This window comes from Pseudopodoces humilis, chromosome 17 (genome assembly GCF_049639895.1).
Source record: "Pseudopodoces humilis isolate 2021_Gansu_Grassland_sample_001 chromosome 17, ASM4963989v1, whole genome shotgun sequence".
Lineage (NCBI taxonomy): Eukaryota > Metazoa > Chordata > Aves > Passeriformes > Paridae > Pseudopodoces > Pseudopodoces humilis.
In genome coordinates, this window is record NC_142216.1 from 10613617 (window position 1) to 10677577 (window position 63961).

The 63961-nt window shown below is 42.3% G+C and overlaps 1 protein-coding gene across 6 annotated transcripts; it reads right to left on the minus strand.

Moving 5' to 3' along the window:
- Positions 1 to 12072: 12072 nt before the first annotated feature.
- On the minus strand, positions 12073 to 38602 carry P4HA2 (prolyl 4-hydroxylase subunit alpha 2). Of its 6 annotated transcripts, none has more exons than XM_014253176.2 (16): positions 38553 to 38602; positions 37380 to 37482; positions 31747 to 31846; positions 29990 to 30086; positions 28706 to 28857; positions 27142 to 27279; positions 26062 to 26301; positions 24360 to 24571; positions 23393 to 23569; positions 19830 to 19900; positions 19500 to 19599; positions 18579 to 18632; positions 16027 to 16092; positions 13834 to 13902; positions 13328 to 13424; positions 12073 to 12582 (listed from the first exon to the last, which is right to left on the minus strand). In XM_014253176.2, exons 3-16 carry the CDS (start codon positions 31826 to 31828, stop codon positions 12512 to 12514), a joined length of 1626 nt encoding a protein of 541 aa, XP_014108651.2. In that variant the 5' UTR covers positions 31829 to 31846; positions 37380 to 37482; positions 38553 to 38602; the 3' UTR covers positions 12073 to 12511. The 6 variants fall into 6 exon arrangements, with proteins under 6 accessions (XP_014108651.2, XP_005523545.2, XP_087919675.1 ...); XM_005523488.3 differs by lacking the exon at positions 16027 to 16092 and adding an exon at positions 16161 to 16220; XM_088063549.1 differs by lacking the exon at positions 38553 to 38602 and adding an exon at positions 38344 to 38539.
- Positions 38603 to 63961: the final 25359 nt, after the last annotated feature.

Consider the following 63961-nt stretch of genomic DNA (forward strand, 5'->3'; position numbering starts at 1 on the left):
AAAGTCTATGAAAACATCTGATATCCCAACATTATCTGAATTGCAGCAGGGTTCTGTAGGGCCATATTCACACAGCCATGAGAAGGATGAGTTTCTGTGGTTGTGTGAGAATGGATGGGACCTACACAAAGAATCAAATCTCCTGAACTGCTGTCCTGAAATTCTTCACAGCACATACAGTAAATGCAATCAACTCCCAGCCCTCCACTCGGAGCAGCTGCCAGGTAATACATGAATTTGTTCATATATTCAGCCCAACTGCCAGAGGATTTTGAAAAATATTGTAAGACACCCAGTTTAAAAGTGGTTTGTTTTAAGCCTAGTGTGTTTCTTTCTTGAAGTCAGTGATTAATGTCATGAATCCATGGCCTCACCTTTGCACTGGGGTTTTCTTTGAGGGCATGCAGCTCCCTCCCCTGCCCAACCATTTCAAAGCACAACTCAGTTTAAAAAACAGAAAGAAATTGAAGAGCACTTAGGTCAGTTTCATGAACTCTAGAGATGACCAAAATGCTCCTGTCCAACCCCATAAGAAGGAACAGATCAGCCCACAATATTTTCTGGAGCTGGCCTTGTTCAAACACACCCTTAAGGGTTTCACAAAACCCCACAGAATAAGAGATGTTACACCAGCCAGTGTTTGAACGGGGATGGTAAACAGAAGAGTCACATTATCATCAGAAAGGTATTTATTCTGCTGAAGTCCATGATTTTAAGCAGCTCTTGCCAGAGAACATAATTTTATTACTGCCTGTGGTCAGGCAGGCTGAGATACAGCTGGATTTTCCCACTGGGCATCCACCTACTCCAGCAGCATCTCCAAGGTTTAACCTTAATGTAATTCAGTTTAATTTTTAAAATCCCAAGCATGACATTTGGGCTTAGTATTCCACTGACTTGATCAGAAAGTCCTGTAGCACTCCCAGCATGACTCATATTTGATTTTTTCATAAAGTAAATTGGTAAATTCATAAAGAGGGAGGAAAAAACCCCTAGCCACCTACTCACACTCTTAATACACCTACTCTTAAATTCAGGTCACTCCCTCTGTATAAATGTTTATTTTTCCATACATCTACTTGCAGCCCTTGCATCAAGGAAAAATGCAGGAAAGGAAACCAGATTAGAATTAAAATATGACCTTTCAAATTGGGTAGGCAGCAGCAGCATTTTCCTCACCACCTTTATGAATGCATTTATTTTGCATGTTTCCTGCACACATATGTTGCCCTCTCACATAAAATCCTCAAGGTCAAATCCATGCTCACTTATTCCTCATGTTTTACAAGATGAAACAACGAAGTAAAGTTTATTACAAATATAAAAAATTATACACCAGCACCCTGGTATTTTTTCAGGTATCAAAATACGTATAATGATAAAACAACCAAACCTGGGCAAAGCTTTAAAAAATACTCCAATGAAGCCTATACTTAATGCAACTGCTTCTATAGAAGCAAGACAACAGATAATTTAGGATGATTCCTGATATCACCCATGAATTGAAGTTATGAGAAGACTTGTACATTTAACCCACAGGTTTTTAACCCAAAGGAAACATGGGCAGATAACTTTAGCGTGTAAATTCTTCCCATGACTTTATCAGAGTAGGGAAATAAACCAGGCACCGAGGCCACAGTACCTGTTTATTATCGCTGAAATATCTGAAACGCTTTTTTTTTGTGTCTTAAGATACAAACAGCTGTTAGCCACATCCTTGAATCACAAATGCTGTGAGTGGACAAAGAATATATTTTTATTAAAAGAAACCTTAACCTTCAATAACAATAATAGAACTAATTACAGGACAGAATGGAAAATAATTAAAAAAAACTCATATAAAAAAATCATTGGAAGAAATGGCAAGTATTAAATAATTTGTTCGAGCTAACAGCACATCAGCAATCTATAGACTAAAAGTCTGGCTATCATTGACTGTAACCTTATGTAAAAGGTATAAAATAATTCGTTTTCCAAATATGTAAGACCTACAGAAACCCCATCCGATTCCAGTCAGAAACAATCCTGAACCAACCCTAATTCTCTATATACAATTTCCAAATTTATTTGAATCTTCATCCAGACTTTGGAACTTCTCAAGTGCAATGCTCTAAATACTTTCAAAGGCAATGGAAAAAATAGAAATCTGGATCTAATATTCTTGGCAGCAGCACAATCTGTGTTCTAATAACTTCCATAAGTACTGGGCTCGCATGTCTTTAAGCCTATTTTATCTGTGATACACTTCACATGCAAGGACTTTTAATTTTTATTACTTGCAATTAAATGTTTCTTCTCTGCCCTCACAACAGGATCTAAACTTTGGGTGCAGGACAAAATTCTGGAAGGACCTGAGTACATTTTTAACCACCTACCAGGAGCAAACAACAGAAAGAACGGGAAAACAGCCGTCCCTGCCTCCCTCTGCTATCTGTAACAGCATCATCCCTGTTCTCTCTCCTGGCTTGAACAATCCTGCTTGCAGAGAAGCAGCAAGCACATCCTCCTGCCACATGCCCATCCACCTCCTACTGAGTCTGCACAGATCCACTCTACCTAAATCCAGACACATTAACCTTGAAAAGTCACAGCTCCCCCAGAACCTACTGGCAAATTCAAATGTCGCAATAATGGTTGCTCTTACTGAACTTAAATGTTACTCTCAAAAAATTGCATATTTCAAATAAATTGTGGAAAAAATGCAACAGCTAGAGCCAGAGGTACAAATCGTTTTTCTGGTGGCCAGAAGGCTACTGGATGTATCTGGTAATTTCCAAAGTACACCACAGAAATAAGCTTACCTTATTGCTTCTTTTTTCTTGCCGAGGTGTTACTGAGAACAGTCACCTGTGATCATTGACAACATGTAATGGAAGAGGTTTAAAAGGTATTTTCACTTTAGAAAAGTTATAAAGAAAGGTAGAAAACAGAAAGGGATGTGATAGTCTGAGACATCCCTCTCTGAGATGGAGGGGTGAGATAAGGCTGTGGTTGATGTGGTGGGAGCTGAGCACAGGCAGTGGTCATCGCTGCACCCCTGCTTCCTGTCCCGTCCACAATTCATTCTCCAGAAGCACATAAAGTGAAATTAAAATGAACTTCAGTTTTTGACATGAATGGAGTGCTGCTGGAAGGTTGAGGATGGATAACCCTGGATGAGGTACTCTGCATCCCAGGCATGGGTCCTGCCTCCCCAGACCACACAGATGAGAGGAGAGGATCTCACTGCAGTGCTCACCAGGTTCCCATCTCTGCCAGGCTGTGAATGCAGGGCAGGCTCAGGCCCATATCTCAGGTCTGGTTTGCAAACTGGCAATCCAGCAGAAAGTATAACATTTCTATGGCGCTCAAATGAGCTTCTCATTCTGTGATCTCACCAGGATTCAAATCAATCATCAGAAACCTCCTTTATCCAGTTGTTACTCACTGAGCCTCTCAGTTCTAGAGAATACACACCTACCAAGCAGCACTTCTCCCAGTGTGCCTTCCAGTTACAGCTGCAGCACCTTTCAGTTAAGTGAAAAGGCAATTCAATGCAATGCTGAGCACTAACCAGTAGCCCCAGAGCCACCATTATTTATTTGCAAGGCAGTTTAAGCTCTATTTGATCAATTTAACAGTGCCCATAGCAGTTAGTTACACACCTGGAGGTGATGGGTAAGTGGAAAGCTTTGCCCACGACTGATACTTGCAGAAGCTGCACAGCTGCTCTGCCTTAAAACAGCCCCACCATCAGGCCCAGCTTTAAGAACCATCAAGGCTGGTTCCCAGCAGTTTGTACAGGTGCAGTTTCATTCCTGGTGCAGATCTCTGTTGTGCTAACAAAACAGTAGCTCTCAACAGTAAAATTCTGCCGTAATTTCCACTCCATTTTAATGAAATATTAATTCCAGTTTTTACATGTAAACCCTGGCCTGGCTTAGAAACAGCTACCAGCCTGCAGCAAACAGCAGGACTGGAAAAGGACAGGACTAAGCTCTTGGAGAAGAGCAGAGCTTCCTCTGTCAGTGCTGTGGAAAACCCCTTCACACCACACCACTTTGTCTCTCAATTATTTACTTTCATCAGAGGGGTTAAAAAGTGTTTTGTCAGTAACAAACCAAGCCAACCACAGGGTCCACGTGGCAAGTGAGCAGTGCTCTCAAAGAAGTTGGACCCCTTAGGCTCGTTCCACTCTGGCTTGCTTTGATGTGCTGGCTAACAGAGCCCCCCCCCAGGTGTGCTTCCACTGAAAGGTGCCTCAGATCCCACCCACACCCTCCTCAGCTCAGGGAAGCCCCCCTGTGAGTTATCAAAACTTCTGGAAGTGTAAAATATCCTGCATTTACTCCAGCTAACACACCAAGGAAACAAGGTCATTTGTTTCTCCTGCCCCTCTCCAAACAATATTGCATCAACTTACTGTGTAGACTGAGTACAACTATTTGATACTTTGTCTTGTTCTGTGGAAAATCACTTTTTTGGAATCCACAACAATCGCTTTGTCCTTTCAGTCAGCTGTGCCTCAGGGTCACCACAACAAGCTGGCCTCTGCTCCCACTGCTAAGCACTGCCCAGGCTCCTCAAAGGCACCTAAGGGATAAGCACCACTCACAAGTGAGAATTCAGCATTTTATTAAAAAGGAGTTTGTTTTAATAACACGTGGCATATTTTAAATTGTTTCTTGGGTTTTTGGTTTTGTTTGGAGTTTGGTTTTTGTTTTTAACAATGCTTTTAATAATGGAAAGTTGGTTTCTAGGAAACAATTTAGTCCTGGAGTGGCCAAGCAGTTGGACTAGATGATTGCTACACGTCCCTTCCAGCTGGAATTAATGATTCCATTAATTTCTCCCTCCCAAGCTCCAAATGCTCCTTCTCACACAATTATTCTGGTTACTCTGGCCCAGCTGTACAGTGTCAGCCTCCAGTTCCCCACCCAGCTCTCAAGCCATGCTGGTGGCTATGTCACATCCTGAGCATGAGCTGGTGACACATAACTCAGGACAAGCAGGGGACACCTCAAGGGTGGCTTCAGAGCCAGCCATAGTCAAGCCTGGTCAAGGGGGAATGTTCAACAGTGCTGTCTTTGAAGAATTTCCCAAGTTATTATTTCCTATAGGATTAAACCCAAACTGCAAACTCACTGCAGCTTTACAAACAGAATTTAGATAGGTCAAGTGTCTAGCTGACAGGGGCTGTTACGTATTAATAGCTCAGGAAGCTCTTCTGATAATACACGTGTGGCTGGTAAATCCTTTCTTTGAGAAAGGAAGATTCAAAGCTGGGAGTGTGTAACAATTCAGACACTCATCTTACTCAGGTACAAACCTGAGTTATTAAGCAGTCTGAATATCTAGGCAATATGTCAATGCAGAAATAGTTTCTTTTAAATGAACTATGTGATAAACGAACTCTTTCTTGCTTGAATGTGACATAGTGCAACACTTCCACATAGTGACAATGCCCAAAAATGTGTCAGACCAGGCTACTCTACCCAGGGAGTTCCCAGCATATGGAGTGTCCATGGGGGACAATGCTCAGTGAGCAGGGCCTCAGCTGGCCAATGGGCTTGCTAAGAGGTTTCTATCATTTATTTTGGCAGGGGTAAAACTACATTAATAAGAGCTCAATTACCTCAGACTCTGCTAATTTGAAACAACTCCCTCCTTCTAAGTTGAGCTGGAGCAACTCCTGTGAGAGGCTGAACTGCAAGAGAAGATGGGATCCAATTGTAAATAGCACATCCAGAACAAGAGCATATGTTTCTAGTTGCTAGAGGAGCTGGAGAAAGCCATGCTGGAAACACATTAAGCCATTGCATGGTAAAGAAGGACACCTGCGTTAGAAACAGTTAAACTAACTTTTAGATAAAATTCAAGTGGGGACAAAATCATCGAAGCAAAAGAAAACTATGTGTAGTGATTCAGCTGAGCCAGCTGTATGCCTCTCTCTCTGAGAGCTCAACACACACACCCTCCAACAAAATGGCAATTTTTTATACCCTTTCACGGCCAGGGTGGTACCTGTCCCCTTTCCCATCAGCTGGGTACTCAGGAACATTCTTTACTGACTACCTACTTTTGTGTCCCCTCCCCTCTCATCTTACTTCCTTTTGGTTAGATCCTCAACCCTGCCCCTCTCCCAGCAATTCCCAACAATTTAACTAGAATAAATCCAAACCATAAATAACAACACACAGAACCAACAACTTTCATTCTTTTACCTAATAACCCTTTGGCTGCAGCAAAATATTACTCATCTCCCACACCTGCAAGAGTCAGACTTGGCTCCATAGTAGCAGGGTAACATCTGCCAGATGGGGACAGCACAGCCAGCAACTGCTTCCATCCTGCAGGCATGGGGGAGTAAACACATTTTGCAGCGTTTCCTCCACCAAAATACATATGTAGGGGCAAAGTGAGAGGCAAGAGCATGACTAAATTAGCACTTATTAGGAAGTGACAGCCTAAAGCCACACATGGTACTTAAGGCTCACAGATTCCCATACCTCATTGAGTCAGAAACATTTCACTTGTCTGTGCCCACTCAAAGTGGAGGAAATCAGTGCAGAAACAAGCAAAATCATACTGTACCAGGAGGAGGTGAGCTCTCACTGCCAGCCTGCCTATGGTGCACCCTTCACAGAGAGCTCAGTGATGCCACTGGGGCTGCTGCACACCTGGAGTGCAGGTGGGTAATGTTCACAGCTGACTGCAGCTGACTCAGACCAAGTCACACACATCTGCTCCAGGCCCAGAAGAAGTCCCATGGACCCAATTAATCTTCTGCAGAAAATGGGGTAAATGCCAGGATCAGCCAGCTCCTCTTCCAGGCGATGAATCACTTGGAGACTCTGTCCAGGTTTACAAATGGATGTGGTCACAGGATTGCTAAACCTTGGTGGGTGAGTCACTCCACCCCCAGCCCAGACAAGCAGAGAAAATTTAGAAAGTTCATGTCGGGAAAATTAATCCACAGACACCAGAGGTTTGTGTCCAAAAAGGAGACAGAGGAGTCCTTTTACTTTATTTGAATAAAAGGAGAAGCCATGGGGCATTCCCCTCGCGTCTCTCAAATTTTTGGAGGGCGCAGCCTCCTTTTTATCCTAATTTCCTGGCCACATGTCCCTCTCTCTTCCCCCACTGGCTGAGGTACTTGAGAGGTACAGACTTCATGGAATGCCTGATACCTGAGATCTCTCCCCCTCAATGCATAACCCCCTCTTAATTCTTAACTCTTGTGAAATTTATGGTGTTTCCTCAGTGTCCCTTTCATCTTTCACTCAACCAGTGGAATCCATCCCATTATTTCTTTTACTCAGGGGGAGAGGCTCGACAGCCAAGAGAAGGCTGTTGGTGCGTTTCTGCTTTTGTTTGTTGTTGCTCCGTTGTGCTTTGTTTGCCTTGTTATACACATACATATTAGTGAAGAACTGTTAGTGCTTTTCACGTATCTTTGCCTGAAAGCCCCATATTCTCAAAGTTACAATAATTTGGAGGGAAGTGGGTCACATTTTCCATTCCAAGGGAGGTTCCTTCCTTGGCAGACACCTGTCCTTTAAATCAGGACATGAGGTCTGCTTTTTCCAACCCAAATCTTGATGTGAAACAGCTGATAAAGTATATTTCTAGCCAAAACAACACACTGCCAAACATCTTCACCCATACTCCCCTTGGCCAGAAAACACCAGCTACACAGATGCTTTTGGTAGCAGCGCAAAGATCCACAGCAGAACACACTGGGGGGGGGGGGAGTTTAACCTGAGCCACAGCTGCAGCCATGGGGCTGCATCATATCACATCACATCCCTGCAGCTGCCACTACCCACCTGCCCCAGCAGCTGGAAACCCAAACTGCAGCCAGGCTCCTTTCTCTCCCTCCCCCAGCAAAGACCATGCTGGGTCACACTCTGGTTACACCTGCCCACAACCAGCAAGGTGCTACCAGGAGAGATCAGGGCACCATGACCCCAGTTTCCCTACATGTTGCTGATACAGTTGAGAGGCCTTAGAGCATGAGAGAAAAGCAGATTTCAAGGAAAAATAATTCCCAATCTGTGTGTTTTGACCCAGCTGATCCCAACATCAAGTAAGCAGTTTCAGAAGAAGCATCCCGATGTGCATGCTCGAGCCAAGGGCCATCTCTAAAAGCTGGAGAATACCTGGGGGGCATTTCTTCCAAGGCTTTGCAAACGAAGTCCATCTTTGGGGAAATCCTTACCAAGCAGAGGTAAATTTTGGGCATGAATTGCCTGGCTTTAATTACAGGTCACCTGCTGTGTTGAGCCACCCCAGCACCATCTCAGGGTGCAAGAAGAGCAGAAAGAAGAGTCTTGGAGGACAGCTATATTCTAGGCTGCCTTTTTCACTCTCACACACACCCCATCCTCATCTCAAAAACAATTTAGCATCACTGAAAAAGAACCTTTCCAAAAGGGCAGTCCATGCCTCAGCCAACAGAGCTGTCTTGTATTACACAAATGTGGTCCCCCTTTCAGCAGAATATGTCAACTGCTCTCTGTCACAGCTTCCCATCACCATCCCAGCCAGACTCTTTCACCATTCCCAGGTGTCTGCTAGGGAGGGCAGGAGCCTCCCTTGGAACGAAAATGTAAATCCCCTCCCTCTGAATTATTATCATTCTGAAATCAAGGTGTTCTCAGGCAGAGATCTGGGGATAGGAATAACAGTTCTTTACTGATATTTATAACAAGGCACACAAACAACAATAACTTTGGCATTAACAACAGAACAGAGGCAGGGAGCCCGTGACAGCCTTCTGGGTGAGATGGGAAGGGATGGAGGAGAGGCTCTGCCTCACAAACCCCTCGGGCAGTCAGTGCCGGTGCTCCTGCAGGGCTCTGAGGAACACTCGGCTGGAACAGCAGGGATGAGCTGAGATCCTGGGCTGGTGCCTGAGGTGGATCAGCAGCTCTGTGGCGGTGGCTGCCACTGCCACACGTCCCGGCAGGACAGGGGGTGCGAGGCCCATCAGTGGAGAGGGGAGAAGGAGAAGCAGCAGCTCCGTCTGGGTGATGGTGAATTCTCTTCTCTCCACAGCCACAGCTCCCAGCAAAGTGTCCCTCTCTGAAGCCGAAGAAAACCTGCCAAAAACTGCTCCTGCCCTCCCTTTTTCCTGCCCCCCCTTCCCCCTGGGCCCAGCTGAACCCTTTGTGTTTCTCAAGCACCCACCAAGTACCAGCAGGCCGGTTTTCCTACAACTAATGGGTAAAAATTCCACAGGTGAACCAGAACTAAAGGAAGGACCACTAACCCCCAACAGTACTTAAACCCTGTGAAATAAGGAAGAGCATACATGATGTCAGGAGAAAAAAACATATCAGTCTCAACAAGATCTATATCTTTCCCTTACCAGTAATATACTGGCAGGAACTCCCTGTGCATATATGCTGAAAGGCTGATTTTCTCCTTTTTTTTGAAACTTCTTTGGTTTAGGCCTAAGAACTATCCCATAGGCTTAAATTTGGGCTCCCATATGTTGTTCATCTTCTACAACGATAGGAGACAGAATAGGGTGTATAATGTGACAGACTACACAAATATGCTTGGGAAGTTACTGAATCTCACAACCCATATATGATTTTTTCCCTCAAATTATTATATTTATTATCTATTACTCTTCAGATCAGATTAGCAGTAAGCAAATCCTGCATACAGCACCAAAAGCAGCTTGGCATTCAAGCAGTTCTGCATCCACACTCATCACCTCCTGCTTTAGGTGGGAACAACGTCAAAGACAACTGAAAAGACAGAACAGGATTTTTCCCAGAGAAAACAAGCAAGTAAAATTATCTTTACTTCATATATACATAGCTCACTATGATAACACACAGTTAACAATGGTATTTCCCAGCCAACTATGCAATTTCAGAAGTGGGATGTGCAGCTTTTGGCCAGAGTCCTGATGTGAATTTTATCTGTCAACATACCACGTTGACAAAGTCTAAGAGGATTCCTCTACCTTCCCCTGAAACCCAGTGTTCCAACCAGAGACTGTGGCTTTGGCTCATCATCACTTCTTCACATCTGCAAGACTGTCATATGTTGAATACTTTGTTATAAAGCAAAACTCCTTATTTCCCAAGTTTATGTTATGCTGAGATATTTTACTAAGAAAGCTGGAGGTCAACAATGATATTCTGAAGAGCCAGCCAACAACCACAAAATTCATGGCAAGCAAAGAAGGGCCCTGGGAGATTAGAGAGCAGCTATTGAGCTCTGCTGTGCTGGGTCTTCAAAGCTTTTAGGAAAAAAATATTACAGTTTCTATAGCTACCTGCTCTAACTGTTCACACAAAACTTAGTAACAAGTCTAGATTCTCATTTCATTATTATTAATTTGAGCTCAGCAAGTCTCTGTCTGGACAATGCAAGGCCTCATTCTTCAATCAGTTTTGCATGTTTAACAGAAAAATTAAAGCTTTAGCAAGTACAGGTTCATGCTACATCCTAATGAAGCAATAACCCTCAAATTCATCAGTTCTTCACATATAAAATACAAGAGCCCATGAAGATGCATTGCTGAGCTACATTGCTTTAATACTGATAGAATAAGTTGATGACATTAATTGTATCTAACATGTCAAACTCTCCTGTTCCATCAGTCTCTCCTAAGATGACAGCAGGGGAATTGCTTCTAACCCTGCCCAACACCTGTTTTAAGCCTTATCTCACTCGGCCCTTGCACAACACAGGGCAAAATGCAAAATGCAGAAGCACAAAACCAGCCTTGGTCATATGACAAACCTGACTGCAAGTGGATGTTTCACTGCAATTGAAGTTTCACTTTCTCAAGCCAGTTCCATGCATTGGTACATTAAGCCTAAGCATGTCTTTAAGCATTTGCTTATGGTTGTTCAACCATTACCAGTTCTGGCTTTCAGTTCACCTGCAGTCATCCACAGTCCCATGAAGTCAGGCCCAAACCACACGCAGCCAGGGTTCAATTCACCTGCACAGCCAAATAGTGGTACAACAGTCCAGTACTAACACCAAGTTCCCACATTTCTGAAACATTTGCCTGTTTCTCCATAACTTTTGCTTTTTTTTCTTTTCAGCAATTGGGTCTTGTAAATAATTCAGAAATGAGACTTAGTTTCAATCCTCCATGTGGTGGCTTGGGGCCAATACCCACATGTTAACAGAGCAAAAGGGCAAAGCAGAATCACAGGGAAGGATTATTCCCAACCTGTCTGAATGGCATGACAAAACCCTCCTCCAATCTACGAAAGTAGATTAAGATTTGCTTGCAAAGCATCCTACTTATTTCCACAAGTTCAGGTACTCCTGTGGGAAAAACAGTTTCATCAGCATATGTCTACTTTTGGAATTAGGGATTGTCAAGAATATCACTATTCTTGAAAGGCTTCAGGTTTTTGTAACTGCTTGTGTCAAAAACAGCACCCTGCAAAAGGAGAGTTAATACCACAGGAAAAGGCTTCTCGTAAGTATAAAACACAGACCACAATTGTGACTGGCACAAAATGCACAGCTTCTCTGCTCCCAGGACACATTAGAGTTTCAATACCCAAATTACACCTTTCTAGTTTCATTAGAAGAATGTTGTGTACTGGAGTTTTAGAACACTGTCCAGAACTGTCACATCACAGCTGTTCTGTAGCTGAATAAGATAAATCCGGTCATAACATAAATCCAATTTGGCTAGCCTGCTTCATTCCAGCAAACAGAAGTCCCTGGACAAGGCAAGGATAGGTTGGATTCAAACCTATACAGGGGACCACAGCCAATGCCACTGAACCTTAAATGCAGACATATCACTGGTCAGGGAGCTGGGCGGTGCTGAGACCTCAACCAAGCAATTGTCCAGTTGCAGAAAACTTGGACCCCACATATAAGAGACTTCCAAACAATAAAACAGGCTGTTTGTCACATGATCTCCATGACTCGGGTCATGAATCTGTCTCCAGCCTCTGACTGCATGTTACACAAAACCATGATGTACTTCCTACAGGAGAAGGGCAACAAGACAACAGGCCTTCAGCAGAAAAAGTAAAGGCCCACTGTTCCCTAAAACCAAACACTGATGCACCAATCAAGGACTCCAAACAGATATCACTTTATGAAAAAAAGATTTATTTTTGCTTTAGAACTTGTGATCCATAGAAATACAGTAAAATCAACATGTACACAATTTTTTTTTTTAAAAACAACTTTGGTTCAAAGAAATATTTAACATCTAAATCTTCTGAGATTCAAAAGGCACAGGACCAAGCACCCAAACAACAGAACTGCTCACAGCACTAATTGTACCACTGCTACTGTAGGGAGGGAGGCTGTAGGGAGGAAGGCAGGGAAAATGTGGAAATAACTGAAACACAAGGATGTGTACAATGTCATTTACTTTCTTTCACAGGTGTAACATATTTTATTGTTTTTTTGTTGTAAAGTGCCAGGATTCTTGGAGAAAAAGATGGATCATTTCTTAGAAATGAACTGGAACAAACAACAGTAGAAAAGAAGACAGAAACAAAGGTCTGCAGCAGGCTGGAATTCAGTCAACCTCTGTTCTCCCACAAGGTCTTAAGAATTCATTTCCTCTTTCATGAAACCATTTGTTTGAAACTGTGGAAATAGGGAACTGGAATTAGTTATCACCATGTACCCAGTGTGGGTATCATCACAACCTAGATGGATACTTGAGGTAAAATCTCTGAGTTTGGGGATCCATGCTTATACTTCTCTACTCACCCAAGGGAAGATACATAGAAAGATGCAAAAGGATGGGGAAAAAGAGATCTTCCCCAATGCACAATTCTGGAGCCAACACTAACAGAACAGTGTATTCTGGGGCTTGTGTCACAGACAGTCAGCATGCTCTGGCACTCCAGGGGAATACCTTGGAGGCTAGGGGATATATAGGTATGGGAATAGATGATACAAAGCTTGAGAGAAACATTCAGTAGGAAGCCAAAATTCCTAATGTCCAGACACTCCCATTTACCTTACAAGGAGCTCTCATCTTTTTGCAGCTAGAACTATGGACAGATCTTGGTAGGAATAAACCTGGTTCTAGCCAAATGATAATTCAAGTCATTCTGATGCTGATACATTACACAAACCCAGTGACAATCTTAAACTTAGTGGTGCCATTGACCCAAAAACTCACTAAAAAAGCTATAGCTGTACAATGCAGCTGCTTAATACTTCATGAGATCAACAGCAGGAAATTTCATTATGGCCAAATGACTCCAGTAGTAGAAATTGCAACACCCAGGTTATTAAATGCTTTTTTAAGAGGTCAGTATATCCCCAGCTTTACATACATGAGCCTGCCTTCAGGTTTTGTTTCTCAAGAAGTATTACTTACCCCATTTACACCCTACTAGTACTGGACAAGCTGCATGTCTTGTTCTATAATCCCCCTCACCACTTCTGAAGAGATTGTACCAAAACACTGCTGTTCCCTGAAAAGTGAGATCAGAGCTGGATTAGTCAGAACCTAGTCAATATAAGCAGCTTAAAGTAAGGGGTAGGATGCCTATGGATTCAGATGCAGGCAGCTGAAAGCACTTGAACAGGTCACTATTGAGAGCACGTGAAAAACTCTTAGTCCTGTTCTAGCTCAGCCATGTTCAGAGCACAGAGGAATTCCACTGAGCACAAGTTTACTTTGTTAAAAACAGCTGTTCAGAGAAATAGTTCACTTCATACATTATCAACAAAGGGAGATGCCCTGTAGTCTGCAATATCAATATCTACAGCTGCAATGAAGTGCACTTGTCACATCAGCTGACTTTTACATGGACTGTGCTGAGGGAGTGACAGTAAGTGGAGAGAGAAGGAATAAACCCAAACACATAGAATAGACTTTACCTTCTTGGGCCATATTGCTGCCCCAAAATCTGGGAAAACTGTAGCTCCTCCAGCTTCTACATCACTCATCTGAGAAAACAAAGTCCACAAACTGTACATTTACATGGCTTTTTATACAGTCCCACAAGCTAAAGTGTCCCAAGATCTAAGATTTCCACTTGCACCTCTACAATTGGCTCTGATAAGGAGGGTGCACTTCAGCACAAACTGCAGAAGAAACAGTACCTGCTGTTGAAGGATTTTATCTCAGCTGAAGGCTTTTGTCCAGATTATGTATATCTAGAGATATATTCCTTAGATAATGTATCCTCCTTTACTTCAAATAGCCACCAGAAGTTGTGTATTTGCAATGTTAATAAGCTAATACTCTAGAACAAGACAGAACTTCAGAGTAAGCTGGTTTCAAGCATTTCACTCCACTTTATCATCCAATTAGGAAAACAAGTGTCTGTTAAACCAGGTATTTCCTCAAAATTGAAACCATGCCTTTGGAACTCATTTTCATAATTTAGTTTATGCATCTTGGTCAACCACTTCAAAAACTACACAAACTATTAGAAAGCCTCTCTTTCTGCAGTGTTTCTATGCTTTTCACCAGCAGTCTTACACAATTTCAAATGCATTAGGCAGCTGAAGCTTCAACAGCTACAGTTACATGTCTCCAAACAAAACCATGTATCTTGATTCTTTGCCCTACTACACTGGAATTAATTTAACCCTACTGTATTCATCAGTAACAACAGATTTATTGTAAATTCTAGACTTGACTCAAAACCCACCGAAGTTCCTGGAAACACTCCCATTAAAAATAGAATTCAGTAAGCTCACTGATTTCAGTAAGCTTTGGGTCAGATTCTAATTAAAAGAAACAAGTTAGTCAGAGCTAGCTCCCACCAAATTTAAAAACTATTATTAATATATTCCCCAAGTCCCCACAATCCCTATTGTAACTTGGATTTCTGTCTCAAGCAGCTGTTATTACCACTTTGGTGTCCTCCTGCTTCATACAATAAAAGTGCATCAGATACCACAGGTGCACAGGCTTTTGCCCCTTCCACCTAGAAAGTGTGTGCATACAGCCTTGCAAGTTAATACACGTCTTAGCCACACAACTACTCTTTTTAGTAAGAGTGCTGGTACACATATGATGTGTTATGTATTATACATCAAACAAACAAGGGCAAATTGCCTTTGACCATGTACAACTGGCAGAGATGTGTATTGTTACTTCTAAATAAAAGCTCATCCAAAATTCTGAGAAGTAAACAAAATAAAGATTGACTTGATTTAAAATTAAAATCCATTTGCAGAAAAATATTTCACAGCTACCAATCTTACTCCAACTCTTGTTTTGAAGATTGTACCCCTCCTCTCCATATCAAGTTGAAAGTGTTTCTGGTACTGTTTTGAGCTGCATTTCACTCTCAAAATACGATGTCAGCCATCAAATTTAAAATTCTGTGACAAAATATTTAAGCTATAGCACTCAAATCTTAAAAATAGAAGATGAGGTGTTCCTAAAGACATAGTGGGTATAGGTTGATCGATTAAATAGTGTCAGAAGACTACTGTGAAAACAAGGCCATTATTCCCAATGGCAGGTATGTTTAGGATTCCAGTGTATATTGTCTGTGGTCTGTATAATGCATGCACCTAACGTTATCTTTCATATCTGCACTTGTAACCTAGTTGCACCACGTTTATCAGCTCTGCCTCCCTCCATTTGTTGAAGCAGCAGCTGTGCTAAGCAACTGAGCAACTCTGGCTTTGAGCTGAGGAAGAAGATGACAGACCACAACATTGTGTGCTGTAAAACAGTGGTGGAAAAATATGCCTGTCTCACATTAAGTGGCTGATATTCAAGTTCTCCAAAAGCATACCACATGAGTACCCCATGTTATTTCCCTCTGAGAAATAAGCCAAAGTTTACTCTCCCCCCCGTGGAATCCAATTAAGTAAAAGATTCCACAGCAGAGTGGCCAAAAGGAGAAGATGGGTCCTGTATTCAAATTTTATGCTCCGAGGTTAAATACTACCAAAATTCTATAAATTCAGATGAACAACACCTGATGCTTGAAAGAATAATGAAATCCCTACTGCCAGATGTCAGGAAATCTCTACAAATAACCAAATACACAAGCTGTAAAAAGATGTTGCTGAAGTTACACTCAATGCATAAAGGATCATACTTACATAGTTTAAAAAAGTGGCCACACGATTTCCAGTCCCTAACCGCTTGAAAGCATTTGGCTCATCTTTCTATAAAATTAAATGAGAATAACTGAAAATTTCAAGTTCCCAGACAGTAGACAGACAGAGGTACTTACATAGTTAAGAAACGTCGCTAGCCTATTTCCTTCCAATTTGAGTGTGCTGTCAAAGGGTCGCTGCAACAGACAACAACTTTAACCCGGGTTCCAAACAGGCTCTCACCAGAGCTACCTAGGTGCAGCTCTGCAGAGACCCTCAAGCCCAATTTAAAGCCTTGGGACAGAAAGGGGACAACTGACACAGGGGAACATTAAAGCAATCACATGTTGTAGCCAGGGTGCACAGCTGCATGCACGGAGTACTTGGATGCAATGAGGTGAAGTTGCACTGAACAATTCTGAAGGGAGAATAGGAGCAATGCTTTCAGGGCCTGTGGCACAGATGTTATCCAAGTAAGGTCAACAACAAGCCATTGTTGTTCTGGGCACTGATCCAAAGTCAACAACTGACACGAATACAAAAAACTAATTTTCAGTGGGCTTTAGCTAACAGATTCTTGTAAATGTAGCAACTCAAAGAAATACAGTCATGAGAAGAGCAAATGCGTATTTTGACAGCCGATAAAACTATAAAGTAGTTTCAGGTGGTTGCCTATCTAGGACTAAAGGCCACATCAAAAGATCAAATTATCTTTAGTCTGTAAAAACAGTGAGTTTCATTTGTTGAAGTTGAGATCACACTGGTGTCAGGGCAGAAGCACAAAGAACATCTAGAACACCAGCGTCTTTCTTGCCTTCAAAAAAATGAAATTAGAAATTTTTATTTACATTGCTAATAGTCAGGAGGTCATTCCAGTCAGGAGACATCAAGGTGCATTTTTACACACAAAAGCAAGAATGTTCAACATATAAAGAAAACAATAAATCAGTATTGAAAAAGACAAACAACAAGGAAAATCACAGTGACCATGTCTAAGATTTCATAGTTCAATATGCTTGAAGCATGTTTTAATAAACAAGTGGTCTTTCCTGAAATGTGCTCATAAAAACCCCAAGACTTGCATACGCAAATCCAATCCAAAAAAGCCAACATAAGAATACTGAGATACAGGGAATTTCCTGGTTACTGCCACTGCTGTGAAACCCAGGTCCAACCATGAACTTCTGAACTTCAACAGCAAAAATCTACCTTGAACAAGCAATAAAACCTCCAAGTTATAATAGGCAGCTACTGAAGTGCCTCTATTTGAGAACTGCAAAGGAACAAAAAGCTGATCAGAAGCTGCAGAGACACAGCAGCACCTCTATTTCAACACAAAGTCTGTGATGCACAGAGAGCCTGCAGGACCAGACTGAAACTGTGGCAACCTCTGCAACTGCCTTGCCTCAACTGACAACTGCAGCCAAGGTTATGTTCCAAGTGGGGCTCTGCTCCAGCTCCTAATCCAAAAGTAAAGTCCACAGTGGCCAATTTGATGCCAGAGGTCCTTGAGTTCAAAGGCTTTGAAGAGAATTTAAGAGCACTTGCTTAATTCAGGAAACTAAGCAGACTTGAAATAAAGAGGAAAATTCTCAGAATGGGCCACAGCTAGAAAATACAAGCTTCCATAGTGTTGAAGCTCGGAATTTTTTTATTTTTTAAACAGTGCTAGGTTGGATGACTTCAATTCTGCACTCAATTATTTGGTTGTGTACTCTGGCTGCAGCAATCCCTCTTACCAGGTAAAACCACTGGGACAATCTGAATTATGCCAGGTTCCACTGAAATACCACAAAAACCAAGGCATCACATGGAATTTATATTTGAAGTTACCAGTCACATATTTCTTCAGTATGCTTAGCACATCCATGAACTTGTTTAGGGTCATTATTCAGAATCTGCTCTCTTCCCACAGCAAACCAGAGCTGGTTTTTGCCAGGCAGAGCCCCCTAGTGCCTGATGAAGACCCAGTGCTACCATCTGTACATCCACCTGCGTTGGAGCACTGCCCTGAACACCAACCCAGGGAACTCTTCTCAGACCCCAGTGCCGTAGCCACTCTCGGGGGGGTCTGCCAGAAGGGCTGTACAACCTGTGAGGATTTCCATGTTTACTTTTCAGGAAGAAGGTAGACTTCTCAGTCAGCTCCTGCAAAATGCTTTAAAGCACCCAGCAAAGCAGGGTTTCTACAACATCACTGAATTAAGAAGCCCAACAGAACAAGGCAGACTCATAACCCAGAGCTTGAAGACCTCAGTTTACAAAAAATACAATGCAAAGACCACATTCAAGTACTGCGTGACTCTTTTAGTGTCCCTGTACTGTGTAAAGAATCAAGGTCCCAAAGGTAAGCAGGGAGATTTGTTCATTATTCTCTTGAACTTTCAGCATCAGAGAAGGCAGTACAAAGGCTTTTCAGAATTCATAATCCATCCATGCAACAGGGCTACACATTACATGCTCCAACAAGAAACACTTACACAAGTTCTCTCAGACCACTCCTCCTCTTCCCTCCTCCCCATCCCACTAAGAAATAACTGCAAGTGTGATCTTACCCTAGAAAAATCAAAGTGTGGCTCATACTGCCCTCCCATTCCATAGTTGGCAACCTACAGCATGGAAGAAGGAAGCACATAAGTATCTATTGAACTGCAAGTGACTGCTGCAGAACAGCACTTGCTTTCAGGAATTCAAAGCATGCTCTGTGAAACAGCACTTTGTGGTAAGATTATTATCTATTGTACACTTAATTTATTTTTGTATTGCCAGAACTGAGTTACACAGGTGAGAAACAACTTGAGTGCTTTTTCCCTTTTGTAGTTTGATGGTTTGTACTTATCAGTACAACAGCTTGTTTAACATTCAGCAGCAATAGTTTCACACAGCCTCGCTTCCTTCCTCTGAAGGAAAGGCAGATGAATGTGCAACTCTGTCGAGTCCAGCCTAGGAGACAGAAGTGGACTCTGTGGATCATGTATGATCTGTCACATATAAATGCCTCTCTAGAATCACAGAAAATAAAAGTACCTCTTCACTTACTTTATGATCACATAACATGTTTTAGTTACTCTGAGGCTGTATTTAATGTGTGTCCCAGATCACTACACAATTACCCAGTTTCTATGGATAGCCTGTAATCAAGATTATTTCAATCAGGCTCTGAAAGAGGAATTCAAGGAGCATGGAGGAAGAGAAACAGCGAATGGGCAAACATACAGCTATTCTGGCAGTGTTCTACTACTGGAACTCTTCTCCCCAACACACACCCAGAGATCAGAATTCACATGAGACTACAGCAGGACTACAGAAAATATTTGGGTCTTAGAAACACTGAACTAGGACAGAGAATAAGCTTTTGCAGACTTGAAAAATAAGCAGCAGGCATTTCCCTCAGAACAAACTGGTAAATCTCAGATGTCTGCAGGAAGTTATCTTTCATTGTTCTGATATCTCCACCCTTGAGCCAGCACACCAACCTGCAAGAGCTCTGCTGTTTTCACTGTTAACCCTGTGATCTGCTGCATTCGCTGATTCACCTTGGCCACAACAGGATCATCATTTTCTTCCAACCATGAACTAAGGGAAGGATAGCAACACATTACTTTACAATACCAATCACCACATCACATTTCACAAGGCAGAAGGATTCTTCTACCCTTTGTCAGATGGCTAAAAGCTATTTTCCATGCATTTGTTGGGAAAGCTTTGGTTACATGCAAAGCAGTTCAAGATTTCAAATATAGTAGGTAGCAAACAACAGCTGCTAAGCACAAAAACCTTAAAGCTCAACCCTTCTCTCTGCTTACCTCTTGGATACCCTGTAGCTAGCCACTGTAAGGACACCAGTGTTGGGATCACGTACTGTGGCTCGTGCCAGCTGTGCCAAAAAAATCCCAAGGGGGAAGAAACACATCAGCTACAGGATAGAAAATTTCTCACATCTTACCAAAAGCAACACCTGATTTGTCCAACTTCAATATCTCACTGGATGGAACGGCTTCAACCTAGAATATGATCTGATTTCATGCTAAAACAACACATGCAGAAACACACGTATAATCCATCACCTGCATTTGATCCTGGAAAAAGAGTCTGATGGACTGCACAAGCCATGATATTGATTAAATCCATGAGTTGCTTGCTGAACAGGTTTTGAAGGCACTTTTTTTAAACAGCTGGAGTCAATATTAGCGAGAAGGAACAACAATAAAAGTTAACATATGAAGTCCAAGTTCCTGGCGAAGAGAAAATCATTAGATAGTCCATGATAGTCCATTTAATCAGCATGATCCTCATGTGTACTAAAAACCCAACCTCACTCTCAGATGTAAAATAACAACTGAAAACTTTCACAGAACAATTTACAAATTATAGGACAAGCAAACCCCCAGTGGTAGAAAACTCCCAAGGACAACTCTCAACATTCCCATGCTCAAATTTTCCAGCTGAAAAATGCTTGGAACATCTAGTTCTGAGTTAGTTTGAGATGTCGTTACACGATGAAGATGACTCTTCAAAAGCACAGCATGCCTACATATTTTAAACAGTGAATATCATCACATTTAGGCCATATCAGCATATCTGTAGGAAAAAAAAAATGTAACTTGGCAGGACTGATAAAAGTTTGCTGTGGTGTCAGAGTGACAGATGACTGCTAACAATATACCAGCTCACTTTGGTTTTCATTCTTGCAGCTGAGAACAAGAACTGGGACACTCCTTTCTTTGACTGTAAGCTTAGACCACATTTAAATTTAACTCCTGCCAACCATCCACACTCTAAATCATACCTCTTTTCTTTCACCTAATTATAGGTCACAGAAAGCCCTTTTATTTGCATCTTCTTCAGAGAATGTGGTCATTATTTCTCTCATTTTTTCCTCAAATAAATCTCCAGCCAGCTTTACACTCCATGTCAGCTGTCTTGTCCCTATACAAGAGTTCTTGGCACAGCTGCTGCTGTAATTGACTCACTGTTATTTTGTTCCAAATTTTGCCTGTATAAATTGTAACAGAAGAGCCAGGCAGACTGAATGTTGCTCTTCACTGGTACAGCGAAGCATAGCTTTGGGGATATATATTTCACTTCCCAGACTTTTCATTCTGCTGCCATTTTCAAGCTTGTATATGCTTGCTTGATTTCTGCAGCTAGCACAGGATCTAAATAAATCAGAACTCAAATAAGTCTGACTGCTTTGATATCTGGTCCGATAAGCAGATTTCTTCATTTAAGACACACAATCTACATCTCAGTTAGTATAAGCAACTGATAAATGTGAGGCTTCCTCTCTCAGGGTGGAGAAATCAGCCTTGTAAGAGGCATTTGCTTCCAAAAATCATTATAACACCCTTCATTGGTCAAAAGCTTCACTGACTGTTTCAGAGTCTCTACAGTTTAGCAAGCTCTCCATTGTTATTTTCTTCTGAAATCTCCACTACTGAAACTCTGCAGCATGAGCTCAGATATTTATGGCTCCCCACTTCATGCCATATTCCTGCCTGTTCAGACATTTCCTGGCTTGCAGGTAACATTAGGAATTTTGGGAATATGGCTCTCATACTATGATGGCGGACCTGCCTCAATGCTATCCAAATCAATAGAGCTAAGAATTTTCTTGACCCTCCCATGACAGTTCTGATGGATTGCCTGGAAAGCTAGACCTACTTTTTGGAAGTGGAACAACAGTGATTGCATTTTGCAAAACAAGAACAAAACAAAACTCAACTGCAGCTACTCCCAATCACATACATATGTTCTTTATCTACAAAAAGTATTGGCAAGTGTGAACTGCAGAAAATGTTGAAGTGCTTGGACTCAAAAGTAAAAATTTTGTGCAAATGCATTTTAGCATAAACAAAGTGGTCATCTTTCTGAGCCTAAAATAAAATAAAACTTCACAGTTCTGTCTGAAAGCTTCCATGATTCCTAACTAAAATTTCCAAGCTAAAATTAAGCTGTATTTATTAAGGACCATCTCATCACAGGACTTCATTTTCCATTCTTTCAGTAGTACTGCAAAATTTAAAGTTATTCCTGCAGCTGAGCTATATATAGGCTTAGAAAAACCAAATTACAAGAAAATGGCTGCTTTTTTTAAATTGAGTTTTCATCTGAATCTTAAGGCTATAATATTTACCTACTCTTCTAAGGACTGACTGCAGTTCTACACTACATAGATTACATGAAAAACTCCTCTAACATTAGTAATATATGCAAAAATCAGAGACCAAGAAATAAGACTTTCCATAAAACCTTGAATAAAAAGGAAAACCCCAAAAAAAGGTGCCTTTAAACGGTGCTTTATTTGATAAAATAGAATAAGTGATACGCTTTATGTGAATATTTCCATTTTATCTGAAGCTCTTGAAGTTTTCTAGTATGATGTAATAGGAAAAGTTCTCCATTTAAGGAGGTGAGAATCCTCACTGAGACAGGAGTGTTCAGCCAATGCTTCCATAGCTGGCTTGTAGTCATAGAAGACCAGCTTTACAAACATCCCAAATTATTAATGATCTTGGGAAGCATCAGTTTCTCACTCTGTTTCTAACTATTTATGCTTACATTTAGAAACAGAAGAGTAAATCTTACCTGGAATTTTAGTACCATATTTCATAGCAATAACCTGAAGAGTGCTAAAATGAACCATTCCTCTAAAAGCAAAGATTTGTTCAGTTTTACATTCTGCTCAGATCTGACAGAAAAACTAAGGGAGCATCTGCTACTATCACACTGCCATACTATTTTTTGACAGAAAGGTGACAGCTAGTCAGGAAATTCCACCTCCAGAAAAAACAGAAAATTACTAGCTTTGCATGAGGTAGCCGCTTCTTTTATAGTATGCAGAGTCACCAGAACTCATACCATGAGCAACAGAGAACACCAATGGTTTAGCACAGCAGTGGATTCCAGAATAAACAAACAAACCAACAAAACCCAAACCTCTAGGTGTTATTCTAGCACAATTTACCTTTTTTCCTTTCTACTTCTGTTGAGATTTGGGCTTTTCAAATTTCATTTAAGTTTGGCTCCAGTTCAAAAGGCAGACTTAAGGCATATTGAACACCTATTATTACTTTAATTCAGCCATTTACATTTTCAAGTCTAGTCTCTAATTTTATAAAGCTTTCTAAGCCATTTACTAAGAACCTCGCATAATTAATTGCAACGAAGTATAAATACCTTTGGGAGCCTGGGCTTTATGGTCCTACATCAACAGCCAGTTTCAAAATTGTTCCCTTTAGGTTCACAGCTGCAGTGGATCATCTGTAGTATGAAACTAGATCTTTCTAATCCTTTGCCTAGTCCTTGCTAACAGAGACTGAAGCATGGAAATAGCAGTCATTAGTGAGATAGGAAAAGGAAAACTTACCTTTGGCTTAGCTAGTTGTTTAATTTTCTCAATTTCTTCATCAGAAAGGACATTATAGTATCGCACGATATGAGGACTGTCCCATTCATCTTCTTCTTTAAAGGGAGCTATGAGTAGATGAGGGTTTCTGTTTCCATCATGGTACCTACAAAACAGCCTTTTTTGTCTTCGAGGTGTCTGAAACAAAATTCCAAACAAAGCATTGTTTGCTCAAACACTTTTCTTGAACTTCAAACAGGCAAGACAAGAAGATGAGTTTCATTCCACACATACTGTAAAAGCCACCAGGTGACCAGAGGATACAAGAGGTAAACAAGAGTGATTCTCTTGCAATTAATAATTGCAATTTACTGCAATTAGAAATAAGACATCCTGTTCCAAATACCACTGAGCAGCCTCTGAAACACTAATCTTTCGGGGAATTAAATCATCAGAGTTTACAGATCAAGAATTACACAAACAGGGAGCTGTAAAACAAAAGCCTGGTTCTTATAATGAAGACTATACAGATGAAATAAATTGGTTGCTTTCCCTGGACTAAGAATTGAAGCCATGTTTGTTGAGAGGTACTGGAAATCACTTGGTCAAATAGTCACTTCAGAACAATATGTCTAAGATGCAAAAGAGAAGGGATAATGTGATTCCCCGAGTGTGGTAAAGCATGATCAGCTCTCAGGAGAAAAAGCTTCCTTTCATATCTGTACAGCTGACTTTGAAAAAGCTGAGTAGATAGACTGAGGAGAATCAATTTTCAACAACCCTTAAGAGGTACAGCTAAGAGTCATTTGTGTGTAACAGCTGAAGATTCAGAAGCCAAGATAAAAGGTACAAATCTCAGCCTGGACAGAACCAAGCTTAATTTTTTTTTTAAAAAAAGAGCTTTACAGAAGGAAAAACATAACATGTCCCACCAAGCTTGACCACCCTTAGGCAAAGGCAGCATAGTCAGGAAGTTCATGTCTCATACCATTTTCACCCCTTCACCTCTGCAAAGGGCCTCATAGATATCACGCTCTGGCAAGTAATCAAGAGGCCTCTCATAGGTTCCACTTTGCACCATGGCTTCTGTGGTTGTCACAGTCTTGTTTATGGGCTTTTCTTTCTCCTTCTCCTCTCTTTCCTTCTCCAGCAGCTTCTCAAAGTACCGCAGATTACTGCCTGCTCTCTCATGAGTGCTGTCTTCATTGGGAGAAGAACAGACAGAAACAGTGATTTTTGCAAACTCAGGAACTGTTAGTACAAACAAGTCCCTGTATCAAGACAGCAACAACTCTTCCCTTTCTAAAGCATTATCAGGGAAACAAAGGCATTGGCTTCAGTCTGCACTGGAAAACAACACTGGGAAGTTTCTATCTTTGCAAAGGAGGGGTACACACAGGATACAAAAGAATCTGGAAGAATTTCTGGAAGAACTCATCATAAAACTTGTACTCCAAGAAAAAGAATGTAAGTTTTTGTTCTTTACATTTTTTGTTCCTTACATGTCTCCTTTTCTCTCAACTTTTCTGACCAGTTCCACCCAAGATGAGCAGATCACCAGAGCTCATGAGCAGAGACCAAGGTAGCCTACTTGCTGTAGTCCTCCTTTCCACCATGCTCCTCACCCACACTGCACAAGCACACTTTAACCAAGTACTGTGGTGGAGTCCAGCAACAGTCTTCAGTCCCAAAGACTTCTCACAGGTTGAGAAGATTGAGCCCACCTACAGCATCCATCTGTAGCTCTAACTGGGTTATATGGGAGGGAGCCTGGATCACTAACATCTCTGGACATATTAGTGATTTATTAATGATGTTGGTATGAATCAATAAACATCATCAATAGATCTTTACACCAGATAACTAGGAAGGAACAATTCCTTGTTCATCTGTGTTTCTGGATGCTATTACCTACAACAGATTCTTTTTCTTCTGGCCTTCCCAACTTTACTGTGTTTACCTCATGAAACCAACCCCAAAGATCACTCCAGTCACCCCTCATTAGAACACAGGGTAATAGTGGCCAGATAAACAAGTTGAGCCCAGAGCAGAGGAAGCTGCTGCTTTCAGAGAGGACTGCCAAGTGTGTTTCACTGTTTACAGCTGATAAGGATTTGCATTCTGTTATCAGTGCTAAATCCCACTGCAGAGAGAGAGATTTGATATATATTCATATCCTTGTAAATTTTTATTTAAGAACTCTAGTTCTGCAGAAATTAGATTAATAAGTATTTTTCAATAGGAAGGTTTCACCCACTCTCAAAATGCTGCTAATATTTAAACTAAGAACCACAACTCATTAAAACACCCATCAAATACCTAACACAGGTAATGTTAATTCTAAATGAGGAGGACAGATCTTTCCAATGCACGAAGTAGGCAAAGCTGGGTAGGAAGCTTATTTGCTTACTCAAGGGAAAGCTAAAAACACAAAAAAAAAGCACAAAGCACACAGCTAGTGAGTGCAGTCAGACACATGGGGGCCTTGGATAACAACAGCATGTACCGTAAGACAGCTAGTTAAAGATACTTCATGCATAAACAGACTTTTTTCAGGACCCACATTTATTATAAGTCTTCTGTCAGCATATCCTTTCCAGTCAGCTCACCAATGTGGATGGGCCAAGACTGCTCTCAGCTCAGCTGCTGGCAACACTCCTCAGCTAAAATAACGTGGTCTTTGTTCTTACCGAGGGATATCAGCCGTCTGGTGAGCTCCATGGCTCTGTGCAAATCCCCAAACTGGAAAACAGCATAGCTGAAATAATCTAAAATCTCTACTTTGCTGACTGTTGTATCCTCCCCTTCATCATGCTGTTTTAAGGCCTGCTCCATCCAGAGCACAGTGTGGTAATAGTCCCCATCATTGTAGGCTGTCTTCCCCATGCCATAGCAGTCACCAACTGTCAGGGAGGACCTATATTTTGTTCCTAAAAACAAAAAGATAGCTTTCAGCAAGCACACACAGAAGCACCTTTACCTTAAATACATGGGACACATTGAGAAGTATCTGTAAATACATACTTTTATGCTACAAAAATGTTTCTAAGAAACAATGTTTTGACGATATTTTAAGTTCAGTACTAAAGTGATCACCATCAGAATTACAGAGGAAACTCTGTCTTAATTTTATTCTAACTCATTCCTTTGGAAACAAAGAGAAGTTTAACAGAAGTTACAGTGGTAAGCTACTGTGTTTTCTGTTGTAGATGACGGAAGAGCAGACTAACACCTTAATAGATTTCACCTAATCTACAGATTAACACTGTTAGATGATCAGAGAAGCCTGACTACATGCACAGCCAGCTTGCTTCTCTTTATTGTAAGCCTGTATTTGGGTATAAGCAAGCTGATATTTATTTAAACAAATTGGGTGTCCAGTTGAGTGTGACTGCACTGATTTCCAGTTGCTCCAGCTCAGAAGATGCACAGGTAAGACTTAAAAATTAATTAGTTATTAATGGCCATTAATACTTATAATAACTAAAAACATTGTGTCAGCTCATCTACCCACACACCAACAAAGCCTATCCAGTTTGTAAACACGCTGTTGGTAGCCACCATAACCTGTTTCAGTAGAAGTCTCATGAGCAACAAACATTCATCAGGACTCAGCTAATAATCAGACATCCCAGTATCTCTAGAAATTTCCTGAAACATCTCTGTGGCAAAACCAGTTAATCCTCAAATCATAAAGGATTTTTGGCAAGATTTTTGAGGATGTTACCACTTCCTTCCTGTTAAAGCCAAGGAGACCTTGGTGCACTTACCTGGCAAGTTCCCTCGAGAGAGGGTTTCAGAATCCAGTTTGTAGGTGTCCTGCAGGCGCATCAGAGCCTTCGCTGCTCCAGTCTCATCTTCTTCAGTTGGAAAAAACTGACGCTGGATTGTAAGATTTGCAATAAAGCCTTCACAGTAAAAAGGAAAGATGTTACTTCCAAAGCTTGAATAAACATCAGTACAAGATTGACACAAAAGAGGAAACATCTGCTCTAGCTTGAATATTGAGTTTCAAATAATCCAGATTTAAAGTCTCTTATTAGGCCCAAAAGTTAAACACATTGTTTTCTGTCCCTTCTCAAGAAATATGGCTCATGAGTAAAAAATAAAGGATAAATAGCTAAACTCCTCCATTTTCTTGTGCCACACAATGTGAATCTAATGATCTTCATTTTCCTGTAACGTCTCTTTCTGACATGAAAACTTAATAGCTTTTGTCAGATTTCCTGCAATACCCACAGAGACAACTGATTTTAGGTTGTAGTACTGGTAAATAATCTTCAACTCTGTATTCCAACCTCTAAAGCCTTAAGAGCTTTTCAAGTCTCAGATCCAAAGATCCTGATCCAGGATCCCCTTACTAGCATAGGACCTTACTCAGTGAGAGAGTTAAGCCTGACAAGTAAAACCAAGTGATATTCAGAAATAAAATTAAATGCACTAGGTAGACATATCAGAGTTACACAGCAAGTTGGTTGGGCAGAAGAGGAAGCCATCAATTGAAGGAAAACAGCCCAACCATTTTCAGTCATACAGCAAGCCAAACTGGATAAAAGCCTTTAGAAAAAGAATTAGTGACAGATGTATTCAATAGATTTCAGTATTTTATTTCCATTTAGGATAACCATTCCAAAAGGCAGTAAAAGCCTTGCTTGGAAAATCTTTCAAGTACCTCAACTTTAGCATATGCACAGTACAAAGGGAAGGAACCACACAGTAACCACGTGGTGCTCTGCCTGAAAAACATAACCACCTCTCCCTCATTTTCCAAAAGTCCAGTAAAAATAAACCTCCACTTAAAAAAGGTATGCAAGCAAATTCAGACAAACACTTGATAGAATGATGCAAACCCAAGGATTAGTAATGGAAACCTTTGATTTAGAAGGATAGGTTTTGACAGACTACAGCACCTGCCAACTCTAATGCTGGGGCTTATACAAATTTTTCCACCAGTTCAATACGGGACTCATTTTGATTCTTAGTTTTGTCTCTGATCAACCTGGTTAAAAAAACAATCACCAAGAGAAGCAACAGACTGGGAAGTAAATGAAGCTGTTTATATACAAGAGGACATAAAACTCAACAGTTACCACCACAGCTTTAAGCATATCCCATTCTCCCTTTTTCCCCAAATAAAGTTTCTGAGTCTTGAATGAGATGTGTTTCAGTTGCAAATTTTGCAAGTCTCACTCACTTGGGTAATCAGTACACACAAGGCAAATCCCTTAGCTGCATTTTAAACAAACTTGGCAATAATATTTAAACCACAGGCAAGCTTGTGGTTTTCCAGAACACAAGGCTGCCTCCCAACAGCAGTTCCCTGTAACTCCTTACCATTTGCTGTATCCTGAAGAACCAGGTTTTCCAATTCCAGCCAGTCAGTATTCAAACGCTTCACAAGCTTATATGCATTTACAGGGTGTGCCAGATACCCCTCTGGATCAGAGGCTGATTTGCTGGTCAGTATATCCATTTTTTCAGCCCAGCTGAAACAAGAAGTGTGCACCTCAGTCTGAGAACAATTTATGAATGAACATCTTACTTCTTAAATCATTCAAATTGCACATCTAGATCAAATTATTGCTGCTTTTACTGTCAAAACTGGCTTTCAACCTTTCAAATTCACATGGATAAAGTGGAGGTTTTTCAATTCCAATAGTCTCAATGGGAAAATATTTCCCTGCTTAGTATTTTAAGCCTAACTTCAGTAGGCATGCATCTCAGTTGTAATGAGCCTTAAAAGTATCAGTTTATTAACAGACTGAACAGATATTCTTTTTACCAATACTTGAAGAGGATATTATTTTGCCTCCAAAGGGCAGCGTTTCAAGAAAAGACCCTTTTGTGTACATGTGACCAGAATTTGTACCATTTCACTAGTCCATAGCTCTAATATCATCCTACACTCCCAAAGGAAGGTCAGGTTGACACAGACAGCTGCAAGTGCAGAAGTTCTTTGGAAAGCATGACTCCCTCTAGAGGCACCTGGACCTCATTTAGACCATCTTGCTGTCACACCCTAGTAAATATTGCTTTGGCTAGACAAGAATGAACAACCTTCCTAAGCAACACAAAGTTGTCAGCAAGAGCCTTTCAAGTGATTCAAGCAAACAGGACAACATCAGAGATGTGCTGCAGCCAGGTTGGCATCTGAAGAGAACAAGGGAGAAGAACTGTCCCCGAGGGCAAAGCCAACACAGTAAGGAACCCAGAGGTTTGGTAAATGGCACTGGTATACTTGGCTCTTGTCATCAGCCCTGCTTACATGAAACAACAGGTAGCACAGAGCACTGGCACACAGAAGCATTCAGCTCTCATGGCAAGACTCCTGATGTGACCTCTCTACAGGATTCCTGTGATGGTACAAGGACAGGGCAAAGTGGGGAAAGCCCACCAGAGAACCATTTCTAAAGAAGCAAATTCTAAGTGATATCTGAAGCAGAGACCCTTGTAGATTAATGGTAATAAATTAAACCAAGTTAGTACCTATCCTCTCCCTGTGATTATCTACTGAGGAAATACCAACAAGATTTAGCATCAGAGAGTGGTGAGAAAGGTGGGGTGTGATTGAACACAAATGAGCCATTTTGTCACCCTTCATTACACAATCTCCCCTACCTTTTAATCTGAGACAGCTTTTTCTCTTCTGCTCGGATATATTCCTGTAAAGACTGTACCAAGTCCCTCTCTGCATAAATCAGGTCTGTCATTTGACCTAAAAAGAATAGGAGCAAATATGCATCAGACCTAAAAAAGTAACATTCCCAAGTGCACAGAAGACAAACCTTAAATGCCCCAAGGCTATTAAAACCATCACAAACAGACAAATTAAGGGTGCACAGTTCAGTGCCTGTAAACCACAAAAGCTATTAGACCCATAGGTCTGGCATTCAAATGCTTCAAGGGGCTTTTAAAGCCCAACTTCAACAGTTCACCTTAGCTTTGCTCTGATCCTTCCTCTGCCTCTGAATTACTTTCAGTGTTACAAGTGAATGCAAGACAATTAAAAGGGTTTGACACTCATACAGCTATGGAGATAAAGCAACAAAAAATCCAAATGGTTGCCAAAGCACCTGTTCTACATATGGATACAGATTAGATCACACTAACAAATTATTAGCTTAATCACTGGCATCATTTAAAGTTACAGCTTTAAAACATGGATAACTGTGGAAACAACCTAACATTACACCAAGAGGAATTTCAGACTAATGTTCAGAGACACTCACACACTCGCCTGATTAGTATTAGAGGAAATTGCTAACGTGTCAGTCCTAATTGCTATGACAAACTTGGCTTTTCAAAGCCCAAATTGAAAGAGCATAATGAGACTCATAAATGCAACCACAGCTCCAGCATTCCAAAGTGACTATGAATGAGGCATGATTAAGCAGATAGAAGGCAGCAGGATGTGCTATTTTCAGAGTTAGGAAAGGTTCAGAAATAGGTAAGTGTAAACATAAAGTGACCCTTCATGGAAGCTTTGTATAAAATGCTACTTAGAAAAATCAGAAGCAAATAATACACATGTAGTTAAATATTGTTCAGCCAGCCACAGGGCACGTGAGGAGGTTGGCAGTAGGACTCCAGCTGAGCAGTTACACACAGTGGTGCAGAACAACACACAAGGACCTCTACGCTTTGACATTCAGAAACGGCTCCACTGACTCAAAGGACATTCTGGAGAACAGCCAGTGGTAGTTAATCAGCCTCTAATACCCTTATAAAGGGGAAGTCTCCAAACTGCATGACAGGAAAACATGAGACTAATCAATAGCCGAAAACTCTGTGCTTATTTGAAGCTCTACCAAAATCATACATGGCTGTATCCTCTTAGAACACAGGAACTAAATTGTCATAAAAATCAGGTTATTATACAGATTTATTAAAATGCAAATTCTTTAGGATTTACTCAGGCCTAGCAAAACACACAATTGTAAGGGAGTTACTGTTTTTTCCTTCTGACACCTAACTCCAACTTTTTGAGAAGACAGATTTCAGGTGCTGTGAAAAAAAAACAAAACAACTTCACATATTTACCACTTAAATTATTTTCATAACTCCAATTCAGGATTAAGATTTTTAGCATAAGGTGCTGTGTTCTGTTCAAGGTGACAACAGATGCACAAATCCTAAGAAAGGCCCCATCTTACTTTACTGACAGAGGCCCCAGAGAAACTTGAATCATGTTGGTCAGTGTTCTAAGTCAACCAACTGCAAACAAATGGCACTAATGCTGCAGAAGAGCAGCTTTTCCTGACAGAGACAGTGCTGGTCAGGGCCCCATGAAGAAAGCCATATGCTTCAGATGATAACTTGAACAGTTCTAGCCATCACAATAACTGCATCACATCATGCACTGAGTCCTTCCACACCTATGGAGGTAAAGAACTCTGCTTCTGTGTGCCAGATCAGGAAAACACAAGGGAAGAACATCAACTGCAGCCAGGGTTTCATCTTCCAGGTACCTCAAACCTGTAAAAAATTAAAAAGAAAAGGAGAAATAAGAATAATTAACTTATTTGTGAGAAATAAGCCAAAGCATTAATCTTTACCTTCAGTCATTTTACCCTCATGAAAATTATTTAGACTCTCTGAATTTTAATTAGTAAAGCTTGAAAAAACTCTTCTTCAACACTAAGAGCTGTTACTTGACAGTCTCAAATGCTTTCTTGCATACTCTTTGAGGTTTACATGGAAGACACTGGAAAGTCCACATAAGAACAGTAAAGGAAACAATATGTTGTCCACTGAGACCAGTGAGAACAAACTCTATTGCAAGAGCAGCTGAGCACCTTTCATGTCAGATGTAACTGGAGCTGGAAAATATGAGACCCACAAAATTATATTATAGTCCAATAATAATAATAAAAGTCTAAATTAAATGGATTTATAGCATTCTATGAAACTCAGTTATGTAAAAACTGTCTAGAAACACAAATAGTAAGAAAGCCAAATAGAGAACATTTTGTAACATGGAAGTGGCAGCAACGGTTGGAAAAGTTGAAAGAGAAATTTCTAGCTCTGCTTATTCAAGATGCATTATCTCAGCATATTGGCCTCTGGGCACAGCCCTTATAATTTCTGTATTTCAAAGGCTGTGCCAGTTTAGAAACCCAGCCCCAGAGATGGATCTTGAAAGCAGATTGTTCCACTTCCAAAAGCACAGCCTAAGGGGTATGGGAGGAAAGCCAGTCTGAACAGATGGGGTCAAGTGAAATGAAGGATGCAAGGGGCATACAGAAGAGCCTCCTGGGAGGTCTGATGACCAGAACACCTTCTCCAGGGGATTTGTGAGCACTGCACTTAGATCAGTCCACAGCTCACTCCAGAGCTGCCTGTCCACCAAGCAGGACCAGCCACCAGTGTCAACCTCATGTAGGAGCACTGCAGCTCTTGGCACGTCCTTGAAGTGTCAAAAGGGAGGTGACAACTCTTCACCTCAACTGCAGAAGCACTTACTGCTTTTTCCTACTCAATGTAACTGGGCAAACTGGTGGCTCAAAATTACCATGTGTGACCCAGTAACTCCAAACACAGTAAAAATGCAACTGTGGGGCAAAATGGAATCAGCCTGAGAAAGGGGAATGGAGGGGGGAAAAGGAAAGGAAAACATATGGAGTGTCTTGAAATTTCAAGCAATGCAACAAATAGGAAGGAATCAAGACATAATTCTGCAATAACTCTAACTTGTTCCCTCGGGCTCCACACATTTGCCTCCACAAGATGAAATATCCATGAAAGATAAAGTGGATATTGCCCTTTCTTTCTCCATTTTCAAGCCCACAGCACAACTGAAGCTCTTACCCTCAGCTGGGCTCACCAGTGCCACAGACACAAACATCAAACACATCCTTCAGTGATACCTACATCGCTAAAAATATTAGAAATAGCTCTGTCCTCTGTTGTGTATTATCACATGGCAAGATGATTACTTTTAAATTGTTCTTTTGATTGCTTTGCAAGACTACACAAGGAATCATTTACCACAAGAGTTTGCAAGCACGAGAAAGCATGAAAATGTCTCGCAGTATCATAAAAAGTCTTCTTTCCTTCTTCTGTTTCTCACCCTTCTGCAAACCACATATTCCCAAACTGCTTATTTAAGTTAGTTAAGAACTAGTAAATGGGTAATCTGAGAAATGCGTAAAGCTGAGTGAATAGTGCCATGGAGAGGTCTGCCAATATCACAAGCCACAATAAGTGATGTAGCAGAAAGCCCAGCAAGTCAAACACACTGGGGAAGTACATTAATCTGAATACATTAAGCCTCATCTGTCCATCTGAATAGTCTGCCATCATTTAATGGAGTGGTTTTTTGGATGCACAACGTAAAGTCTGGGAGAACAATTACAAGTGAATACTTCAGTTTAAAAACACAACTCTACATTCTCCTGCACCTCCTCATCATGTTCTCTCATGGCTGAGGATATCTGCCAAGAAGCACACCTACTGCAGCTAGCAGCTTGTCTTTACAGCAGATCTTCAACAGCTTTACCATCCTACTCAATTTTACTTGAGTCAATAAACAGAAACCTCAGTCAAAAGAGAAAGCAGCTCTTGCTCAAACAAGGACACCTGGCTGCAGTGTTTGCAGATTGTTTGTACACATTCTTTACACAGCTGTTACTGGGAAAACCAGCACAAATAATGAATTACAGGAGGCTGAATATCCACAGTCTTGGCCGGCAGGAGTGTGTGTGCACAGCCACATGTGTGTGTGCTCACCCCACTCCAGCTAAACAATCTTGCTAACAAAGAAGGCAAGTGGGGCAGAAGGGGCATGAGTAGCTCATGCCTCAATAATGGAGACAAATGTTTGTAAAGCCAGTCTGTTTTATTCAAACAGAAATGCCAGACAACAAAGTGTAGGATAAATCACACCTATATTTCTGGCTTTTTCTTTTGTGGGCTTTTTCGGGAGGGAGAGGGTGTTCATTGGTTTTTTTACTTCTTTACAGTATAAGACCTCAATGAATCATTATTCCCTATGGAAAGGGTGCTGTCAGGCTCAGAGAACACTGGCAGAAAGAAAAAAGGTTCTAGACAAAGTACACAAGGATGGAATTTTTCTCCACAGGTGAGACTGAATTCTTTATTAAATAAGCTTTCTAAAAACCTCATAATCAACAAGATATAAAAATGGAGACCTGTTAAAGGGAAGCTGCTTGCACATCTACCATGGTTCTCAGTTCCTCACTCTGAATTTCATATCCAGTCACAAGAGGACACAGGCCAGATCCCAGCCAAAAAGGAAGACTTTTCCCAGGTCAGAAGAGGAAATACTCATCTAGTGCCTTTAGGATTAAACTTCTGAACAAACTGACATGATACAGTCTCCTTTATTCACCATAGTACAAGAGTACTCCACTAGCCTGACAACCTAACTAAAAACAGGGACAAAAAAAGCAAGTCCTTCATCCAGCTCCAAATTTGCACAGATATGCAGAAAAATTTAATTAAGCGAAACCAACATAAGACCAGCCTGTACAACATAAAGAATACAAGTCATACCCTTTATTGTGGTTAATTAGATCAGTGTTACTTACATGTGAACACTCCTTTTGATCACATGAACTCCAGAAAAAAAACCCCCAGTGTTCTTCCACTCCACACTTAAATGTGATGGTTAAAGCCCCCTTTGCTATGGGGCTTCTCTAGGGGAGGTGGGGAACTGGGGTGCTATGTAACTGCTCCAAGTAATCTCTTTTTCCAAAGACAAGGTAGGGGAAAAATTTTTCAGAGCACACAGCAATGGTTTCTTCTAAGTAATTAAGGCAGAGTACTGCTCTCTGGTTTTGGTTCCATACTTACAGACACAGAATTTACTGCAGAGGAATAAAGTTTGTGAGACAAAGTATCATAACCAGATACTGTCAACATCTGATTAAGATACCATTTTTCTGAGCTACTGAAATACAACATAGGAGCTGATGACAAGGGTTACAGCCTGTCTCGTCTGTGCTTGCCTGTGCTGTTAAAGACACCTGGGAAATCACTCTGGAAACAGCTGCTTCCATATGTATCTATATTTAAATATCATGGTGAAATCCAACAAGCAAATCTCTAATTCAAGATCATCTCAGGCCACTGATGAGTTCTCAGTGCACACACAGTTGAGGTTCTGAAGTTTGGTTCATCCTCAAACAGCAGTTTGAGGCTGGATTGTTGATGAAACAGGCCTGTTTGGGGCTCCTCCAAATGCCACTGTTTTCCACCCTATCTTCTTACTTGCAGACACACTAAGCAGTACTGAACTGGTGCTGCAGATGGCTTCATCCCTTTCCCCTCCACAAACAGTGGAGCTTCAAAAGTAGACATGAAGTTGCTATCAGTACTGGTGGCTATAGATAAGGTTAATGATATATAAGTGGAAAATAGTATAAACAAAAAAACCTCCAAGGCTGCTTACTTATTAAGAGCCAAAAGACAGGCTTAATTTTGAACAGATTTTCAAGATGTTGCCAAGGAGGAGCCTCTCTCAACACCAATCAAGAAAAGCAGCCATAAAACCATCCACGTAACAGTATTTCAAGTCTTGCAGATTAGCCCAACACACAATAGCCGCTATAAAACCTTTTAAAAATTATTAAATACTAAGGAAAGAAAACCTACACCATTGGCTGAAGACTTTGAAACATCAGTAATTCAGAGCTGAAATTCATTATCCACATGAACTCAGATGCACCAGTGTTCAATCCAGCCCCTTCCTCCAGGGCACATCGGCTTTACTGCTCGAAGCAGCTTATGCCAACATCAGCACCTTTTTTACAAAGTATTGTAATATGCATCTAAAAACAATTATAATTACCTAGGAAAAACACCAATATGATTGCCTTCTGTTTCTTAAGGCAAGCCAAAAGAAAATGAGGAAAAGCTGTTGATTTGCAAGCATTAACAAGGACACAGCACAATCATGCAAAACTGCTGGCATTTATTTAAACATTAAATAAATTATAACCACCTTAAAATCCATAATCATCTTGATTGGCTCCCAGTATATTTTTTTTTAAGTTATAACAGAGAATGTTTCTTCAACACTCCAGTAGAGAACAAAACTGATGCAAGTCTAAGGCACAGCAAATCCACCTAAACCTTACTCCGCAAGCTCTGCCTTTATAAAGCAGCCTGGATTCAAATTCCACAGTGTTGGTGAAGACAAAAAGACTCTGGGCTTTTTCCACTACAGCTCATTTTTTTTTTTAGCATTACTATTTAGATTGCATTTTACTGGGCTAAGGCCATGACTTTAGTATATCATCATACTTAACATAACTTGACATAACTTACCATTTGCTCATCTAAAGCATTAAAAATATCTTCCTGTTCAGAAATAAGAGGGGTTCTTTTCATATTGAAAGATCTACTGTCAGTGGACTATTTTTTTCAATTAAATTTAATTAAAATCAGGCATTATCTCAGACGTTATCATTATCTCAGGGGTTGATTCTACTCTAACATCACCCTAGAACATGCCCCCTTCCACATTCCATGTTCTCATAGCTATGACATATAGAAAATCATGCACAAAAATCAGAACTAGTCATAGGAAAAATATCTATGTTTACAGCTTGCTTCTTTGGAAGTTTGCCAATGCGCACAGCACGGAAATTATAAACAGATTGGATTCCTAACTTAAACCTCCAGTGAAAAATTTCTTACACTAACTGGTAAATGCTGCTCCCTCTGCTGTTATTCTCTCTGAAGAATGTAATTCCTGTACTGCTTCCCAACGTACGATTAGTCACATTAAAAAATTTATATTCCAAATATATATAAAAATAATATAATAACATGAATAAATATATTACATACAAATATATAATAATACATACAAATACAGATTAATAATTTATATTATAAAATTTATAATCCCAAGAAATTATGTCAATAGCAAGACACATTCTTGTCTGTTAGTGTCACAGTAGTGCCAATTTACCAGTGAATAATGTTCTGCTTGTGAAATGAGAGTCGCAGTTATTGATTGCTATATATATTCACCACATACCTGTGGGATTATTTCCAAGTCCTTAATGTCAGAAAGATGAAGTATAACCCTGGTAAAGATGGACACAGCGGCCTTTCAGCTCTACTCCACCCTCACAGAGCACCTATAAAATTAAAAAGCAAGAGGTTTTGTTACAAAAATGTCTTCTGTGGAGCACTGCTTTACTGCTGAGGAAGATGGATGATTATTGGCTAGAAACACTAAACACCACCAAGTCAGCCTTAATAGTCTAAATAGCCTAAATAGCCCTTATTTACATATCCGCTCTCCTCCTTGCTTCCAGGTTACAAGGACGCTCTTTGCTTCCAGAAATAGAATTACTCCTGTCTAATCAAAGGCATGTTTTGTCATTTTATGACACGCCAGGCTGCTGTGCTCCAGCTGAGCTGTGGCAACACTTAAGCAGTGCCTTCAGTTTTCATATCAGCTGCTCTCCACTGTCTTTGCACGGCCTTTTCCACCGAGGCTTTGGTCACTGAATCGAACAGGTCACACACAGCTGGCTGTGCTCTCCTGGCTTGTCCCCAGCTCAGCTGCACAACTGTGCAGAGACAGGCTTTTTTTGGGAAAAAAAACCCTCAGAGTAAAGTAAAACGAGACGTGAGCAGAACAAGTGGGGTTTGGACACCTCTACAAAGCTTAAGTCATTGCTTGCTCTATGCTGAGCCTATGGCAGGCAGGGAACATGCACAGCCAGTTAATTCAGAGTCAGCCGTCATTTAACCGGGAATGCCAGTCCTATCAAACCCAAACAGCGCGGAGAAGGGAAGCAAGCTCTCCCACTACATTTGCGATGACACCTCTAACACGCTTACAAAGAGCCGCTGATGTTTTACGGTACCACCTCCCCTCCGTGCCACACCGCCCAGAGCCCGGCCCGCGGCAGCACCGAGGGGCTGCTGCTCCGCCGCGGGGAGCTGGACCGAGGGAGCCCCCCAGGACCCGCCGACCCCCAGCAGCGGACCGAGGATCCCGGACGAGGATTAAACCGCGGAGCGCCAGGGCTGAACCGCATTCAACCCGCTAGCACACCGCGCCGCCGGGCAGCGCTCGCGGCTCCCCCGCAGCGGGATCCCCGCGAGTCCCGGGGGGCTGCAGCGGGCACAGCGTGTCGCGGACCGCCGCCGCTCTCAGCGCAGGCTACGGCTATACCCTCAACCCTACCCCGCTCACCGTGCTGCCGCCGCTCCCGCCGCCCGTTCTAGAAGCGCCCCGGCCCTTCCAGGCACGCCCCCCGCCGGCCCCGCCCCCGAGCCCCACGCGCGGCCCCGCCCCCGCCGTAATGCCGCGAGTAGCGGCGCACCCCGCCCGCCGCCCCGGCTGTGCTGAGGCCTCGCAGCGCCTGTTCCCCGGTGAACAGCGATTCACAGGGAGCTCAAACAGCCTTGGAACACCTGCTCCATCCCTGGAACAGCCAGCCTGGCTGGACCTTAACATTTGTTTAGGTGAATTTAGAAATTATCGCATCAGTATCAATGAGAGAAGCAAGCTGTCAGTCTGTGATGGCTTTAAAGACATTAGTACATTTTAGAGACTGTAACAACACTATTACTCTTCAGACCCAATGACATGAGTCAGAGCCTTACTCAGTTCAGATGCTTCTTTTTTAACCTATTTTTATTATAGACTTCTTGCTCTTATGTTAGGGAGAAATAGATTTTTTCCTTCTCTTTTAGTAGAAAGGACTAAAAATGGGTTTGTAGAGGTGTGTTGGGTTTGTGTGACAACATTTTGGTAGTGGGAGGCTACAGGTGTGGCCTGTGAGAAGCTTCCCCCATGCCCCATAGAGCCAATGTTGCTGCTGGACAAGGCTGAGTCCATTGGCAACAGTAGCAGTATTAATGTATTTAAAAAGAGAAAAAAAAACAACCCTTGTACAACTGTAGACAGAGAGAGGAGTGAGAGTTTGTGAGAGGAACAACTGAACCTGGAGAGCTATGACATGGAGATCTGCTTTAAAAACAGGAGAATCAAGCATCCTGTGTGTGTTTGAATCCCTTACGTTCCTGAAAAGTAGAGCAAAAATATCTCTGCAGAGAGCTTGGCTGCTGAAAGTACACACAACTATTTTTGGATGCCCCCTTGTCTCTCATATTACAAGGGTTTGTTCAAGACCTAGACAGAGGAAATATTAAAATTAATCAAACAGTACTTATGTCATGCTGTGTAAGATTTCCCATAAAACAATGCAGTGAGTCAGAACAGAGAAGGAACAAATATGCCTGGATAACAACTCTTTCTGACCTCAGCATAGCTCAGGTTTCTCCCTGAAACTGAAGCTAAAACTTACATGTGTAAAAAGGCCTTGTACAGGAACAATTCTAAAATTAGCTGTGTCTGTTGCGCTTCCTTTTTTTTCATGAATGAAAAAATAATCACACCAGATCCTAGAAAAGCAAGGATGGAAGCCAAAAGTCAAGGCATGCCAATATCCAATGTCTGCTGTTCAAAGATCCTGCTGAAAGCCTGGGCAATGTGTTTACATCAGCAGCAGGTAAAAGACTGTGCCATGCTGTGGAGGTGCTGTCTGCTGAAGTATCATCTAATTATTAGTCTTCCTTTAGCTTGTGCACTGGCCTGGTCAATCTCACAAGCCAAGGACTTGGTGTACCGAAGGAAATACAAACTATATTGTTTGTGATGGGCAGAAGCCAAGGGGCTTCTGAGGCGAGGGAAGGGTATATGGACTGGGACAAGCCTCCTGTGCCAGATACACCTGTGGGATTGGCACTGTATGGTACCCAGCCGACAGCAAAATCACAGAGCCATTTCCAAACAGCAAAATTTCTGAGCATTTGTCAGGAAGCCATCCTGAATCAAACCCTTTGAGTGTTAGAGAAATGTCTCCATTACAAGGAGAAGGTGGGACTAAGACGCAAACACTGGAAAAAGGCAACGTGGCCAGACACACACACCTCACCACAAACAGACCTGAGTACAGCTTCCTCTTGGAATAGCACACTGTGCACAGCAGCAGCGAAAAGCTACATCAGGTTACTTGCTCTTCCACAGCCCACTGCTCTACATGCTCCCACTGCTCCCCACTGGGCATCTGCTGCCTTGATTGTAGGTAACCTTGTCCAGCAGCCAGCTCAGGTCAGCTCAGACCAGCTCAGTTGTCTCTGCATGGGGCTGCCCTGCACAGGCTAAACAAACCCAGTGTGTGAAACACTGAGGTATCAACTATACTGTGCTTTGTCCTCTGACAAAACTCAGAAACCCTGGCTGCAAACAAACACCTACTCTGAAGGTTTCCTGAGCAGTCTGACTTGTGCCAGGATTCTCCTGGAATGGCCAAAAGGATTTATGCTGATAGACTGTTTTGGGAATTCAGTCCTGTGAGGCCCTGAGCCAGCCCTGCGCTGGTGCAGCTGAGCTGAGCAGACTGGGAGGCTGCAGGCAGTCATGAATAACTCAGTGTTATTCAAGGCTGCGCCCCTTGAGGACACCGAAGTGCAACATAGAGAAGTGAAAGGATATGATTTATGCCTTAAATTCTGCTGTAGATAATCTAGACAGGATTTAAGGTGAGATAAACACACAGCGTTCATATGGAAAAGGCCTGTCATACAGACTGGTACCTCCAGCTGTCTCTGTGCCAGGTTTGGCAGACTAAAGCTGGATTCACCAGGATTGTCAAGGGAGAATCTGACGGCTTGTGTTCCTATTCAACATAACTATGGTATGGTGGAGGCTGGTCTGGCAGTGCTCTGAGCCATCCCCAGCTGCACATTCACAAGGCCATTTAAACATCTGCAAACACAGAAAAAACTGGTTCCTGACTGACTTATTTAAACTTACTTATTTACTTATGACTTACTTAAACTGACTTATTTGAAACTGTACAAGTGCACCTATACAGAATTTGAGGGGTCGGACTCTGCAGGGAAGAAAAAGACACACATTCTTCCCTTCTTATTTAAAATTACGTTGCCCATGTTTTAATTAGATTTTCCAGATTACCCAGGGACACCCAAAAGAATCAGGAGATGTAGTGATGCAGACTGTAGTCCTTGCGAAGCATCCAATGGGCTTGCAGGACAAAAGGCAGCTTTTATAAATTATGTTCTTATATTGTCCTTTGAAATCTGTCAGGGGGCATTTGGGATAGACAGCTCTGAGGACTGTGACCTCCATCATTTGCATGCAAAGGAGGCACTGTCCAGGCTGAAACATTTTTTAGCCATATCCACATGTCATGGTTTTTAACCAAAACTTGGCCCCCGCCTCAGCAAATGAATAAACTCTTTTGTGAACTTGGCTAGCAGGAATGATGAATCACCCTGTGTTCCCTGTTTCAACTAAGAAGGAAATAGTCCAAGCGGAAGATGCTGATTTCTGAAGAAAAGCACATTCCCATCTCCCTGTGTCACCACAGCTGGGGTGTAAGTGAAGTGGAATGCACCTGGGTGGCTGGTAAGCAGGCACCTCTGAGCATTGCCCACCCAACCCATGTGTTCTCAGAGCAGATTTTCACTGCTGGGTAAAGAAATGAAGACTTTGAAGTAACACAGACAGATGACCCTGCCTGAAGCTCAGAAAGCAACCTGCAAGGGATTTAAGCTTGTGACACATTTAACAGAGTGGTTTGCAGAGGAGAAGCACATATTTTGCATAATAAAGTCCAAGAGGGAATGTGGAAGAGGACTGGGTCATCCCACACTGCACTGGGCAGACCTTAATGTGCATGCCCTGGATTTCAACACAGATTCTGTACAAGGCTAAGTGGCCAATGGAAAGGCTTTGTAAGTCTTTCCTTTGCAGACTCCAGCATAAATCAAATCCAGAAATAGGAAAGGCCAGCCAGACACATTATTACTTTTAGGTTTAGAGAAAGATGTAGTTAAAACATATGGGTAAAAGACATTACAAACCCATGAAAAAAACCCACAAAAATCTCAACCTTTATTTTATTTAGGCTACTAATTAGTGGATGAAAAAACAGACCTTAAAAAAAAACCATATTGAATGAGTCTGAAGTCAGATCAGGATGAAGTATTTCTCTCTGGAGAGATGGTAATTTGTGCTTTAAGTGGCAATCATCTGCCTGGCATAGGTCCTGCAATGTGTGTGGGTTTTCCACATGGAACTGAGGTATATTTATCCAAAAAAGATTCCTCACATGAAGAAAGGATCACTGCATCTGGGTTATTTGTACTAAACACAGCAGCCTTGGCAAATTCTGCTTGCAAGCTCTGTGGTTTCACTGCTGACTGGCTCCAGCACTCCCAGCTCCGTGTCGTTACTCATTCAGCATCAGCCTGGGCCGGCTTTTCACATCCCATCTTTGCACACAACATAATTTATAGACACCTTGGAAGGGAAACCCTGCTGATGAAAAATGCTTGTGCAGAGAGCTCGTTAGCTTTGTGCTGAGATTCTGAAATCTCAGATCTTAGAATTGAGGTCCTAGAGAGGATGACAGCATCCTTCCTAAATTTGATCAGAGGTATAAATTCCACTCTGACAGACTCATGACCTCCCGTCCCACCAGCAGCCAGGCAAGCAAAGCAAACATATCTTTCCTTCAACTGCAGATCACTCAGTCCTTTAGCTTCTCATCTTTCTCACATAACATCCCTTAATTTGTGTTTTGTATCATTCATGGTTCATGCAGAGCCACCCAGGCTAGAAGGGGACAGGGGCAGTCTTCCTCCCAGAGGTGCCTCCTCTCCTACCTGATCTGGAGCTGCTCCTGCAGAGCATCTTTTCTGAATCCCCATTTCAGTGCTCAGTCAGGGCAGCCCTGGCAGCATGAGTCCTGATCCTTTCTCTGAGCAGCAACGTCTGCTCAGCAAAACGCAATGGTGGAATTGTTAACTTCTGGAGTTCCTGAAATTCCTTCTGGCACATTGCTTGATTTTAAAAATATTTGTCTGACTTGAACAGTAGATCTTTATTCCTTCCCAGGCAGAAGAAGAGGCACAGTGTGTGCACTGTATACTCAGCATAAGTAAACACTGAATACCTGAGCATGAACATTCATGTAGAGGTATTAAATAAGGCAGTGAACTCCTTTCACTACAGCTGTTGGAAGGGAAAACACATCTTCTGCATAAATCCATGCTACAACTCCATAGGTAAAGTCACACTATTCATTTGCTGGCATTATTCCAGGGCAAATGTTTTTTCTTGCCCTGCCTGTGATAGGATACACAAGACAGTTGATTTCTGACACGATCTGGAGAAATGCAGAGGCAGAGATTTCTCCCACAATGACTGGTTCTACAGTAAATAGTGTGTGTGTAAGGATCTTGCTCCACATTTTCTAAGCAAATTTAAATAACTCAAAGAGCTTAAATCAGTATCAGCTGTGTTCTTCCGTTACATTAGAAAACCATCAAAAAGAAGATAAAAAAAAGGAGACAGGCAATGTATTTAAACTGCCATTGCAAGAAATTAAATTGTATCTCTGTAAAGAGTATATACATTTAATAATTTCTGACATTCAAACAGATTCCAGCATTCTTTAAAGGCATTTTCATAACTCCTGATATAATTGCAATGATATCATTGTGTGGTTTTATGTTCTAGTCTGCTCTTTGTTATGTATGTCTTCAGCTCTATTTAGCAATTACTGAACCAAGTTATTCTGGTTAATGAAGATTTAAAGCTCCATGGTTAATACAGAAAAATATGTTTAGAAAAGATGTTATGCAACCAGGAAGCTACTAACAATATTTGCTTTAACGTAAAGATGTCCCTTCACTTTTTTACTTGCTGTAAGGCATGGAATGTAGGATGGAAATTCAGAAGAAAATTAAATTGTATTTTCTCATTTGTATTTCAAGAAACACATTAGAAGATCGTAAAACAAGTCTTCATTTTCACTCTGCTCAATCTGGCTTGTATTGAATGAATGTCAGAGAAAATGCATCACAAGGTAAATAATTCTGGCCCTACAGACAAATCCTCATCTTATACAGATTGTAAATCTCTAATAATTTCAGGAGAAAGAAACTAATTAGCAAAGTTTCAGGTCCTAAGAGATTAAGCTACTTTTGATTAATTGTGGATCCAACCCTGGTATTGTGCCCTAACTTGCTGCCCCACTTCCATGATTTTGGGAAGTCAAAAATGAAACTACTCACCCTGGGCAGAGCTATTATTTGTGTTCAGTTTTCTCAGAGGGTGTAGCCTGTGGCACAGCTCTGCTGTGGTTTTACACTCGCTGCACATGTTGCCCATGGGCAGCCAAAGGCAGTCAGGAATGCAGCCACGGCTGCCCAGCTCCTGCAGAGCCTCACATGCCTGGAGCTGCCCTTTCAGCATCATTTTGCTGCGAGAAATTAAAGGACATTATTGGGCTGTTGGAAAGTTCCCTTGGAATCATAGAATATCCTGACCTGGAAGGGACCCACAAGGATGATTGAGTCCAGCTCTTGTCCCTCCACAGGACAACCCCAAAAATCCCATGATGTATCTGAGAGGGTTGTCCAATCTGTTGTTAAACTCAGAGCCATGTGTTTGTGCAAAGTGACTTTTCATGCCTCAGTGTGGCACTGTTTCTTTCACAGGAGCTGTCTCAAGGCAGCCATATGGTTTCTAATGTGACACTGGTGAAGTGTTTGCCGTACCAGCTTGCCTGGTTACCCTGGGTTTTGTCCCCACCAAGTGCTTCAGCTGTGATCCCTTCCTGAAGGAAGGCTAGAGCTGTTCTCCCCCAGGCCCTGGCTGCTGCCTAGACCACTCACCCACCCTTCCCACTGGAAAAAAACTCTTCTCTGTGCTCTTTGTGCATCATCTGTTATGAACCGGTTGGTTGTGCCTCGCCATCTCCCCGAGCTCAGCCCAGCCGGGCGGTGCGACCCGCAAGGCCCCGGGCCCTCCCGCAGCCGGGGCCCGGCAGCCGGACCCGTGTGCCCCAGGCCGGACACCGGCTCTGCCTCCGGCCCGGCCCGGGCCCTCCCGCAGCCGGGGCCCGGCAGCCGAACCCGTGTGCCCCAGGCCGGACACCGGCTCTGCCTCCGGCCCGGCCCGGCCTGCCATTCCCGGAGCGGCCGGGAGAGAGCACGCCGAGCCCGGATCCAGGATCAGCCGCATTCAGAATCAGCCTGGTACTTCTCACTGGATCAGGCTGAGGGGCTGCATGCCTTCTCCAACCCAGCATTCCCGTGTACCCGTTTCTAGATAAATCCATCCCCCGCTCCGGGTAGCTGTACTAACTCCACATGGCTGGTAAAATGGTTATTACCCTTGGCTAGCCAAGGAAACAGTGCTGGATAATACTCAAGTACTTGTTACCTCACATCAAACTGAAATAAAAACTCACATTCTGCTAACATATTGTGGCTACACATGTAAGCAATATATTTCACTATTCATTACACAGATCTAACACGATACTAGCATCTGCCATACATAGTTGGGTAGTAAAAAAGTAACTAGCAAAAAAAAAATCAGAAATTAGATTTAACAATTCCAATAGTTCTGTTACAACCCAACTGGAAAACAATGGGTATTTCTGTATTGGATGTGTGCCATGCTTATTTTAAAGTAAAATAATGGAACTGTGCTCTGCAAAACATGATGATCTTGTCTTTATCCCTAAAAGCATTAAATATACACAAATACAGACCACTGACTGACTCAGCAGCTTGACAGTAAAACACAGAATTAGTGAGATTAATAACAGGCTTTCAGCCATCCAGATAGGTAATGCCATTGTTACTCCCCTTATCTTGACAGAATCATTATGATAAGTTGAAAGGGAAATCTGCTGGCCATGAAGGGAGAGCTATATGTGATAGCCCCTGTGAATCACTGGGACAAGCAGAATGAGGTCCAGATGGCATCACTTGCTGTCACAGCTCCTGCTAAATGTAGCCTTTGTTCCTACCTTGACAGGCCAGCCATGAAACAATGAGCAGGAAAAAATGAAATTGGCATTGCTCCCAGGGACCTACAGAAACTGTGTGGCCTGGAAGAACCCGTTTCTAAATTAATTTACTTAAATTGGCACAGTCACTTTGTGAGTGGGAATTCAGGTGAGCAGCAAGTCAGTGTTAGCTGCTCTGTGTCTGACCTCACACCAGTGAGCCAGGAGTTGCATCACAGGCTGTGTTAGCTGAAAAGACAATTGAGACACAGCAGGACTATTTATTTTCATAGTTTTAGAGACACTTTCTCAAGAAAGGCAAAGTGAGTAGATACCAAAGTTCATCCTATAAATGCCTGGACATTTCCCTGCATCACAATCCCTCTTTTGACTGTGAGCTGACAAGAACCCTAGCCCTCCTCCTCCTCCTCCTTCTGGCCTTGATTTTGGATTGGCTGTGGAAGGAAGGTGTGAAGGAAGCAGAAAGGAATCATGCAGAGAGAGAAGGAATGGGGTCTCCTGCACACCCTATGTGTGCATCCTGGAGCATTGCTGAGCTGGGAGGATCCACTACTCCCTGCTCTGGGTGAGACCTTCCCTTCTCTCCTGGAGTGTGGTCACCATCAGCCACTTGCTCAACACGAGCAGAGCTTAAACACACACTCTGCATGTAACTCCCACCCCTGGGAGAGAGCAGAGCATCTGGGGCTGAACTCTTTCTGGAGAGACAAAGATAAAAAGAAATTTAACACAGCTTCTGACAGCTATCACAGGTAAACAGTGCAACAGGCAACAAACAGGTTAAAAATACAACAGGAATTTAGCTGGTGCAGAGCAGACACTCCTGTCAACTGGGCAGTATGTTTAATACAACCTCCCTGCAAAATATTTCAAAAGCATTCCCAAAACTCCTGTGGAAAGTGGCCAGCAGCTGTGATACTACCTAATGTTGGCAGGCCATGCCAGGAGGCCCTGACAAGCCCATCCATAAACCCACTGCCTCCAGCACAGCCCAGCTGATAAGCCTGACTCAGTCAGCCGAGGCCTTGCTCAGCGCCACTGTCACAGCCCTCCGGCTCAAAGCTGAGGGACTCATGGTGTAATCACCCCACCCTGCCTTGGAAAACCTCTCCTTTGTACTTACACAAGCTCTATGTTCCTCCTTCTCTACTGATAACAATGTTTGGCTGTGTGTTTTGGGGATGCATCATAGATGTGCATGCTGTAAGCCAGCAGAAGACCAAACTCCCAGCTTTGAAGAAACAGTCATTTTGAGTGTTCATCATGGGCCTAGTTGGGACCCACTGCTTGCTGGGTGCTTTCTGTGCCTTGACACAGCTGGGATGGCAGCTGAACTGGAGCATCAAGGCCTTGCAATGACCTGCCTCTCATTTATGCAGGTGGAAATGCCCCAATGAAGACATCGTGGGAACTGGCTCCTCGCCATGGCCTGGCTGCAAAGTTGTGGAACTTAGTTTGTTCTAAACACATCAAACCAGCTATACATTAGCAGAGGGTGGTGCTCAAAGGTGGAAAAGGACTTTGGGGACAGAGAATGTTGGGTCTGGAGTTGGGTATGACACTGAGCTCCATTCTGTCAGCATTGATGAGAATCAGCCCTGGCTATTTAAAGTACCTCCACAAGCAGCAGGGAGCTCAGCGGAGGCCTGCTGTCTGCAGGACATGTGTGGAGCAGCTTGACCTTCCTACTCGTTAATAGCTTGGCTTTTTTATAGCTCCAGATGTGCTCATTAACCACAAAATTATTCACCTCCTCTTTAAGTCCTACTCATTCCTAAATAAAAGCAACCCAGTCATCAGACTGAAAGATGAAAAGCCATCACAACTGACATCTGGGTGCAGACAGCAGATGCTCATGCATTACTACATTAACACAAGATATTTATCTGGGCTGAAGGCAAATAATATCTTTCATCTCTCAGTGAAGAATTTTAATCACAGAAGGTCACAGACAGAGAGAAGAAGGGGAATACATCATTCCATTTATTAATGCAAGAGCATGAAAAATTATGTACGATATAAGATTATATTATGAGACAGTCATAAGAGAGACAATTTATAGTTAAAGGTCAAAAAAACCAGAAAACAAACCCACAGATCAGTTGTTGGCCTTCTGTGTCTCATTCTTTTTCCATGTCATTGTTTAAAGACAGAATTCTGGGCATCCTTCACAATGGGCAGCTCCTGTTCCCACAGCAACAAAATTCAACAGTATTATCGGTATTTTCCACATTAACATGCAATTTCCCCTCTGCCCAGGACAGAGGGTTCTGTCTGTGACTGACAAGGGGATCCAAGCATGTGGGCAGGCAAGAATACTGTAAGTGTTGGATCAAACAGAGCAACAAATTAAAGGATCAGCTTTACAGAAATCCAGGATATGATGGTAACATTCTAACACCATACTGGGTAGACAGGCAGAACCCATGAGGCTTTTCATGTTGATACCCAAACCCAGGCTGCTCAGGCAGCTGAGAATTGCCTGACATCAGGACAGAGCACTGAAATCAATGGATTAAAAGGTGTAAAGCAGATGTAAGTGGTCAGTGATGTAAGTGATGGTGGTCAGTTCTGCTGTTGCAGTTTTATTTCCAATCCATTCTTTACAGCATCAAAAGTGACGAATACCTGTCTTGGGATAGTTCTCTAGTTCAAGATGCTCCCTCCTCCATTAATCTGGGATGTGTTATTACATGACACATCCCCAGCACAGGACTGTGACCAAGAGGACAAAGCTGTTCTCAGAGTGGTTATAGTAAAACTGATTTACACAGAGAGAGCTGTAAATGCCACTTTTGCTCCCCAAAAAATAGATTTTTTTTTTTCACCAAAAGCACAGAGAGGAAAAGCCTGATTTCAAACACTAGTTACAAGCCACAGAAATTGAGAGATCATGCCCAGTGTTCCAAAAAGTGGAATTGTCAATGAAAGACTGTCAAAGTCCATTTACTTTGTGTCTCTGCCCTAAAAAGGATCAGCTTGCATGACACACATCCTCACCGGCTGGGGCCTCTCCCACAGCAGAACAAGGGTTCCTTCAGTCCTCTTACATCCAACTCTGCTTGTGTTCCAGCACTGTGCTGTGAGTCCTGGCAGGATTTGTGCAGCTAGGCTTTGTTTGACCCCCACTCATTCTCAATAGAAGTGAGCATCAGTGCCCATAAAGAGTTAGTCCAGAAAGCCCACCCCAAAGCAGCTATGGATGCACAGCACGAACCCATAAGTCAGTCCCACAACTCACCAAAATTCAGCTGCTGGTCTAACATGTCTCTTGTTCTGAAGGAATTTTTTTCCTTGGGGTTTAATACTGAATGAGTCACTTTTCCTTTTAACCTCACAACTCTGACTGCATGGATGTATATCTGTCATCCCAGCCACAGCTGGGGTAATGCAGAGGTCAAAGGGATAAACAGCAGAGAGGCTTTATGAACTTTCTCCCCCACAAAAAAAATCCCATTTGTAGCCAGGAAACAAAATTCACACAAAATCCATCCAAGTGCTTGCTTGTCTCATTGCTACTATTAAAAAAAATACTAAAAAAATTATATTGAATACCCCTTGTCTTTGTTTTCCTTTTTTTTTTCCACCTTCTTTCTAAAAGTCTGTGGAATAGGTTTCCCTGTTTTCTGTGCTCTCCTGAGATGGTGCCAAACAGCAGAGAGCAGCTGAGGCCATATTTTGTCAAACAACCCAAAAGCCAACATACTTGGCAATGAATATGCACAAGATGATTCTGATACAATAAGTGGGTTTCATTCCAGACCAGTCTGTTTTCATTGCTCTTAGAGTTTTCATGGCAATGGTCTGGCAGGGTGATTATTTTTATTCACAACCAAGTTAGCAATTTGGTTCTTGCTAACACCATTATTACACTCAATTATCATGAGAGCTTGAAGTCCCTGCTCACATCTGCTGTCCATCTCAGAGACCACAAAAAAGGTTCCAGTGCTCCTAAGTTAGCAAGATATTGTCTGGAGGTGGAGTCAAGTGCATTTCTGCCTCTCTAAGTCTTCATCACTTTATTAAAGAGCAGTTTGGAAAACGCAGCAGGAAGCTGGGACCCAAGGAGAGCTGATAGGAATTACTAGGGTGCAGAACTGAGGCAGGGAAACCCTCCCTCTGTTCCTGCAGAGGATGAAGATGAGAACATAGTGTAGGTCCTTCCAACAAGAAGACATGGACCTGTTAGAGGAGGTCCACAGGAGGTCACAAAGATGCTCTGAGGGCTGGGGTTGTTCAGCCTGGGGAAAAACAGGCTCCAGGGAGACTTTAGAGCCCCTTTCAGTGCCTAAAGGGGCTCCAGGAGAGCTGGAGAGGAGCTTTGGACAAAGGCCTGGAGTGACAGAATGTTGCATTGAATTAAGACACATGGTATATTCCTGGGGCTCTCCCTCTGATGTGTAATGTGTTAGTTCCTCCCCGCTCACCCCAGCCCTTTGATTCTTCCCTATTCCCTGCCCTCCTTACCCCCTTCCCCTCAGTTCAAAAGCCAACACAGGACATGATTATTCCTCTTTTCCTGCCCTGGGATTAAAGCTGGGACTCCATCCCACCAGGAGAGAGCCTCCTTGTATCCCTAGTCCTTGCTATATTAACTCCCCTCTTCTCTGGGCTGCGGCTGGGCGGATGCAGGAGAGCAGGGGGATTTTAAAATAGCAACAGAACAAGGGGGAATGGCTTCAAACTGATGGAGGTTGGCTTTAGATTGGATATTAGAAAGAAATTCCTACCTGTGAGGTTGTTGAAGCACTGTCACAGGTTGCCCAGAGAATCTGTGGCTGTCCCATCCCTGGAAGTGTTCTAGGCCAGATTCTAGGGCTTGGAGCAACCCGGTATCTAGTGGAAGGTGTCCCTGCCCATAGCAGGGGGCTTGGATTGAGATGATCTCTAAGGTCTCTTCCAACTCAAAACATTCCTTTACTCTATCAGGAGGAAGTCACATGTCCCACAGTGAGAGGGAGGAGGAGGCAGGGCAAAAGGCTGTGACACCCCTGCACAACCATCCTGCCCTGGGCACAACACAGAGCAGCCTGACTGCATGGAGCTCTTTGTACAAGGGGATGTTTGCAGCAGAGCCAGAAAACTCCCTTTGACATGCTAACCCTAGAGCAGAGTGGTGACAAGTGAGGATGTGTTCCCTGCTGGAATGGCAAGCAGCTGAGGGCCCCTGCACCTCTGCCCTCCTCAACCCATCCTGTCCCCATTGGTGCACGCACTGGACTCCTTTTAGAAACCTGCTTGTTTTCTATGCAGATGGACACTTTCTTTGATGGTGGTCCCTGTCTGGGTCTGTCCTCTCTGCCATGTCTGAGTTCCTGGGTGAAATGGAATCCTGTGTTGTCTGTGCCAGTAAAAATCCACATTTAAGAACCACCTCTGATTTCCTCAAAGAAATAATTAGCAGTGAGTGACTGTGTGGGGCCAGCAGTGAGCTGAGACAAATAGGCAAAGCTTCACTAACTGAGGTACTCTCCAGACTAAAGCAAACAAACAGGCTGAGTGACTGACTGATTCCACAGGCACTTTCCAGCCACAGGGAAGCGCAGTGAAGGAGCTGCTCCCTGCTCTGCTCCTCAGGATTCAGCAGCCGAGATTGGCACTGCTGGATCCAGCCTCCTAGTGCTGCTCTTCCAAGCCAGGACTCCCAGCTGCCACCACCGTGAAGGTGGTGATAGGAATCTGGGGGTTCTGGCTAAAATGCCACCATGCATTTCATGCTGGGACAAAGCAATTCAAACAGCTGGAAGGGAAGGAGAGGGCAGCAGCTGAAAATAAACGGTATTTAGCCAGGGTGAGCGCAGCCCAGTACAACCAAGTGAGGTAAACATGAAGCATCTCTTCAACATTTAATTGGCAGGATTCCTAATAAACAACTCCAATGGCAACCTGAACTTGTATTCACTTGTATATACTGTAGAAACAGCCTCTGATACCCAAAATGCTGCAGTCTGACATTTATAATGTCCTTTTTGGCTACAGTCATACACAAAAGAGGCAAAAATTTTGCTGGTTAGGCTCAAGGAATGAATAAATAAAGGACAAATCCTTACGATCCTCTGAGTCTATTTCAACAGTAAAAAAAATACATCTAAGCTGAAGATACATTCATTTAAATGAAACATTTCTATGAATTTATTAGAAACTCAGATTATGTAGAACATTGCTGTTGTCTAGAATTTAATTCCAACTGTAGATTTAGTACTTAAACACAAATTAATTAAGATTGGTTGGGTTCAACTCAAAATACATGATACACTGAGATTTGTGTAACTTGTTTCTTAACAGGATCAAATTCTTTTTTCTGGTCAGGTTGTTATTAATAGTAGCACTATACTAACAGTGTAAACCAGCATACATACATTTGTGAGCACCTGGTCCTAGAGCAAAAAAACAAAAAGCCTCAAGCTAAAAAAAAAAAAACCCTAATATTTTTTTCCTTGGCAATCACAGCAAGTGGAATATATGATTCTTTCCACATTAAGGAAAAGAAAAGGTTTCCTCAGGGCTATCCTGAAGTGAACTCAATTTAGGGCCCCAGCATAGCCCCAGCAAGTTAAAAGCCATCTTTCCACTAACTTTGGTGGGAACCAAAGATTTGTGAATATAATGTTGGCACATCTTTAACAACATAGGTATTCAGTACAGAGTTCTTTAGGGAGTAATCTGTTCATTTAATGCAGCAGAAATACAGCACTGTATGTTAGTTATTGTCCGTGAAGAGAAGCAGGTGCTCCTAATGTGACTTCCAGACACTGAAGGAAATGGAGACCCTGCACAGCCTGTTAGTCCTGCAAGCAGGCTTTGTGTTGAAAACATCCATTCTCTGTGTGCTTTGGAAATACCCAACTGGGAGATCACGGAGCACCAAGAGGAGTTGCCAGCCTCTCCAGGCACATTCCCTTGGGCTGACTCCTGCTGTTCCTCCCAAAGTGGTGCTGGCTCCCCAGGGCACCGCTGCCACTGGACACAGGGAGCAGGAAGGATGGGTTTCTATGAATTCACGAGATTGCAATTTGAAAGACGTGGACCATGCTTTTGCCCCAATGGCCTCTTTCAGGTCATTTCATTTCTACACGTCTCAGCTTTGCAATCTGGAAAACAGCTCTTCTTTCTCTCCATCTCATGAGTTTTCCAGTCTCCATCTGTTGGCTCTGGAGTCATGAGGAAGGGGGACATACCAGTTCCTGCCTGGGGCCAGGTCTGTCATCTTTCCTAGCTTGAATTACTTCCAGGAGGGCAGAAGAAAAGCCAGGACTGCAAGCTAGCTCAAAGGGACACACCAGGGTCCACAGAGCTGCCCCAGTAACAAAACACTCCACAATTAACCCCACAGATGGCCAATCGTTGAATCATAGAATGGTTTGGGATGGAAGATATATTAAAAATCATGTAGTTCCAATTCCCTGCCATGGGCAGGTTGCTCTAACCAAGGCCACCCAACTGGCTTTGAACAGTTCCAACAATGGGGAAGCCACAACTTATCTGGGCAATCTGTGCCAGTGATTCACTGCTATCACAGGGAAGAATTTCTTCCTAATGTCAAATCTAAAACTCTTCTTTTTAATTTTAAACCACTTCCTTTTGTCTTATCACTATCTGCCTCGCTAAAACATCACTCTCTCTCTTTTCAATGGACACTCTTAAAGTGTAAGTAAGGCTGCAATGAGTTTCCCTAGAGCCTCCAAGCTGAATAACCCTGACTCTCTCAGTCATAGAAAGAACTATTGCCACAAAAAAAAATCCTTACACTAAAAGCCCCAAACCAGAGTATCTCATTCACATCCACCATATGATTTTATTTACCATATGATTTATTATTTATTATGATCACAGTTTATGATATAGTTGTGTTTTGCTTCTGGATGAGATAAAGCACTATTCTCAAAGCACATGCATTTGCACTCACCCAGAAATATTACAGGCATTTACACATCCAGCTGTACTGTGGGATGGAGCATGGGGCCTATCTGGCTGAAAAAGGCCCATTGAAATTAGGACTAAACATGTGCTGTGGCATGAGAGTGACGCCTTCCTGACAGAATTGGGGCTTGGTGCCTGTATGGGATATACCATTACACCATGCCAGGAAGTGTGTGCTGTGCCTGCATGGGGTGGACACTGCATGAACACACACAGCATCACCAAGCTGCTAATGCCCTGCATGAAGATAATCCAGGGCTGAGGGTCCAGAGAGACAGGAATGTGGGAGTGGGGCTGGCCTCTGTGATAATATCTGCTCAGTGGTGGTGTTATGGGGGAATTTACTTCCAGTCAATGCAAAACAAATGGGGTGGTTTTATATGTCACATAATACTGGGCTACAAAAAGCAAAACAAGGCCAGGAACTTCATTATGCTGAGAAACATCCCTGTTTCTTCAGAAACCAAATATACTTTGCCTTCAGTGACTATAAAGCAAATGCCTGGGAAATATCACAAGCAATCCATTATTACTCCTGGCTTGCTCCAAAAGCCACACTGACGGAAATGCTCACATGGGTTGGATTGGAGCCAATACAGTCTTTAGGGGCCTCTCAGAGTATTCAGCAAAAGTAAACCCCATTTAGGCTCCAGCCTCACTCAGAAAATTCATTGTCAGACACTCCCAATGGGCCAGAAATGTCTTTTTTACACCCCAAAATTATTTGGGGGCATCCTTGCAGGACGTATCACCTGGAACTCGTGTCTGTCTGTGAACATCCACCTAAAATGTCCTGTTGCTTTTAGTGAGTGAGTCAGCAGAGAAGGGACCATGTTTCCAACAAGTACATCATCAATAAAGCATCATAGAAGTGTCCCCATGCATGACAGAACACAGCTCTTTGTTAAGTCCCCAGGTTGACTCTGGCTCACAGCACATCAGGAATTGACTATGTTTTATACATCAATAAACATCAATAGGAAACCTTTTTTTTTTTTTTTAAGAGTGCTTAGGAGGTGCAAGCTTTCCGTGCTGGGGAGATTTAGAAAACCATTGGGCTGACTATTCTAGGCACACAACTTCACACTTTTGTTCTCCCATGGTGATGGGTGCCAGCAGCCAAAGGTTGAGGCACCTGCATTTCCTACTGACACGCCACCCAGGAATGCAAAGGAAGTGCCTGGGAAGGGCGGTGGAAGAGAACTAGATTTCTTTATAAACTAACACACCTCAAATGAATGTTCAAAGGAAATTACTTTAACTTCTTGCCTAGAAAGCTTTGGTGAATGTGATTTGGTTGCCTATGAGAGGAAAAAACAGAAGACAGACAAAAACCTTCCTAATAACACTAATAGTGGAGTTAGTGCTGGGAGTGGGAGCTGGGAGAAGGGAAGATTTCTAGATTTCTAGCTACAAAGAATCACAGAGTCATGGAATGGTTTGGGTGGGAAGGAACATTAATGTTCCTCATTATTCATTGTTCAACATCTCAGTCTGATGCCCTGCCACAAGCAGGGACATCTTCCACTAAATCAGGTTGCTCCAAGCCCCATCCAACACTAGAACATGAAAATACATGGGACAAATTGTTAGCTGGCACAAATCAGCAGAGATGAATACACTGGACACAACTATGCAGGATGACACCAGCCAGGGATCCAGCCTCGCCAATCAGCTGCCAATGAGGAGGATTACAGAAAAAAGGCTTCTAAAAGCATGAATAATAAATTTGCCACCTGGGTATAATTTGTGGATTTTGGTATTTGTTTAGGTCATCACATATTTCCTCTCAAATGAAGCGGTCAAAAAGTAGCTTAATATTCTGTCTAACACCAAACAACTCCATAAATAGAGATACATTAGCAGGAGTTCAGTTTAAACCAGAATCAGGCTTTGTGTTTTGTTTGGGTTCTGTGTCCTGTCTTCTCTTTCACTTGGGTGTGATTAATTCAGCAGCCAAAAGTCTCTTCTTGATATCCTGCCTCGAACCGAGGCTCAGACATGGCAGGGTGTTCAATTTTGTCTCTTTTTAGTTTTTTACAGTGAGCAATCAAATCTGATGAGCTAACAGGAACCTTACATCATTACAGAGGAGAAAACTCTCTGTGGGGCTAAAAATACTACATTTGGTTGTCCAAAAGGAAAGAAAAAAGTGTGCTTTCCTCAGCATGTTGTAACTGTTGAGTTGGATACCAGCTGTAAGGGCCTCTTACTCATTAATTCTGTCTTCATAGTCACAGAAATACAGAAAAGACCTAAAAAGCTGCATCACTCATTCAGCAAAGAATATTTTCCTGACAGCACTGTCCAAATTTCTTTTGGCAAGTATGGCGAAGGGACTTCCCCTATTTCCATTGTCAAATGGCTCACAGGAGCAGAAGCTCTTGGGGATTTTTTCCTGTGGTATCTATTGTTGTCAGCTGGATTTCATCCCTGCCTGACATCATGGAGACGGTGTGTGCAGCCCCGGGGTCAGTGGGAGTGGTGGGATGGAGGCTGCGGGCTGGCTGGGGACAAGCTGCCAACAAATCATTTCCAAGTGAGTCATCAGCAGTTGATGCTCAGCGACTGCAGATGCAAAGAAACACATCTAATCTGTTAACTCAGCTATGTCTTTGCTCCATCCTAGCTTCAGTTTATGAACCACCAAGATGCTTGAGCTTTCTGTAGCATTTCAAGAGCACTATACATCTCTCCCTCATAGAATCATGGAATGTTTTGGGTTGGAAGGCACCTTTAAAGCATATGCAGACAAGCCTTCTTCTAGATCAGCTTACTCCAAGCCACGTCCAACCTGGCCTGGAACACTTTCAGGGATCAGGCATCCACAGCTTCTGTGGGAAACCTGTGACAGGGCCTCAGCACCCTCATGGGGAAGAATTTCTGCCCAATATCTAATTGAAACTGACCTTGTCTTGGGATGATTAGTGTGGCTGCAGTATGGCTAGCCCGTGGCTTCCTGGGGAGCAGAGCGGGTAAGGGGCTAGAGCCATGCCTCCAGCACTAACTCAGCAATTTCACTTCCTCTGCAAAGTGTGCTCTAAAGAATATTCCTTCTGTCATCAATTATTTTTTTCAGTCTCCTTTAGAAGAACAATAGTACACCTATTTGAAAAAATTTACCAAAGCACAACTTGGAATAATACCTGGGGGCCCATAAAATTTTCCTTGAACACATGTTTAAACTATTCATGCTTCTCCTGAGACATTCTGAACAGGCACAACTGACTCCACATCCATGAAAACAGAAAAGTAAATGTCCACCTGTGCCAAGTATTTGTATTCTCTCTCCCTAGGCAGTGACACTAATGGTTTTAAAAGTAGTGCTGAGATAGAGACATTGAAGGAAGAAGTGAAAAGTTTTGGGGTGAACTAAAGAAAAACAATGGCTCTTGGGCTGGGCGAGGTTTTCCTGGGAACAGGCAAGCTGGGGCCATGGCACAGGGCTGCACAGCAGGGCACCCTCAGGCTAAACTCAGCAGAACCATCCACAGATTGATGTTGGGGTTGCTGAGATTAAACAGAGTTTTAGAGCACTGTGAAGATTTAAAGCCAACTTAAAAAAAAAAACAAAAACATATTAAATCTTTAAAGAATCATGGAAGAATTAAAAAAGCTGAATGATTCACCCTTCATGCTCATTTTATGAGCATCAGATTGCTAGGTTCTGTTTGATCTTGTGACACCTCACCTTGCATGCCTAAACATTCATAAAATGCCCTATTCTTTGGCACCCAAGATGAACAGATGAACAAATGAAATATCTTTGATAGAATATCATTAGCTCTTTCTGCTAACTGATGGTGTATCCAGTTGGACCTCAGGACAACTGGTAGGACAGAAGAGGATCCTCAGTCCCTTATGGGTTTTTCCCATCCATCATTTGCTTAAACCACAAGAGAGTGAACTAGGAGATTTGGTACAATTTCTAGCATGACTGTCTTGGAACTGGTTATTTAACCATTTGATGTGACAGTCTCATTTATTTGTTAAACATCTTTTATTCTGTGTGTGAGGACAAATTTGGAGCTAATGTTTGCAGAAGGCTCTTAAGCCCCTTGGTTAGAGAAGCAGATGGGAGCTATTTTCTTAACAACAAATTAAAGTACAGACATATATTCATTACCATCTTGTAATACTATGCTTGAAGCAGACAAACAGTTCAATGTTAATAACATTTGCTTTTCATGCTCCTTGGATTTTAAGTGATTTTTATGATTTTGTCAGACATAAGGCATTTTATTCCATAGTCAGGTCATACCCTTTCCTAAGAAAAGCAGAAAAAGGCTGAAGAACATAAGGCACTGCATGCGTTAAAAAAGAAACAGTGACACTTTTTTAGGTGGAATCCCTGGTGATCCTAATACCCACTGGACACTTGGGATAATGGCCAAACTGCTCATTGAATCAGCATTTCCACCATCACTGGTGGGATCTTTTCCATTGACATCACTGAATCTTGGATCAAAGTTTTCAATGCTGCTAGATAAGGTTTTGTGCAATATCACCAAACAGCCTTGCAGGTTATTAAATTTATCATTTAGGTTATTTAAGCTCCAAGGGCAAATCCTACTCCAAATCATGACCACAGCTCTCTCAGCCTAAATGAATTAACCAGATGGAGCTGAAGGCAGAGCTTTGGCAGCTGAGGCAGTTTCTGAGTAACCCATTTTGTTTCCTCCACTTCCTTGCACTCAAGTGAATGTCAGACCTATTTCTCTGAGTAATGACAAATCCTTCAAAATACTTTAAAGGCTTATTTCAGGCTCAGCTTTTCCACAACCCAGTAACTGGATGCTTGGAATGAGGGGTAAAAGAAAATTAAATTAACATTTGTGCAGCATCAGTTTCTTCAAGGAACATGCTCCAGAAGATATCCTGAGGCAATGTTCTGGAGAGAGCAGAGGAGCATCTTCAGCATCTGCAGCTGATCCACCACAAAATTAACGTGTTAAGAGCCTAATAATAGCCAAGGAAAGATGTGCTTGAACTTCTCTGAACAGGGATGATGACGCGTCTTGTCCTCTGACTGCAGCCACCACGCTCTCAGTCTCAGCCTAGACTGTGTCCATGTAACCATAATTTCAGTCCCCAGTATGAATTCCCTGTGACAAGACCTGCCAAATCTAATTTCACTTGACTTGAAACCTATCTGTGCAACTGGCCGAGCAGGTACAGGAGGGGTGCTGAGGAACCAGAGGAGTCCCTTCATTGCCCACACAGCTCCATCTGCAAAGGATGAGCATATACACCCTGAAACAACAACATGGGGGAAATCCAGACAGCTCAGACCTGGGGAAACAGGTAGGGAGCTGTGTGTGGGTGGGTGGAGGGCCTGACAGATGAAAGGAGTAGTGATGGATGGTGTTGTAGCAACAGTCACTGCAAAGGCAGAAAAGGAAACAAAAGAAACAGGATATGACTGTTTAAGGAGGCTGATATGTTACATTCCTGCAAGCATTTATGAATTTCTACTTATGTGCTAGAACATAAATATTGGCAATTACTTTGGGGTTTTTTTGCCTATTCGGTTAAGTCACTGCCTGTGTTCAGGGTTTGGGATTTGTGCTGTTATATTTGTGAAATTTGGGTGCGCAAGTGCAAACTTCAGGAATATTAAGAGTGAACTAAGACAAGACAGAGTAATTCAGAAGACTAATCTTGAATTGTTACAACAATCTTTAAAATTCTATTGGCATGTTATTTGTCTGCTTTTGGCCTTGGTGCCCAGGAGATTCTCTACCAGAACTGGCAGGACTTGGACACCAAAGCATCTTAATCCTGGCCTGCAAGCCCTAGTAGTGAGATGAAGGCTTAGTCTATTTGTTTCTTTACAGTAACCAAAAAAATACAGAGTAAGCTAAAGCCTATGACATCAGGAAGGAGTTTCTTCATTTTGTATTATTGAGTTTCTTCATTTCTTGCTCATGGATGATGAATGCTTAATCTTCTCTCCAATGTGAGCACCTCATAGCATTTCGCCTCAAAGTTCAAGCAGAATATTTTTCAAAAGATTCTTGGAAATCCTCCTCTGATGAACTGATGAATTCAGGAAACTGGGAGAGTTCAAACCATTAAACATAGCTCTCTCCTCTGAGATAAACAGTCCCAAATATGCACTGCATTTTCCATATCCTTCTAGGGGATGTTCTCTTCAGTCCTGAAGATGTCACATAAATGTGCATTAGTAAATAGAACCTGTGGTGTGAGGAGATGCCTTGGGCATCTAGAGACACTTCTGCAAAAATCCAGGAAGTGATGAAGAAGAGCCTAAGTGGAGAGAGAAAGTATCTCTTACAGGAGCTGAGCTGAGCTGTGTGCCTCACATCCTGTTCTCACACCCTGAACTATTCTACCAGCATTGCTTTGCCTTTATCATGCAGTTTACACTTTGCAGAGCACAGCCTCTTACACTAGATGAGGACTGATCCCTCTGGATTCTCCCCAGGTAGCACATGGAACATCCTCAGCACAGTGGGAATGCTTTACATGGGGCGAGACAGCAGCTGATGGATCGGGCTAAATTAATTCTGGCAGAACATCCTGGGATAAGATATTGCAAAACTTATCCCCTCTTTCTTAGCATACTGTTTGTCCCTCTGTCCCTATCAGTTTAAGGCTGAAACGAATGGGAAAACTTCTGTGAAATCCATCTACAGGAACCTCTGTGACCACTGAACCTTAATACTGCCATCTGTGGAATTCAGCTTTTCAAAAAGAGTTAGTTTGCTGTACTTATCTCTGAATGATAAAAGGCAAACTATTCTTGACCTGCATAAATTGGGAACATTCACCTTAATTCTCTCCAGTTGTGTGTATTCTGGAGCCATACAACACCCGAAAAAGGATTCATCACTGTAAACAGAGTCAAGAGTGAGGGTGATAAATGCTGAAACCCCCAGAAAAGGCTGGGGAGCTCTTCTGCTGGATAGGTACAATTGCTTGGACTCTACTGTGTGAAAGAAAAATGTGCCAAATCTGTTTGCAGAATATAGCAACAAGTGACATCTGTTATGATTTCACAAGAGTAAAACCAACAAAATCTCTGTTTAGCTGTTCAGTGAAGTGACTCACATTAGACAAGAGGTTTTGACTTTGTTCTCTCAGGCACCATATCTGATGGGAAATCAATCCGTTTAATTCCATAATGGGAACAATTAGCCTTGAAGAAAAAGCAGATCACTTGTAATCTCATCTTCTGCTTGCAATGTTAGCCAATATTTCTTTTGATTTTCTCAACTGCTCCTCATTGGTCACAGTGGCACGGCTGTGAAAAGGTTACAGCTTGCGCAGGGCGAGAGCCAGGGTTAATTCTGCCCTTGTTGTCAGCAGCAGCTGAACCTGCTGGGAGGAGGTCATACCCATTCCAAGCAAACAGACCAGCTTCTTCCATCTGGCCCATATATTCTGGGCTTGCAGCTGCACAGGCAAGATGAAAACGTGTGGCAGCAGTGAGTGTGGCAGGGCAGCAGGACAGTCCCCACCTGCCTGCTCTGTGCTGCCCAGCCCATCACAGCGTTAGTCTCAGGCTGGGGATTAAGATGAGAAAGGTCAGATGTGACCTAACAGGCACTTGCTCATCTGTTTGCTCTGATTTCTGAAATGGAAAGTGAGAATGAGAATAGGGTGAACATAGAACCATTTCATTGTCCAGCAAAATCGGTAAGAAGGGAATATAACTATTTTAAAAAAATGTATTATTTGTAACATTTTGAATTAGTTGTGAGCTTTCTGTGAGCTCTGATGTCAGCCTTGTCCTTGTTCACAGCCTTCTGCAGAGCTGCTGTTATCAAGGACAGGTTACTGTTGAGCTCCAATGACACAGCACTGTGTCATCGCTTCCTGGTGCTCCCCTTGGGAAATCCATACACATCTCTTGTCTTGTGTTCACTCTTATCTTGTGTTTGGTCTGCAGCGTTTGGGAGGTAGGGATTTATCCTTGCTGCTTAGTGCATTGCAAAACCCCAGTGTATGAAGTTCTGGTGGATGACTGGTAGCCTAATGAGCAAGACCTAGAATAACTTAGAATAAAAATAGTCTCATGAATATTTGCCAAAATAGAAGAATATACCACATTTTGTGTTGGGCCCTGCTGCATTTTACCCTCTGAATACATCTTACAAAAGCAAAGGATTTGCCTTTGTCACTTTCGTGACTCTGCTCCTGCTGCACAGTGTTGTTAATCACAGATGAATCTGACCATGCACAGTGAAGTTTCTTTGTTTTTATAGACTCATAGAATGTGTTGGGTTGGAAGAGACCTTAAAGATCATCTTGATCCAACACCCTGCCATGGCCAGGGACACCTTCCACTAGACCAGGTTGCTTCAAGCCGCATCCAACCTGGTCTTGAACACTTCCAGGGATGGGGCAGCCCCAGCTTCTCTGGGCAACCTGTGCCAGGCGCCTCACCACTCTCACAGAGAAGAATTTCTTCCTAATATCTAACCTAAACCCATTCTCTCTCAGTTCTTCTCCATAATAATCCCTTAAGTCTCCAAAGCCTTGGGAGACAGCTGGATTCTTCACCTAAACATGATTACAGAGAAGAAATTCCGCTGAAGGAATGAGATTTCTTTCATTATCCTAATGGTTTCTATCACAGCTGGATTTTTCTCTGTGGGATGCTTAGTTCCATGAGACGAACTTCTTAGAAATGATTTAGACAAACAAATGAATTAAACAGAATTCAGAATGACAGTTCCCCACACTTGGGTGTCTGCCAAGGAACTTGCAAAAGCCAAAATAATAACTCAGACCTGAGAGATCCTGCAAAGCCTATAAATTAAGTAATCTTTTTGAAAGCTAAAGCTAAAGCTGCCATAGGGTTAAGATTTGCCTGTACATAATCCAAGTAAGAAGTTTCAAATTTAACTGTTCACAGGATATTGAGGTTTTGGATTTTTTATAAAATTTTTTTTTAATCCATTAAGTAAAGGAATAAACTGGAACCCTTGAGAATCTGTTGTATGTGAATCCTCTTGGGATAGGAAAGCACCAGAAAGGACTCATTCAGGCAATGGAAATGGAAATTAAGATGAAAAAATTAAGGATTACTGATTAATGTAAGAAAGGAAAAGAAATTGTACTCTGAGAAACAGTGACTACTGGGAGGGCAAATTGCACAAATGCCATGAAACATTGCTTGGAGTTTTTTACTCCCCAAGGACTTTGAATGCATGTCATCAGCATCACTTTCAGGGACCTTTTCCAATCAAAAATATGAAAAGGAGTAACCAGCATTAAAAAATACAAATGATCATTCACAACAAATGATTTTCAAACACAAACCATGAGCCTCTGACACATGATTTTAACAGGAGGGTGGCTGTTGGTAACGCAAATCCACAGACTAACAGCAAGTTTGGTGCTTAAATCTACTTTTAAATCATAGAAACACAGAATGTTTTGAGTTGAAAGGGTTCTTAAAACTCATTCCAATCCCCTGTCATGGGCACCTTCCACCAGACCGGGTTGCTCCAAGACCTTTCCCACCTGGCCTTGAATACTTCCAGGGATGGATAACTCATGACTAACTTCAGCCACTGAAATGGCTCTAAGCAGACACAGCCAGAGCCCTGATGACAATTTGTACAAGCAAGAAAATCTCCTGACCCAGAGAAGAACTATCAAGCCATAATGATGTTTTAAATCACTGTCATATGGACAGATGTTCAAAAAAAAGCCATTGAAAGGTCATTATCAGGACTCTCAGATAAACACAGACCTCTGCTAAATATTGGGAGGGTGGCAGACGGAAAATGTTCATTCAAAAAGGGACACAAAGATCCATAGTTTACCCAGTCAGTCTGTGATAACAAAG

Coding starts and splice junctions, on each gene's coding strand:
- P4HA2 (XM_014253176.2), bottom strand. CDS start 31,828: ATGAAACCCTGGCTGCAGTTGATGTTCTTCCCTTGTGTTTTCCTGATC. Junction 16,093..18,578: donor CACACTTTGATTTTTCTAGG/GTAAGATCACAC, acceptor TTAATTTTATAG/AAAGATGAGCCAAATGCTTT. Junction 12,583..13,327: donor ACTAGTAGGGTGTAAATGGG/GTAAGTAATACT, acceptor CTATTTCCACAG/TTTCAAACAAATGGTTTCAT.